At 40.8% G+C, this 71,776-nt stretch overlaps 5 protein-coding genes across 12 annotated transcripts in view; 2 read left to right on the plus strand and 3 right to left on the minus strand.

Moving 5' to 3' along the window:
• Positions 1–2,483: 2,483 nt before the first annotated feature.
• Positions 2,484–8,732, minus strand: pdcl (phosducin-like). Of its 2 annotated transcripts, none has more exons than XM_079524271.1 (4): positions 8,615–8,732; positions 5,975–6,161; positions 5,157–5,338; positions 2,484–4,332 (listed from the first exon to the last, which is right to left on the minus strand). In XM_079524271.1, the coding sequence occupies exons 2-4, from the start codon at positions 6,147–6,149 to the stop codon at positions 3,772–3,774; spliced, it is 918 nt and encodes a 305-aa protein (XP_079380397.1). In that variant the 5' UTR covers positions 6,150–6,161; positions 8,615–8,732; the 3' UTR covers positions 2,484–3,771. The 2 variants fall into 2 exon arrangements, with proteins under 2 accessions (XP_079380397.1, XP_079380398.1); XM_079524272.1 differs by lacking the exon at positions 8,615–8,732 and adding an exon at positions 8,304–8,327.
• Positions 8,733–10,665: 1,933 nt separating this feature from the next.
• Positions 10,666–21,582, minus strand: LOC306939288 (prostaglandin G/H synthase 1-like). 3 transcript variants are annotated; one of them, XM_079523867.1, is made up of 12 exons: positions 21,425–21,582; positions 20,625–20,739; positions 20,437–20,517; positions 18,098–18,214; positions 17,276–17,416; positions 16,612–16,755; positions 15,176–15,357; positions 14,549–14,632; positions 13,977–14,223; positions 13,383–13,669; positions 12,425–12,572; positions 10,666–11,760 (listed from the first exon to the last, which is right to left on the minus strand). In XM_079523867.1, exons 2-12 carry the CDS (start codon positions 20,629–20,631, stop codon positions 11,411–11,413), a joined length of 1,788 nt encoding a protein of 595 aa, XP_079379993.1. In that variant the 5' UTR covers positions 20,632–20,739; positions 21,425–21,582; the 3' UTR covers positions 10,666–11,410. The 3 variants fall into 3 exon arrangements, with proteins under 3 accessions (XP_079379993.1, XP_079379994.1, XP_079379995.1); XM_079523868.1 differs by having other exon boundaries at positions 20,625–20,734; positions 21,425–21,573; XM_079523869.1 differs by lacking the exons at positions 20,625–20,739; positions 21,425–21,582 and having other exon boundaries at positions 18,166–18,214.
• A 3,241-nt stretch (positions 21,583–24,823) lies between these two features.
• rpl37 (ribosomal protein L37) lies at positions 24,824–27,831 on the minus strand. The gene is made up of 4 exons (XM_079524439.1): positions 27,679–27,831; positions 26,462–26,597; positions 25,858–25,942; positions 24,824–25,015 (listed from the first exon to the last, which is right to left on the minus strand). Exons 1-4 carry the CDS (start codon positions 27,679–27,681, stop codon positions 24,946–24,948), a joined length of 294 nt encoding a protein of 97 aa, XP_079380565.1. The 5' UTR covers positions 27,682–27,831; the 3' UTR covers positions 24,824–24,945.
• Positions 27,832–30,883: 3,052 nt separating this feature from the next.
• Positions 30,884–47,312, plus strand: st8sia5 (ST8 alpha-N-acetyl-neuraminide alpha-2,8-sialyltransferase 5; the record flags this gene model as incomplete). 5 transcript variants are annotated; one of them, XM_079523673.1, is made up of 9 exons in its annotated part: positions 30,884–31,029; positions 33,939–34,049; positions 34,387–34,482; positions 38,685–38,777; positions 43,450–43,581; positions 45,619–45,763; positions 46,313–46,425; positions 46,631–46,723; positions 46,850–47,312. In XM_079523673.1, the coding sequence occupies 9 exons, from the start codon at positions 30,884–30,886 to the stop codon at positions 47,310–47,312; spliced, it is 1,392 nt and encodes a 463-aa protein (XP_079379799.1). The 5 variants fall into 5 exon arrangements, with proteins under 5 accessions (XP_079379799.1, XP_079379800.1, XP_079379801.1 ...); XM_079523674.1 differs by having other exon boundaries at positions 43,495–43,581; XM_079523675.1 differs by lacking the exon at positions 34,387–34,482.
• A 6,054-nt stretch (positions 47,313–53,366) lies between these two features.
• Positions 53,367–71,776, plus strand: part of loxhd1a (lipoxygenase homology PLAT domains 1a) — a gene marked incomplete at both ends in the record, with an annotated part of 62,305 nt that continues 43,895 nt past the window's right edge. Inside the window, 8 exons of the mRNA XM_079524014.1 lie at positions 53,367–54,192; positions 60,100–60,214; positions 60,670–60,681; positions 63,973–64,053; positions 65,582–65,766; positions 67,508–67,606; positions 68,583–68,731; positions 70,740–70,863. Coding sequence (XP_079380140.1) covers positions 53,367–54,192; positions 60,100–60,214; positions 60,670–60,681; positions 63,973–64,053; positions 65,582–65,766; positions 67,508–67,606; positions 68,583–68,731; positions 70,740–70,863 — 1,591 coding nt within the window. The remainder of the gene's footprint in view (positions 54,193–60,099; positions 60,215–60,669; positions 60,682–63,972; positions 64,054–65,581; positions 65,767–67,507; positions 67,607–68,582; positions 68,732–70,739; positions 70,864–71,776) is intronic.

Raw genomic sequence — 71,776 nt, forward strand, 5'->3', positions numbered from 1 at the left:
CCTTTTCAGGCAAACATGTCCACCGTAAGATGAACCTAAATAGGTTTGAATGGGGTTTCTAGGTGTAAGTATGTAGGACTAGTAGCATGCCAAAGTTTGTGCTATTGCCATTGGGAATGCATTGGGCGTTTAACTTAAATAACTCAGAAACTACAAAACATTTCAAAGTAAAAAGTTCCAGCATGTGTCTCCACAGAAAGCTGAATTATAAAAAGTGTGAATGGAGTTTCTAGGTGAAAGTGCTTTTTTGACGTGCCAATATCTGCCATTGAGCCCCATTGTAAATGTCTCAAATTTGAAAGCACTATATTTCTAAAACGATGAAACATTTCAAAGATTCCTTTTCAAGCAAACATGTCCACCGTAAGATGAACCTAAATAGGTTTGAATGGGGTTTCTAGGTGTAAGTATGTAGGACTAGTAGCATGCCAAAGTTTGTGCTATTGCCATTGGGAATGCATTGGGCGTTTAACTTAAATAACTCAGAAACTACAAAACATTTCAAAGTAAAAAGTTACAGCATGTGTCTCCACAGTAAGCTGAATTATAAAACGTGTGAATGGAGTTTCTAGGTGAAAGTGCTTTTTTGACGTGCCAATATCTGCCATTGAGCCCCATTGTAAATGTCTCAAATTTGAAAGCACTATATTTCTAAAACCTTGAAACATTTCAAAGATTCCTTTTCAGGCAAACATGTCCACCGTAAGATGAACCTAAATAGGTTTGAATGGGGTTTCTAGGTGTAAGTATGTAGTACTAGTAGCATCCCAAAGTTTGTGCTATTGCCATTGGGAATGCATTGGGCGTTTAACTTAAATAACTCAGAAACTACAAAACATTTCAAAGTAAAAAGTTCCAGCATGTGTCTCCACAGAAAGCTGAATTATAAAAAGTGTGAATGGAGTTTCTAGGTGAAAGTGCTTTTTTGACGTGCCAATATCTGCCAGTGAGCCCCATTGTAAATGTCTCAAATTTGAAAGCACTATATTTCTAAAACGATGAAACATTTCAAAGATTCCTTTTCAGGCAAACATGTCCACCGTAAGATGAACCTAAATAGGTTTGAATGGGGTTTCTAGGTGTAAGTATGTAGGACTAGTAGCATGCCAAAGTTTGTGCTATTGCCATTGGGAATGCATTGGGCGTTTAACTTAAATAACTCAGAAACTACAAAACATTTCAAAGTAAAAAGTTCCAGCATGTGTCTCCACAGAAAGCTGAATTATAAAAAGTGTGAATGGAGTTTCTAGTTGAAAGTGCTTTTTTGACGTGCCAATATCTGCCATTGAGCCCCATTGTAAATGTCTCAAATTTGAAAGCACTCTATTTCTAAAACGATGAAACATTTCAAAGATTCCTTTTCAGGCAAACATGTCCACTGTAAGATGAACCTAAATAGGTTTGAATGGGGTTTCTAGGTGTAAGTATGTAGGACTAGTAGCATGCCAAAGTGTGTGCTATTGCCATTGGGAATGCATTGGGCGTTTAACTTAAATAACTCAGAAACTACAAAACATTTCAAAGTAAAAAGTTCCAGCATGTGTCTCCACAGTAAGCTGAATTATAAAACGTGTGAATGGAGTTTCTAGGTGAAAGTGATTTTGACGTGCCACTATCTGCCATTATAAATTTCTCACATTTAAAGCACTATATTTCTAAAACGATGAAACATTTCAAAGATTCCTTTTCAGGCAAACATGTCCACCGTAAGATGAACCTAAATAGGTTTGAATGGGGTTTCTAGGTGTAAGTATGTAGGACTAGTAGCATGCCAAAGTTTGTGCTATTGCCATTGGGAATGCATTGGGCGTTTAACTTAAATAACTCAGAAACTACAAAACATTTCAAAGTAAAAAGTTCCAGCATGTGTCTCCACAGAAAGCTGAATTATAAAAAGTGTGAATGGAGTTTCTAGGTGAAAGTGCTTTTTTGACGTGCCAATATCTGCCAGTGAGCCCCATTGTAAATGTCTCAAATTTGAAAGCACTATATTTCTAAAACGATGAAACATTTCAAAGATTCCTTTTCAGGCAAACATGTCCACCGTAAGATGAACCTAAATAGGTTTGAATGGGGTTTCTAGGTGTAAGTATGTAGGACTAGTAGCATGCCAAAGTTTGTGCTATTGCCATTGGGAATGCATTGGGCGTTTAACTTAAATAACTCAGAAACTACAAAACATTTCAAAGTAAAAAGTTCCAGCATGTGTCTCCACAGAAAGCTGAATTATAAAAAGTGTGAATGGAGTTTCTAGTGCTTTTTTGACGTGCCAATATCTGCCATTGATCCCATTATAAATTTCTCAAATTTAAAGTTTCTGAAACTATTTTTTTTTTATCATCAAAAACTGAATGAAAAATGAAAATCGTCTGAGGGTTAAAGTAGTCAATTGTCTGAAAATGTCTCAAAGTTTATTTTAATGTTTTCTAGAAGATCTTTGCCCCCCCCCCCACCCCCCAGAAAGAAGACAGAGAGAAGAATGATTCAAATCATCCGGTTTATTTTCTCTATAATCTTAACAGGTTTGCAGGTTTTGACAAACATTTAGAAAAGATATAAAACTAACAAAAATGACGAGCATGAGTCATGCTCTAAAGACTCAAACACAACAAACAGAAAAACAAAGCTTTTCCACAATTAAAGAATAAATAGTTGAAATCTGACATGGCTCCAACAAAAACAAACGCATATAGTCCTCAGTCTGCATGGCAATAATAGGTCCTAAGTTATATTAAGTCCAAGTTATATTTAGTTGCATTTCAGTGTTGTCTTTGAAAAAGAAAAAAAAAAAAAGGAAGGAAGAATATCCTACACATGGGATAGATTGAGGAGTGAAATTGTTCCGTGGCCAACAAGAAACCAGAGTTCTTGTCAGAGCACCCTCCTGTAAGATTGGAAAAGGCTAGATCATTGGCTCCTCTGGCTGGAAAACCAATGAAGAATAGTAGCAATAATAGTCCTTTTTTTGGGTCTCTCGAGTAAGACTGTTGAGTCACCCTCAAATTCAAGGAAAGAGGGTGCCTTTGTTTTGCAAATGGGTTTTTTGTTTGTTTACGCTCTCATAACAACCAACACTGCGGAAGGGGACGCACGTCATAAAAAACAAACTCATTAAAAAAGCGAGCTGATCTACAAGCTCACTACTAATCGCATTGCGACGCATTGAGCTTGTAGATGGGCTGTTTTCACTGTTTGGGGAACATTTTAAAAGTATAAATTCTGAGTTCGGATGGCCCAGATTAGACCGAGCTGTAGCGTATGGAAACAAACAAGAAACCCGAAACCCATGAAATGCGTTACACTGCATGAGAACCCAGGAATGAAGTTCCTTCCTGTCAGAAAGACAAACTTGGGCACATTTCCAATTTGCCGAGTTTGATTTGCCCAAGATTTGGGGTTTGTTTACAAATAATTATATCTGTTGTGCGACACCTGCATACAACCAAATATAACTCAGGCTTTATGTTACAGATATGTAAAAGAAAAGGAAAAGCACATCACGTTAGGAATAGATAATGGTCACATGGAATGATGAGGTCTTGGAGAAAGCCCTCAAGGTTGGTGGTGTGTACGTCGCTGTGTGTGCATTGTCTAGTTTTATTGTGTAACCGTTTGTATGATGATATTCAAGTAAACACATGCAAAGCTTCAACCCTGTCCGAGTCTTCACTTTTGGGTTTTTCCTACATAAAAAGGTGTCTAATAGTCCATGCAGACTATGTGTGACTATGTATAGGTGTGCTTCCTGTGTACGAGTGTTATAACGCAGTTCTAGTCTATATCAAGATCAGAGTCCTCGTCGCTCTCGTTTTGACCGATGACTCCGTTGCGAATAGTCTTTGCGGCGAAGGCAGACTTGTCCGGCAGCAGGCCGTACTCCTGCAGCAGGGCCTCCAGGTCGACAGCAAAGAAGTCCTCTCCTAGTTGGTCAGTCACGCGCACAAAGTTGCCTATCAGATCCCCACCTTTGTAGACCAGCAGGGCAGGAAGAGCACTGCCTCTGAACAGGTCACTGGTGCTGATGGCCGAGCTGCGCACACTGCAGAACTTGACCAGCGGGTACTCCTGGGCCAAGCAGAGGAGGCTGCCGCTCATGGCCTCGCAGCCTGGGATGTTTGGCTCGTGTATGTGGATCATGACCAGGGTGCTTTTGTCCTCCATGTCCAGCGCCTCCAGGAACTCCTCTCCGCTGGCCAACTCAAAGACCTGCTCGAAGCGCTTGCCGCGGCACAGCTGGCGTCGCATCTGCTCAATGCGCTGCATGCGGTAGTGCTGCAGGAAGTCCTCGTCATCCTGGCCCTCCTGAAGCATGTTGTACTCCTGCATTGTCATCTGTGAGGAAGGGTTTTGGATGTTTGTATTACATGTGCTATAGATCACAGCTGATCACACCTACCTCTCCTTCACCAAAGCATTTTTTCAGGGCTCTAAATTGGCCACTCTCTATATAAAAATGAGCAATCAAAACAGTTCTGCATACTCACTATAATAATGGTTAATTTAGTATAACAATTTCTTAGTAACCGTACTAACCAAGGACACGTTTAAATCCAGTGGCATTCTAAATTAAGGCTTGCAGATGTTAGAGGGCTGAAGCATGCTAACAGATCAACTAAACTAGCACAAAATGTGAAATTGTGTTTTAGCACACAAAGTCTACTACCCTCACCCAAGGCAGTGCCTATACAAACTTCTGGGGCGGCGGTGGCTCAGCGGTAGAGTGGCTGGATGGTAACCACAAGGTTGCCAGTTCGAACCCGGGCTCTCCCGGTGAATGTAATGCACAATCTATGTAATGCGCCTTGGATAAAAGCGCTATATAAATGCACCATTTTTTCTAACACTTTTGAATGTAAAACATTTTCACTACTTAAATTGATTATGCAATGATGATGGTGTATGATGGTGTGTGTGTGTGTGTGTGTGTGTGTGTGTGTGTGTCCGGGGATAATCTCACAAACTTTCACATTTTCCTTGACTGTAAAATGCTAGTCTGCATTAAGTGTCTGCTAAATGCCTAAATTGTAAATGTGTTCCTCTACTGGTGTGTTTGAAAAACAAAAATCTACATTATAGATTTAAAAGCATTCACTGAACTCTCAAAGTTAAACGAATACCCAGTATTCATTGTACCGTGTACAAGCGGTTTAGCTTACTTTGCCTTTGATCTTGTCCTGTAGCTCTTTCTGTTTCAGTTTGTCTGCTTCTTCGTCCAGGTCAGAGCGACAGGTCATGGAAAGCTTCTTGATCAGTGTCTCCATCTCCTTCTTCTGCTCCAGTCGCTGCTCCACCTCCAGCTGTTTATATTTCCTCCAATCATTGATCACACCCTTTGGTCCTGAACACAAATAACAACCAATCATTGATCTATTGGTCCTGAACACAAATGACAAACGTCACCACAAATGTCTTATCCACAAGAAAACAATAAAGAATACAAACATTTTTTTAGGATGGGTCTGCTTGATAATGTATATTACTATGTACATTGATGTGTGAGACAGAGTGTAGGGATGCTGATGATTAAGCGTTTAACAGATACGAGTTGTAATCGATTCATTTATTATTTTAGTTCAAGAAAGTCAGACTACTATTTGCTATTGTATACAGTTCACGCTCATGTTTTATGCTGTCAATTTGTTCTTTTGGTAAAAAAAAATTCTTAGATCGTCATCACCATAAACACCCCTTCTATCCGTTTCTTTTAATCGCCTGTATCTCCTATTCCTTGTCCCAGATGGCATTTTTGGTTTATTCCACGGCAGGGAGCCGACGATGTGAAGCCCTCCACTGCACCGGCTTAGCTCCGTTTGCTAGAGGACCTGACCATGCATCGTCCTACTTCCTATTTTATGATCAGTACCGGAAGTCTGGAAATGTGGCTTTTCAAAATAAGAGCTAAACTGGGAAAAATGCTGGCGTGAATGATATCATAATTTGTCAATAAATGCTAGCACTGTAAGTGTTAAGATACCTGTGTTGACAGCACTTCCATCTGCGCTGTAATCTATTTCAGGCTCCAGGACATCCGGGTTACGGATGGTTTTGGTTTGCCCCTCCTCCTCTTCACCATCACTGCCTTCGTCTTCACTGCTGCTGTAATAGTACTGCAACTTCTCCCCCAGGAGTTTGTCATCCAGGGTCGTCATGACTACTGCTCACTAGAGAGAGAGAGAGAGAGGTGTCTCAGCAGACGAAAGCAGAGCTGATACAAAATATAGGTCTGTCTGTGTAGAGTGTAGACCTACTGTAGTAGTACATTATTGCTTTGGGCCTTAGTAAGTGTTAAACAGATAAAGTGACAGTTTATTCTTAGACTATTGCAGTGCACAATGCGTGCCTGTTCGGGAGAACAGACTTCACTTCTATACAATGATGAGGTGAAGTCGATCAGATGAACAGCTACTCTCCCCGTGCCAAGATATTCAAACAAAGGACATACAGACTGGAATTTATAGAATAATCATAGTGAATATTTGTATGTAAATAATGCATTACTACTAGTATAGCATGTTGTTGCTGTTGGGTGGAAACCTTGTCCAAATGTATTTATTATTTTAAAAACATTTTAAAGTGGTGAAAATAGCAGCTCTACAAGGCAGCTCACAACCCATTGCGACGTGTTGTGAGCTTGTACTACTACTTTTGTGTTAAACCTTTGGTTTAGTTGTATGATGAAATGTAGGGCATTAATTTACTCAAAAAAAGAAAATTAAAAAAATATGAAGATACAAGATACAAAATAGTAACCTAATATTTTTCAAACGCTTGTGCACAGACAAACCACCACTTGCCATTAGCAAACTCAGAAACAACAATAGCAGCAGCGCATCATGATTTGCATAAACCCAAAGATAGATAATCTTGTGGACATTGAGGCCACCAGCTCTATTGTTTTATCAACCACTCAAACCTCACAGATTAATGTCATTTAGACAGATTAAATGACTGTTCAACATGGTCAGTCAAGCATGGCTAACCAGGCTGGCAGCTGTCAAGGCAGGATTCATAAACTAGGATGAACAATAAAGTAACAACAATAATGCAGCTTTTGTCAGTAGACTTTGATTGATTCATTGATAGATTTTCCGAGATAAAGGTTAATCTGTCGGAGCAACGCCCAGTATCTGGGCGTTGCTCCGACAGATTAACGACGGGATTCTAACCCGAGTCTCCCTTGTGTTAAATCAACATCTTCATTTCTAGCATAAAGTTCAGGAGATAGTAGGCTTTGGGTCATCAGGCAAAGGCTTTGAGCCACTACTGCTACACCAGTCATTGTATAGAACAAGAACAGACTAGAAGTACAGGATCAATATTAAACACTTGAATCACTGTTATGGAAATAATATATGTCCATCCGGGTGAATGTATATCTTAGAAGTTTATTCAGAAGAACAGCAACAAGCAAACAACATCTCTCAGTCTAGCAGGCTTAGCCTGTATCACCCAAACTTTCTCTCTCAGTACATCTCTCTCTCGTCGTCTCCATCCCACTAGCCTCTCTCAGCTTCTCCCTAGGTCCTCTCTTATACCCCAGAAGCAGGTCCACAGATAAACATGACCTTCACAAAAGGTACAATACAGACGCCCCGACTGTCACCTCCCTCCTGAGACAGGAACTACCTAGTGATACCTATTCAGGCCCAACAGGGTCTCATAACAAACAATAGGTGTGACATGTTCTTTTACATACAGCTTGATCAAAGGGTTGATTGGATTAAGACAGGCTTTCAGGCCAAGGTGTCGTTGCTCACAGACACGACCAGACAGACTAGCATGGAACAATATACTATATAGATTTGAGTCTTCATATTTCCCACAACATCACTTACTGGACCCGAGTTGGTTCTGCACTTAGTTGGACCACTTTTTAATGTCTACTATACACCCAATCCCTTTACCTCAAAAATGTAATTGTGTTTGGTACCACCACTTGGTGCTCACAGATGGATCAGAGCTGGATAATTATATTTGAACAATTTGATTTAAAGTACAATGCTAGGGTTGGCACGTGAAATAACTAAATCTCCAACCCGGACAATTATTATTACACCAAACAGGTATTATTACTGTGACAAGAGACCATACACAATTATTGTTATTACACCAAATATTATCAAAGTATTATCCAAATCTGCACAGTGCGTTTTATGCTGTTTTAAGGGTAATAATTAATCTGCCTATGTTGGTTGTGGACAAAGAAGGTCCCACAACCTCCAGAGAGGAAAACCTGCAATCCAATTAGTTTGTTAACGACTTAATATTAGCGAACATGGCAGAACTACTAGCGCACAACTCACCGATCGCGACGTGTTATAAACTTGTAGATCTGTTAACGTTTTGTTCTTAAACATCTGTCTGTAAAATACATACGCATACAATGACGAACGTTTTAATGTGGTTAAAAGTAGGTCAAGAGGTCCCGAGGACCAATCTGTAGAGATGCTATCGTTAGCAAGCTATGCTAAGCTATCGCTAATTCGGATTCCGTGACATTTCCCCGTCAGACGAATGGCCCATAGTGGCATTCCTAACCCGTATTAATGTTGAATATCCATCCATCACTTACGTAATGGATTGTAATCATCATATTTACTAAAGTTGATCTTACCTTGTAATTTATTTCACCAGAGTTGACGTTCAAGCAGCACAGAAGCAGAACTGTGGATTTTATAGACTAGCGTATCATCTCTTCCTGACAACAAAGAAGAGGTCTCACCTCTCACCCAATCACCGCCAAAGCGGTACGTGACAGACAGCACCAATGCACCAATCATCATCCTGGAATTGCATGACAGACACCTCAACGCACCAATCATGTGACGTGAAGAGGGACGCGCCTCGTTTAGGAGGTGCTGAAATGTACACGTTGTCCCCCACTAGATGGCACTGTTAGACTCTGATACTGATACTGATAGCCATGTTCAGAATTCACAATTTTCTTTGTTTTATCTCAAATTCTCAATCTTTGCTCAATATAAATAGTCCCAGTGGTGTAAAGTAACTAAGTACATTTACTGTAAGTACTGTACTTACGTACAATTTTGAGGTACTGGTGTTTGTATTTCCAATGTCCAAATATTGTACATTTACTGAAGTGTTATTGGTATAAAGAAGACACTTAGTTGTTGAGACTGGACTGAAACTTTACTTGAGATAGTTGTTACACTACATTTCAAACTTTAGTTACTACTTTGTAGATTTTGAAAAACATACATTAAAATGTATACATTTTGGCCATTTGAAAATAGCCAATCTAAAAGCTCACCTATATGCGTCGGGATGTGTCGCATTGTGGGCTTGTACATCTGCTATTTTCAAAAGATTTTTAGTTGGAAACTTGAAATGGTACATTCTCTGCATAATGAGTGCTTTGTACTTTTTAAGTACATTTGGATGCCAATACTCTTGTACTTTTACTTAAGTACATTTTTAATTCCGGACTTTTACTTAACAGTCTTGGCTGGACATTAAGGCAAGAATCAAGTTGAAGAAGATAAAACAAACCCCAAACGTATTTTATTTAATGGCGCAATGTTCCGACCGTATAGGTCTCCATCAAGCAAATGCCATATATTTAGACCTATGAAAAGGTTAAAAAAAAATAACGTTGCTCCATTAAAGAAATTAAGTTTTGGGAGCTTTAAACCAGTGTGCAGATGTTTTACCTTCTTCTCCAAGTAAGTAGCCTAATTTAACCACTATTTTATACTTCAAATAAAATAAAAAACATTTGATGAAAATAAAGAATCTAATAGCTCACAATGCATCGTGATGTGAACATTGTGAGCTTCTAGATCTATTTTTGGTATTTGTGATTTAATTTTGACAATCTTCGTCTATAATGACATGGCCAAAATAAAGATGACAGGCTGAGAGGGGTTTAGCAATGGGAAAATAATTCGCCATTATTTTAATTCTCTAATGCTAAGGCTTTCAATTCATGCATAAAATGTATTTAATTTATCCAAAACCGAATGCAAAACTTCCATTGGAAATATCTGATGGGTATCAATGGCAGAGATAATGTTGGTCCATTTAATAAACAGCCAGGGAGTGTGTGCAGTGCAGTTTGGCTGCGATCGAGCCAATGGTGCCGTAGATTAGCTGTTCACAGGACATACGGATGGACGGACGGAGTGCAAAACATACATCTCCCTATGCCGACGACCAGACAGTGGCCTTGTGGTTAGAGTGTCCGCCCTGAAACTGGGAGGTCGGGGGTTCGATCCCCGGCCGGGTCATACCAAAGACTGTAAAAATGGGACCCAATGCCTCCCTGCTTGGCACTCAGCATCAAAGGGTTGGATTGGGGGGTCAAATCTACTAATCAAATGATTCCCGAGAGTGGCCCGGCTGCAGCACACCGCTCCTTGGCTGCGGCTTACTGCTCCAAGAGATGGGTCAAATGCGGAGAACAAATTTCACTGCGGTAACGTGTGTGACAAATCGTATGACTTTGACTTTTGACTTTGCATGATGGAGACAATAAACGATCCCTGTGGCGTGCAGGTGATGGCCAGTGGAATTCTTGAGCTGACTGAGTGTTGCTTATTTAAGAAGTATGATAACAGTTCTCCACGTTTGAAAAGCAAGTTTAATGTACCCATTCAACCACAGGATAACTCACATATTCCAAATAATAATACTAACCAGTTTGCGTAGAATAGATGATGCTCACTTTAATGTATTAGCGTTTAAAAAACATGTTAAATGTCTACATCTTTAATAAAGAACCTACTGTCTGTATGTCAGAGTGTGTGTGTGTGTGTGTGTGTGTGTGTGCGTGCGTGCGTGCGTGCGTGCGTGCGTGCGTGCGTGCGTGCGTGCGTACGCATGATTTCACATTGAGGTCAAGTTTGTCCAATAAGCATGCAGCACAACACTATGTGGTCATTGGTCATCATTCTAAAGGTCTGGGTAAACAACTAAACATGAATCTGTTAGCAGCAGATTGGATCTTCTAACAGTGATTCTCATCCTTTTTCATTTCAAGGATGCCCAGTTTATTTCTGACAACCCTAATCTACACTGTGAAGTCCTCAGTGTTCATTTAACCCAGAGAGGTTGTTCCATTTGTACACTATCAGTTAAAGACCTCCAACTCTAAGTTACACCAGACCCCACTTGGTCCAATAGGCCAACATGATGTCTCTGAGATTGTAGATGGGAGATTTTCCTCATGCAACGCCAACATACAACCAAGTATAAAATCATCAATCTTCAGTGTCCGATTGTCCAGAGTCTCTTAGAAATCAGATTTGAATCACATTTCAAAGCACCTAGGAATGTGGTTCAAAGCTGATTCGCTTCTGCTTTGACTTCATGTAAAAATGGGATTGATTCAAGTGTGGATATAGGCCAGAAACATCGGATTTGGTCTCCCAGTGTGAACATAGCCTGTATGTCATAACTCATCATCCATATGTCCATTTGGAGCACTGGTCTCTTCAGGCACATGGAAAGCCACGTAAGGGGGACACGTCCTGGTGTTGAGGCAGACCAGCTTCTTCAATGAGGCTGACAGGACCAGATCAAATCCTACTTGGCCTCCAAAAGTGCTTGGCTTCCAGTACTCTGGAGAACATATAGGATTTCCTAATAGACCTTTCAGAGAGAAGGGGGCCCCCATCTCCACCATGCTCTCTCCAAATATGGCACCCGGCCGCGTCCGTTCCAGGAGTAAGCCGGGATAGAATTCTAGAGCATCAATGTCTCCGTACATGTCCTCCAGTTCACCTGCGACCTCCTCCTCACCTGCAAAACATTTACCACCGGAGACGGAGAGGAGTGATTTGAAACCAGTCGAATTCACTACACACCCACATTAGTCTTCCTAAATCCTCAGGTTAGGGGTGCAACAGTAATTCATTTTAATATCTAAAGCTCACAACTCGACGTGATTAGACACTCAGCTCGCTACTTTTGAGGGGCACTGTCATATGACAAAGTATAAAATACGGTGGATTCGTAAGTGTCCATTGGGACTTTACAGTGTAATTCATATAGTGTAGAAGAGAGGTGAATGGGGAGGTGGGGGGGGGGGGGCATGCTGAGAGAGGTGAATGGGGAGGTGGGGGGGGGGGCATGCTGAGAGAGGTGAATGGGGAGGTGGGGGGGGGGGGCATGCTGAGAGAGGTGAATGGGGAGGTGGCGGGGGGGGGGGCATGCTGAGTTGAAGAGGCTGCGAGAATGAAGACGGACCCCATGAGACAAATGGAAATCAGCTGTGACAAGGAGGGAGCGACTTTGAAAAAGCATTTAATTAGTAAATTGAGGCTCTCTCCCAGTGACAGTGGAAGATAAAACGCTTGTCTGACATTTGCGATATGCACTGTTCCGATCAGCCTGAGCCCAACTCACAGCCACCAACACAACACAACACAACACAACACAGAATTTATTCATCACGCTGTCTTACCTGTGAATTGTGTGAAAGATGTGTAAGGCTGAAGTTTAAAGCGTTTTCTGTACTGATTGAAGGACTGGATACGAAGCAGTCTGGATTCTATGATGGTCCTAACAGCAACTCCGGTCACCACAGCGTGCATGTTGTTGGCTCCACCTACCTGTGGAACGTACAGTGAGTAAAACATCTTGAAACATGCACATTATGCACACTGGAAACTGGATCTGATGCAAAAAAGAGAAATCAAATTGAAATCAATTTGATTTGATTATTAAGTTTCTGTTTGAGAACAACTTAACTTAAAAGCAAACAGAATTAAGTATATATTACATATTCAACTTTATTTAATTTAACTACAGTACTTAAAAAAATTAAGTTTACAACATCGCAATGTAAAGGGCCTTGCAAACGTGAAGCGAGGAACGCAGGCGTTGTTGCCTGGATCAACTCAGGTCTCCTCCAGGTCTGTTGAAGAGGGGCGCAACAACGCAAGCATAAAAAAAAAGCTAAACAGAATCCAGGTCTGGTGAGTGCGTGTGCACGTAACGAGCATGCGCGCAACAAATTCACGGGACCGCACGCACGTAAATACGGCGTTGTTGCGCCATGACTTCTCTGAACAAAAACGCAGGTCTCATTGGAAATTAACTATAGGCGCATTATGATTTTTAAAACCTTTGAACATTTTCACCTATAATGAATAATGACATTATCAAAATAGGGACGCCAGGTTGCATGTGGTTAAATCTTTTGAAACAACGGCCGGATAATTTCCAATACCAAAAGAAGTGCCCAATATTTGCCAATAATTTATTTACTACTCAAAGTTTTCAATCTTGGCCCAGCACCTAGAATGGCAGCTAGAATCTCTTTCAATTAAATACCAGTGCAATATGCTTTATACATGAGAAAAAGGCAAATCAGATTATTGGGTAACTGAGCTTCTAAATTATGTGTAATATTTCCTTACCTGGCCGGCAACTTGTCGTGAAAAGGCGTCCACTAATTTCTCCACGCCATATTGTGTGACAACAGAAGTATTAAAGAGAAATTGTTCATAGGAGAGTTCATCCCCATCAATGAAAAAGCTGTCAGGCATCAAGGGATGCCAGTGGTAGAGCTGGACGAACTCCAGAGCAATGCGATTGCTGTACTGGAACTGTGCGTTGAAGAGCAGGGATGGATCAAACTTTAACTTCAGCAGGTAGCCACTCAGATGCTGAACATACTCCTCGATCACAATGCGTATCGTCTCACCTGGGGAAAACAAACAGAAACGAGAAAGGGAGAGGGACATTTTTTTTAGTTTTTAGTTATCGCCTTAAAAGTAGTAAGCAGTGTTGTTGGCCCCAAGGGTCCTTGGGTCTATATGGGGCCTTCTGTTTTGGTGTAAAACTACTCCCAAGCCCCAGCTTAATACAAAAGTAATGTGTGTCACAATATTAACCACTTTAACCACTTAAACCCTAAATACTAGTCTAGTCTGTACATTTGGGGTCAAAACATGGCTGATATGGCTTACGCAGTACAGTACAGCATACATTCATATCACTGGCCAGCTCACCAATGATGATGAGGCGTGCGGTTTGGAAGAGCTGGTCGTCATCCCATGTGGGATGTTCTGCCTTCAGGATGTCACACACCCGGTTATGTTCTCTCAGCCACAGTGTAGCGTACATCCCCAGGCCGGGCAGGAGACCGAACACCTCCTGACCAATAGCCAGCTGCAGCTCTGGAGGGGTCCCCGGGGGGTAGTTCATCTTAACTGGTGCATCAGCCACTAGAGGAGGGTACATCTGTCCGTCAATTAACTGATGGGAGAGGAAAAAAATACTAAATTAACGCCTACTGTATGTTGCTCATAATTATCATTTCTTGGTATTGTACCAAGCTCTCCACTGTTGCAGTAACATCAATGACGTCGTCAATCATACTACATATCAATGAACACCATGATAAATATTGAAGTCTTAAAGAATACTTTAAGTCAGTGGCTGTCACACAGGTCAAGGACCCGAAGCTTTGCCATGCGTTAGTTAATAGTAAATACCTATTTAAATAATAAAGTGTTGCTTTGTTCCATTCCAAGTGTCGCAATGGAAATTATCTCAGTTCAGAGTTGAACATCTTTGTCACCTGGTACTTCAGTTTCCCATCTCTCTGAAGTCTCAGTTTGAGCTGACGAGCCAGATTATCTCCATAGATGTGGCCTGCATCCACCTGCACTCCAACGATACGTTTACAGAGACACACAGATGTTAAGTCACATGAACAGGGGGTGGATATCTGTTGAGTGTTGTGGCTACAGCAGATATTAAATCATGTCTGAAATCCCATACTACATGCTCCGTAATCAGAAATTAATTTTTATAATTTCCAGTGCTTACACAACAGTGTAAGCACCTTTCAGACAGCATCAAACAGCATCACAGAATGTTAGGAAATTGCCACATCTTGTGACAAAGCAGAGGTACTACAGATAAATAATAAAGAGCTTTGTGTCAACCACTGTTGTCCTTGTCCTCACAGCTACCACACTGCATTGTGGGACATTTATACTAGGGTAGTGTCAAGAATACATACTGTAATATTTCTCAAATGTAGTATGCATTTCACATACTAAGCTTTTGAACATAGCCTACCAAAAAGTGAGCACAACCAATTTGGCATACCGGTAATAATACATATATAATACGGACATGAACATTGTACAATTTTGGTAAGTTATCACCATCTCCTAAAAAAAATAAAAATAAAACAAACCCCATGTGCTAAAGCCTTGGTGTAGCCCAGACCCATGCTGTTGTGCGTCTTAAAGAACTGGTGAGTGAAGTGCTGTGCAAAGAAGGCGAACATGAGGTTGCTGCCCTGGGGGTCTGGTCTGAAGGTCCTCCTCAACAGCAGCTTGTTCACCAGCAGCTCTGGGCTGGGCAGCACGACCTTGCCTAAAACACACATTCACAGCATAACTCACTTTAACCTATTGAGACCATATGTGTGTGTGTGTGTGTGTGTGTGTGTGTGTGTGTGTGTGTGTGTGTGTAAGTTTTATTTATAAAGCACCTTTCGAAGCAAAGCTACAAGGTGCTGAACAATTGACACAGTAAAAACAAATAAAACAGTTGTGACAATATAAATGAGCAAAACAAAAACAAACAAGGCAGAGCAAAGACATAAGGCTATAAAATTAATCAGGTCAAAAGTACATGGGAGAAATATTTACGGAATAAATGAGTCTTTAAAAGTCTCTTAAAACAGTCAACTGATTCAGCATTTTTCAATGCCAGGGGCAAGGCATTCCATAGGGTAGGAGCTACCACAGCGAAAGCCCGGTCACCCTTCGTTTTCAGCTTGGACACGGGTATTTCTAGCAGACCTGTGTGTGTGTGTGTGTGTGTGTGTGTATATATATATATAACCTTTTCATGTCAACGACCCCCAAAATGATATGCATTTGGCCTCGAACCCCCAGGCCCTTCTGAGAATATATTGTTCCAGGGACCCCCAGAAGCAAAGATTTGATTTAAATGTGGTGCCTCCCCAGGACCCAGACCTACAAAAATACATTATGAATCAATTAATAGCTCATGCCCCGTTTAAAAAAATAAAAATAAAGTGCTGTTCTGTTTGATCAGCTTTTTTCACTATTTATTTTAGTTTTACTAAAATGTTTGGATTTTTCTTAATCTGAAAATGTTTGGATTATTATTATTTAAACAAATATTTTATGTGTGGATTTTCTTTGTAGGAAAAAGGGGATATTTACTCACAACCCGTAAAACCTACAAAATTGGTCCAGACCCATTGTTTGGGAAAGACTGTTTAAGTCTGTATCTTTGTCAAAACATGGCTGATACAGTTTACACAGTACAGCATACCAGAGTACTCTACAAGGTCAACTGTCTGTTGATGTCACAATTGTGAACAATTCAGTCTCAATTGATACAACACAGTAGCTGTTCCAGCAGAAATATTATGTCATTGTCCTAACAGCTATGATTCCTACAAAACAGTGTTTTCTTTCGTCATTGCACAACGCATAGTGAAAATAGCAGGCATAGAGCTTGTGACAGATCTGCTATTTTTTGTTTTCAAATTAATTGCCTATAATGACATGTCTAACACAGGCACACCAGGTTGAAAGTGGTTAGTAAAAACATGGTTCTATACATTGATGAAATGACATAAAGATGCCTAACCTTTGACCCCCATAGGGGTAGGGCAGTCCTCGGGTACAGGGGGTAGGATACGAGTGTAGTAGCTCACATTGTAGTAAGATTCCCAGCTCAGGTACCCATACTTAGAGTTAAACGTAGGAGGGCTGGGGATCAAGGTGGACCTAGCTGTAAAATACACACACATCAAACATGTATAACAGGTTTGTATATAAGTTAAGTATTCATGAATACTTCCTTGAATGAAGCCTGAGTCATACTTTGTTGCAGGCGACAGCGGCATACAACAAAGTATATGGGTATGGTCACACAATGACGGGGGAGAGGCCAACGCATGCCGAGCTATCAAATGCATCAAAGGTCCATCAAAGGTGAACTCCACATGATGGCACGTGGCGCACCAATGCACTGCAACCAGTAGCTCCATCCCTTTGCTCGCATATAATGGAAGTGAACAGGACACGGCTGTTTTAGTCATCCATGTGTGACTATACATACATTTAGTTTATTGTTTTACATTCATAAATAGGACCACAATGTGGTTCCTATGACTTTTCTGTGTAGACTGTACCTCGTGCCATTTACATTTCTGTCTAATAAGGTAGTAGTTTAAAATTAAGCATAACGACTTGGGCATTGGAGATAAAAGGAGGCAATAACGATGTGATCATCATGATATATTGTGGACCTGTCAGGACTAGTCGCATTAGAACGTCCCGAAGGAAGGTGCAGTTGATGACGTCCCACAACCACTTGAAATGGGTCAGGAAGTAATGGATGGAATCTGGACTGGGCTTCAAGAGCTCCCGCACCCTGGACCAGAACTCCGCTGAGGATGCACAACACATAATGACATAATCATGTTTCATTTTTTTTAATACTGTAATGTTTCTGTTTTACTTATTATTACATCTTTGACAAATCATACCAATCATACTTAGCGCTTTGTTTTTAGGGTGAATTCTGTTTCATGAAACACAAGTAATTTTAGTTCCACAAAGCCACTCTTATGCAGAAAATGTATATTATAAATATTTTTTTTTCACCCAGTTTTCAATCGATTCATTCATACACGTTCATTCATTCATTCATTCATTCATTGTCTTTGTCATATGAACTCTGTTCCACATTCTTTTCTATTGTTTTCAGTTACAGCACTGGTTGAATACCATTCCACTTAGCGAGGGTGATGTAATTGCATAAATTAGCCTAGCGGACAGCTATTTCACATTTGATAATGAATTGCGTTACTGATCCTACAGTATATGAAGCAGATCCTTAGAATTAGACCCTACAATGTAAATATGAAGTAGATACAAGGGTGCGGTTTTCTCTTCCAAACACTGTACCTTCCAAACTTCCACATTCCCTGACATCAGATGTGTTTCTTTGACTAGACATTTTTGTCCAATGTGAAAGGAAATAGCAACAATATTTACTTAGCATTCCTCTCAATGTAAACGTTTATTAAAGGATATTTGAATTGATCCCAAAAGGAAATTGGACTCACGGACAGTGCAGTTTTCACCATAGTAACCGGTACGAGTGCAGTCGCACTCATATCGGTCTAGAGCGTACCTTACGCACACTCCCTGGTGCTGACATGGGAAATGACAGCAAGGATTTCCTGCAAGGAAAACAAGAAAAACAGGCCCAGTCAAAGAGAGTTAAAATATTCCAAGGCTGAAATTCTATAAACTATACATGACATGTCTATGATCCTACTTGATTTCTTAACCACTTATCATACCAGTGGTCATCGCCACTCACCACTGGCTTGTGGTGGACATTTTTGCCACGGACATATAAAATGAGTGTACAAATGGAACCAAATTAACCCGTATTTCTGCAAATAAAACATTTGAGAACCACTGGTACTAGTTGGACCAGTACCAGTGGTACTAGTCTATGGTGCCATAGTGTCGTACTAAATCAGTGTCGTACATATTCTGAAGAAGAGACTTGGCATTTTGAGTCTTATGTTGAAAATAAGAACATAATGGTGTTATACTTGTCATGATGCGACACTTGTTAGCTTGTAGATCTGTTATTTTCGCTTGAAATTTGTGTATGAAGTTTTTGCCTATAATGAGTCATGACATACCGTAAATAGGGACACCGGGTTTGAAAGTAATGTGAGGTGATGTTAATAATAATATTAAACTCCCTGTGAGATCATTATCGGACAGAATGTATAGAACAAGAATTGAAATGATCAGACATGTGTATCGTAACCAATAGTACCACAGACGAAAAACAGTCCAAAAAAGTCCAAATTTCATTCTGACCCCTCCACGAAAAGGCCTCGTTGTCCTGACCCCTTATCATTTATACATTATGGATAAATAGTGTGGACTGTTTTTCGTCTGTGGCATTCATATATCAAGACTTAACCTTTTGGTGGGAACAGAGAGTGTCATGTATGTCAGTAAACTTGTACGAACAAGCATCCTAGCAACACAAGGTTAACAAATAATAACCAAACAAAGGGATCTTTGTTCACTGAACCCCCCCCCCCCCCACACACACACACTCTCCCCTCTCCCCCTTCTCTCGTTCTCTCTCTCTCTCATACCTACACTAAGCAAAACGGTAAATCAAAGCAGTAAAGTACTAAAATTAGATGTAGTGAATAAATGCAAAAACATTAATAACTAATAACATATCAATTGGAGGGGGGAATGAAACCATCACTTATGTAAATTAGGTTTGTGGTTAGGTCTGTGTCATTGCTCAAGTCTGTTTGGGCACACAATGTGTAACATTACGCAATGAATGAGGGCGTGTCATTACAGATGGGGATGTTATGTTATATGTGTGGTGATTCAGTGAATGGGGAAATCTAGTCTAATTACTGTAACTACTGCAATTAGGAACCAACTGTGCGGATTATAAAATAGACATGCAATGGGTTAGGAGGTCTTTTCCCCAGAAGCATCACCCTCATGCAGGTAAGGACATGTCTTTTCCGGTCCACAGAACATAAAGCTTTCCATGGTTACGGAAATGTTTTGTAAACAACATATCAGCAACAGATCAGTTATCTCAGCAGATCATTATGCACTTATGTTGAACCCTAGCGCCCCTATTCTGAGGTGAACATTCATGAGTTTGTAGATCAACTATTTGCGGAAAATAATTTTGGTGTAGAGTATAGAATTCTGGGGACGCCAGTCAACTAAGTATAGTGTTTAAGTGATTAAGCTTAGTGCTCACAAATGAAAACATGAAGTTCCTGCAAGTAAATTATTGCAAGAAGAACAAGGAATCCTACCGCCTACAAGCAGGTCAAGACGGAATGGTATGTTCCGTTAACACTAATAATGACGACCCCAGGCTTAGTCTTGCTAGGAAATTTTGAGGAATCCTATAAAAGAATGCACAAGACTAGACTAGCTCAGTGAAACAGACATGGAGAAATACTGTTTCATGGATGCACACATTAAACGAGCATGCTTGCTCAAGCACACACGCACTGGGATGAAGCACTGGTCCTCAAAGTGGGGTCCAGGGGGGCCCCCAGGGATCCTATAAATTGTTAGGAACCAAGTGGACATGTCTATAACTCTGAGTTATTGTTGGAAATCTTGAAATTAAAAACTTTGAGAAACACTGGGATAAAGAACTGGATGGAAAAGCAATGTTTCAGTGCAAGATGCACGCTATGGATCTATAGAATAATTAGAGTAGCTTATGTATAGCTTCTGTCAGGCCTGAATGGAATTAATCAGATAAATGGTAAATGGTGCATTTATATAGCGCCTTTATCCAAGGCACTTTACATAGATTGTGCATTACATTCACCCATTCACACACATACATGGTTTAACTTTCTCAATGAGTATGTACCTGTATTGGAGGTGTCTTCATCACTGCAGCATAGAGGCGCTCGCAAAAGCAAAAGAACACATAGTGATCCTAGGAAAGAGGCTTCACATAGACATAGAGAAACAGTTGTACATTTCTGTAACAACAATAAAACACAGAAAAAACGAAAATGACAAGGAAAAGTTCACAATTCAATAATGAATACTTACATCTCATTATAGCAGTCAAGGTTCAGTAATCAGTAGCCTAACAACCATTCCTGGTCCCAAAAATAGACTACTTTAAAGGTGCAGCCATATGGAATCTGCACATCCCTGTACTGAACTGGAGAGAAAAGACTACTTTATGTACGGGAATGTAAACTGGCTGCTTCATGAAGCGACAAGTACTTCTTATCTCTTCTTTCTCCAACTACGCGACCCATGGAGCATGGAGGACCCGCGTGCAGCATGGACCAGAGAGCTCAGGATAGACATAACACATTCAAGAGACTCAATGGGACAAGGTAACATTCTACGACGTATTTGTCGCCCCCTGTTGGCCGAACTCCACCGTCGCGTGAAACATTAAATTGAGTCATCCTGGAACTATTGAAACCTGTCAAGCAAGCCTAAGCAAGTAAAACAGGTTCACTTTGTGTATGTGCTGATTGTGCTCTTTATCCTTGCATCTCCTCCTGTAAATGCTGAGATTACTGTAGGCCCCCCCAGATTGAATGGAAGTTCCCTTTCCCCCCCATCTGACAGTCCATCACCTGACTACATGAGTCAGATCTATGTCCATCACCTGACTCACGTACATAGTCAGACACTCATATAGATTCTGTAGCAATAGGAGAATCCAGGCTGCTAATCAAATCGTGTGGGCTGTGTAGGCCTACTCTATGCATGGGTGGCAGCAATTACATTAGAAGCACTGAGAAAACCGTCCTTTTTCTTTCCAAACTTGACTACGGTAGCGGTGGTCTCAAAAACATAAGGGAAACTTTGACAGGAAAAGACTCGCTCACCGTATAGAAAATAGTAAAACTCCTTAAACTGAGACTTAAAAAAATATTTCTTCTTTATTTTAACATGCTGTGCTCGTTAAGTGCTCGTGCTCGTGCTCAAAGTGCAATTTAAAAAGCAAACGTTTCGGTCCTAGGACCTTCGTCAGTGCTATATGATTTTCTCAGACACAGGACTTGCTCTTAAAGAGCTCCAAAACAATACAGCTCAGGTGCTGAGATTGCTAATTGATGACATCACCAGATGGTGGGGCGTGGACATTACAGAATAGATCTACAAATGCACACAGTTATATAGGAAACAAGAATACTGCATACAATACATCACATGTTGAAGAATACTGCATACAATACATCACATGTTGAAGAATACTGCATAAAATACATCACATGTTGACAGACTAATACTCACTTTTTGAAAATAACTTTTTCCTTATAGGTAGCACTGGAGGGAGATCTTCATTCAAGCCACCTGGATTGACAGACTGTAAATAATAAATCCATCTAGATTCAGTTTGGAGGAGTTTAGTGTCTAAATCACCACCTCTTCTAGATTTCTTAATTTGTTCAATAACTGTGTAAGACAGATCTGCTATGGAGTGACCGGCTTCCATGAAATGTCTTGCGACCGGAGATTTGATGTCTTTGCGTCTGATGGCACTCATGTAGACTACATTAGAAGAACTACAATTCACAAATTGTCTGATAGTGTATTGTTTGTTAGTGACTGCACTAGTAAATGTGTTCATTTTCTTGGAGTTTTTACAGGCCACACAATGTAGACAAGGGTAGAAGCCGGTGACTCCATCCAACCTCCCCGTTTGTTGCTGGGGGGGTATGTAGCAGTCTGCTTTCACCATATAGTCTCTGATGCTTCGAGATCTATAATGAGAGAAAAGAGGAGGGTCAGTGAACACTTTGGCACCTTCAGGGTCAGCTGACAAAACATGCCAGTGTTTCTCTATGATGCTACGTAAATCATTGCTCAAAGGATTATAAATAGTGATGCAGGCACATGAATGTTTCTTTTTAGTCTGTGTAACCTGGTTTGGATTATTTAATTTAGTTAAAGCAGAGTCAAGCCATTTTTTGGGGTACCCTCTTTCAACAAAGTTTCTGTACATGATGTCTCTCTCTTTTTCAAAATCTGACTGACTGTTACAGATTCGTTTCAGTCTAAGGAATTGAGAATATGGTAAACCTTTCTTCAAAGCAGGGGGGTGTGCACTGGTGGCATGTAAAAGACTATTCTTGTCTGTGGGTTTGGTGTACAGTGGTGGTGGACAATTTGCCATCCTGAAAAAGTACACGGGTGTCTAGAAATGGAATTTCATGTTTGCTGAATTCCATATTGAATTTAATGGTAGGTGCCAGATTGTTCAGTTAGGACACAAAACTATGAAGCTCTTCCTCAGTACCTTGCCAGATAAGGATAATATCATCAATATATCTCTTAAATAACAACATATTGTGGGCAAAAGGATTGTTGTGCCACACTGAATTGTGTTCAAGGAAGCCCAAGGCAATGCCTGCATAATCTGGACTGAATACTGAGCCCATTGGTGCCCCCTGCAGTTGGAGATGATAGGAGTTCTCAAATAGAAAATAGTTTTTGTGTAAAATCATGGATGTCATTTCTACCAGAAAGTTGGTTGGTGTCAATTCATCCCTTAAGTCTAAATAGAATCTTAATGACTCCATGCCTAAATCATGGGGGATATTAGTGTATAGGGAGACCACATCAAGGGTAGCCAAAATAATATTGGCAGTGGAATTGGGAATATTTACCTCTGAAAGTTGTTGTATGAAGTCTCCTGTGTCTCTTAAACATGTGCAGTATTCTTCAACATGTGATGTATTGTATGCAGTATTCTTCAACATGTGATGTATTGTATGCAGTATTCTTGTTTCCTATATAACTGTGTGAATTTGTAGATCTATTCTGTAATGTCCACGCCCCACCATCTGGTGATGTCATCAATCTCAGCACCTGAGCTGTATTGTTTTGGAGCTCTTTAAGAGCAAGTCGTGTCTGAGAAAATCATATAGCACTGACGAAGGTCCTAGGACCGAAACGTTTGCTTTTTAAATTGCACTTTGAGCATGTTAAAATAAAGAAGAAATATTTTTCTAAGTCTCAGTTTAAGGAGTTTTACTTCTATTTTCTATACGGTGAGCGAGTCTTTTCCTGTCAAAGTTTCCCAGCAATTACATTAGCTAATATTAGTATTTCATTCCCTTTGGTTTCCATTGCAGTGCATCCATACTAAGAATGACTCAACTGAAATATTTAAATTTCAGTCAGTTATTTTCTATAGTTGGGTGACAAAAAAAACCAAAAACAGGCTCCTAGCTCTGGTAAAGGGTGGAGGGGGAACATGGAGATGGCACTCGTTCCTCAGCTGGTTCTCACTTCATACAGATGTAGAATATCTGAGTTTTTTTTTTGCCATGCGCAGTGTATTAAAATGGTTTGACGACAATTTATTATCGATATTCAAATGCTAACAGTGAGATACCCTTCAAATCCATTAAGAAATCATACGGCTTTGAAGCACTGTTAAAAAAAAATAAAGCACTGATATCAGTTTATTTTCAGTAAAAGCCTCATCATAATGCTAGCATTGATCAAATAACTTCTTACAGCTCAGCACAATTACATCTAAAGTTGGTTGAGTCTATGGCTCAGGTAGGGTATCAAACAAGTTTGAGCTGAGACTGAAATGTGAGATGTGTATTTACAAGTAGTACGATTCTTCTTTTATTGAAACACAGGTTTCTTTCAATAAAATGTCCAAAAGCTATTACATCATGATCACCAACTGGAAATCAAACTCTTGACTACATTTACAATGATTGTATCTTTTATAATTTAGTATTAGCTCTATTATCTTGTGTAAATTTATGTTGGCAGTCTTGAAGAACATGAAACACCAATATTTTACAGCTTTTACTTGTATTAGTGACTTTAAGTCAGTGAATGACCTTGAGAAAGTTTCTGAACACCCTCAAAACAGATGACAATTTTCCTTCAATTACCAATGAATTTGAGAAACCTGTGCAAAGGGCTACTAACACTATGGTTTTAAAAATCATTCCAAGCCAAGTGGATGGCAGTACTTTACACAATATATTAACAAAAAAAAAAAAAAAAACATACAATGGTGAACAGTGTTCAGTGTGAATGTCCCTTAAAGCTCAAATTAATGTCAAGACAAGAGTGGTTCCCGTGTTTGACAAATAATTAACTGGAGATAAAAATGTCAACCAAGACATTGAAGGTATCATTACAAGTACTAGTATAGCTAGAAATCACCACCAAGTTACTTATACTTGAACAATGATGTGACAATAAAGTAGTTTCTGAAGCAATGATGCATAAATATCAAAAGACGAGAAGACTCAAATTAACTGACACATTTATTGTTGCACCAACAGTGCAGCAACACTGAAAGCAAACTGTGAAAAAGTCACCAGGAGAACATGTTAGCTTTGCCCAAGTGGCAACGAATAACACAGATCACTTAAGGGGCGCCGGACGGGCCAACTGCTGCCCGCCTTGGTTTAGGGGTAGTCCCCTCCCGGAAGCCATTCCTAGGAAAACAGAGGAAACAAAATACATTTTGCTTAATTACCTGCACATTTTTTACTTTTAATATTTAAAGTAGTGGTTCCTAAATATGGTTCTCTAGTACTGCTGGTTTTCTATCCTGAAGTCGATCTAATCCCCAATTTGACAAATTGAATTATAAGGAGAAATATAAAATAAAAACCTGTACCTGTTATTTTAAAGTATGGTTCATAACTAGAGGCTCATCCTACATTGGTTCACAAGGCATGTCAGTGTCAAAGAACAATAATTGGCACAGCAGTAGGCCAGTCAATCTAAGCTAAAAGAGCCTGAACAAAAGAAATAGCAAAAGTAAAACACTCATAGGGGTAGATTATGCCATAGCCACTTGGCCAAATGTGGCTGACCTCATCACATTTGGGCAAGTGGCTATGGCAGTTTATCATTAAAAAAACGATTACTTTTGCAATTTCTTTTGGGTCACATCTTAAGATTGACTACAGGACAAGTAGGATGCCAGTGAGAAAATCTAACCCCAATTACAGTTAAGATACAATGCATCCGTTTACAACCCTGTGTTGTTGAGGCGGTAATGGTATACAAGAGATAAATTGGATAAGCCAATATCCACTTAGTGCATCATTGCTGCAAAGTCGTGTCTCAGTAAATAGATTTATTATCACTGAAGAATCAGACAGATTCAGACATTTATATTTGATATCATCATTGACAAGACAATTGGCAGCAATTACAAGTCGCATAGTGTTGGGCAACTAAACTAATGTCACCTAATCTAGTAGTTACTGACATGTCAAACAATACAAGCTCGTCCACTGCAATGGCATCAACTAAGTACAGTACAAACCTGAATCTGCGATAGACAACCTTCAGGTGTCTAAGACGGCCAGTGCCGGTGGTGTTCCTCCTCTTGGCCTTAGCACTCCAGTTGTCTGCAAGAACAAAGAATATGTCAATATTAGCAGGCTGTTGGTGTGCTTAAACATTATGTAGGCCATTACAGGCATGAGCTCAGAAATAACCACGCTAAATAAGACGATGTATGACTGGATTGCAATGTCTTGTCTCAGTAAAAAGACTATTATCACTGAAAAATCAGACAGATTCAGACATTTATATTTGATATCATCATTGACAAGACAATTGTGGGCAAAATAATGCCAGGTCAGTAAGGAGCAGGCATTTACAGTCCATTGATCACAATTCAAAGAATACAAGCTACAGATATTTACATTAAGAATTAGCAAGATGTAGTGTGCTGTCACTAAATACACTTAACATCCTAGATCACAACTAGTACTTAACCCCTTGTTAAGGGTTGTGCGAGCACACTCCTGACAGGTATAAAATGTATAACAGTTTCCGAAAATCAACTTGGTCACATGACTGGTTTACAGGTGTAAAGCAACAGGTGAAATTCCTATTTGTGCAAGTCACAGTAGCCTACTTACACTTTCTCTTGCGTTTCTCTGGATAGCCACACTTTCCGCAGCTGGACTTCTGCAGGTGGTAGGCCTTGGATCCACAGCGACGGCACAAAGTGTGCGTCTTGTTGCGCCGCTTTCCAAAGGAGGATGTTCCCTTCGTCTGAAATACACAAGTTCAATTACGAAGTTAGTCATCATAACTCCTTTAGGTCAACATTGACACCACATGATGGATACAACTGGGCTGCAATGTCTTGTCTCAGTATAACTAAAATAGAATCACTGAAAACTCATAAGTTCAGACATTTGTATTTGATAACATCATTGACAAGACAGCAATCAAGTCCCATATTACATTGTCAGGCAACCAAGTTAAGCCACCTAAACAACCAGTTGTACTATTGATTGAAAAATGTATGAACAGTTTGCAGAATTACAGTACATTTCAAGCACAAACTCAATACAAAGGCTGTTAACTGAGTGGACGACCCAATTAAGCATTACACTTGTTTCCAATAGGGTCCACCATGTTCAAATCATCAAAAACATTTAGAGACGTACAAATAGACACTTCTATATAGACAAAGGACAGAACAGGAATTCATCTTCATAAAACTTAGCTACACTAAAGACCCTAGTTACTAGTTAAAGTAGCGAGCTATATTGAGTCTATTTTATGTACCCATTACCCAACGTTGATTATAATGAGCAGAGTAATTGCACAACTGCAAAACTACTGTCGTTATTTCATTATGTCACTGAAAATAAAGTGATGCACACGTAACGGTTACAGCTATATCATTCTGCAAGTACTAGTAGAGAAGCTACCATTAAGCTGGGAAATTAGTCCAGTTAGTAGCACTTATAGCCAGCCACAGCAAAAATGCTTATTGCTAAGCTACCTGCCCAACGCTAATCAAATATTGTTCGATATCTTCAGTTTAACTGATACATGGTTAACGTATCGTTACCGTGAGTAAATGTTCTCAGTACGCTACTGTTTTATCTCGAAAAATACACATGTAAACAACATGGCTGTATTCTATCCCATTAGCGGAATAGCAGCATTGGATGGAACATCGTCCACTTAAATTGAACGCAAATGGATTTTAATCGCAAACAATATCAACGCTAAATACTAATAGTGTATCAAATCTACGTATCGGGCCACAATGCAGTTCAGATAAACCTCATATTAAATAGATGTTTAGAGATTTCTTTCTGGCAGTGTTCAACCGTACCATTTTCTTCCTGAAGCGATGGGAAAAGAGGGCGGAAGAGGAAGTTGTGCAGCATTAAATTAGAACTGGAATGTTTCCTGTGTAACATAAAATTGTCACCGCATGTGTTTATGTAGAATGTTGTGCCTGCTTTGTTCTACAATTAAAAAATCGCCTATGCTGTTCCTAGTTTACATTCATACATTTGAAAGAAAGTTCATATTGAATATGCAGTGCATTTGCAGGATGGCAGGAGTGCATGTTCTATTATTAATAATATATAAAGAGTTTTACCTAAATGCTATGCCTTTTGGGTCCTCTTGGGGGTGATCAAGTTACTGATCTGTTAGTCTCATTGCGAGAGGCAACAGTTTGGCAACGCGAAACTACTGATCTGTCTTCAAAAACATAAATTATGCTGACCAGATAACCTGTAGCACATAAATAAGGTATTATTTATATTAATAATGTGTACGCACCATAGAGTAGGGTACGCACGCACGAACGAACGCACGCACATGTAAGTGGACTACGCCTTGTGTAGGACACACACACACACACACACACACACACACACAACCATGCATTACCCCTGGAACAGCAGAACTAACTTTTTGATGGATTGATGATTGATTGATTGATTGAAATCAAATATTTGTATATTTATTAACTGTAACAGCAGAATTACAGTACAATTCAAGCACAACTCAATACAAAGACTGTTAACTGTGAGTGGATGACCCAATAAAGCATTAAACTTGTTTACAAGAGGGTCCACCTTGTTCAATTCATCAAAACATTTAGAGACGTACAAATATACACTTCTATAAAGCCAAAGAACAGAACGGGAATTCATCATAAAGGAGGCAAAAGGGGAAAAGAAACATATGCAAGAATGAAGTCATTCTCGCACCAGGGGGTGAAGACAAGATTCTGTGGCTGAATGTGCTCCTCATCCCCGCTTATAGCTCATCATAGAGCTCATTCCAGCTTCCGCCTCATCCTCCCCTCCGCATCCACCTCCAGAATCACCAGTAGCCTATACTACAGCTCCAACCACAGAGCTGTCACCAATTTGTTCGGCTCATTCGTGTGAATCGTGTCCCTTGAATCGATATATTTTTCTGCTATCCTCCCCATGTCCTTTCCTCTTCTCCCTTTAGGCATTTTGCCTAATTCTTTTCACCTGTAAACCAGTGATGTGACAATAAAATGTATTCTGATTCTTGGTTTAAGCTAAAGATGTTTGCTCTCACACCAACGATGCTCTTCACCAGGGCTTCATGCATCTAGAAGCTATTGCTTTTTAGACTTATTTTTGTCTTTAATGATTGATTGATTGATTGATTGATTGGTTAAGTGTGGACAGACAGTAAACAAGGACATACAGAAAAGTTTGTCTAGTAACGGGACTCTAACCCGCAATTAGGGGTGTGCCCAGACCGCTAGGCCGGCACGGGCCAGAAGCTATTGCTTTCTAAATTTGGAGTGTCGCGATACCCCCCATCCAAAACACGATGATCATGGTACTATACTACTATATACTCTTTTCAAAAATGTGTAGGCTACAGAAAGTGTTAAAATTATGTTTTTATGTGGACACACCCACCAGTTCATTAAGTATACCTGGTTTTCACCTTAGCACCTGAACTTAAGCCTTACCCAAAGCTGTTGTCGTATATGATAATAATAAGGGAGGGGTTAGGGGAGGGGATGATTTTATGATGTCACTAGTGGTGTATTTTTGATTGGGCCTTTTGACTTTCAGGGAAGACATATTTGAATACCACGCACGTATGTACACCTGCGGGGTCTATTAATGTTAACTCCATAGACACCTACAAAACAGAAAAAGTATACAAAAATCACAGCACTTCATCTTTAAGCATTGGATTAATTCCGACACACACCCATGTCGCCACAATATCTCAGTCCATACTTCTTTGGTCAATTGGTCTACATCACCTTGTGCAACACTTCAAATGCACAAGTAGGCCTACAGTATAGTCTACATACATGTTATTACCAGCCAGGTAGTGGAGAACAAAGCAAATTGGTTAATAGGCCTACTGATTCTCTGAGGTCCTTTGATATAACCAATAACCTATACTACTGAACCTTAAGGGATTGCACTCCATTAACCACTTATTTTGCACTCATCGCGTGCAAAAATATCTATAGTCTACAAGCACGCATAGCAGCAATTTTCCACCAACAATTAAGCTGAACATTTTTTATTATTATTTTACTTTAAATTGTAGTCCAATTGTTTGTTTTAGCCTATAGCCTACTTGGTGGGTTACGGGTAAGCTATGATCTGGCGTCTGCCAAATTTCCATATATGACAAAAATAAAAGTCTAGCCTATGATTTTGTAAACTTGGAAAACACAGAGACAATGCTGTGTGGGGAAATTACTGTCCTCCGCAATGCCACATTTCTGCTTTGATAGACTATAGTTGAGCATTTGGACAAAACTATTTAATGACACGTGTTGAAGGTGTAGCCTATTAAGCCTACTATTGGAAAGGTTGCTGTGACCTTGCTTTTTGGCTGACTAGTATCGAGCATCTTTAACTTGCCGAGGCGACGCGCGCGCCCCTGGCTGCATCATCAGCATCAGCACCACTCCTGTCACTTCGTTGCGAATTTCGGTCACGCGCCACACTGCCTCGACTTGAAACGAAGGATAGGCTATTTCTTTTCCTGTGGCAATTAGCCCTTATCAATCAAAAGGAAACCGAGCCTATATATGCTAGATTTACGCAATTTCTTGAACCCTGATTTAGGCACCAATTAGGTTATGTGCGTTAGGCTTATACAAAAAATCATAGCCAACTGGATATTGTGGATAACATCTGCATTGCCTGTTTTCGATCGAGCCACTGCACCTATAGGCTACGACGTCAAGACGAATAGCGCAGAATTTCCGATTGATGTCAAGACCTTCATAGGCTACAGGACTTTTTATATTTCATAGGCCATCAAGCTGCAAAACATATAAAACGATTGCTAATAGTAGCTAAACAAAGGCCGAGCGCGGTGAGATCACAGTTGATGATAAACGCAATGCTCCCCAGACCATAGCTCCATGTTGTGGCACCAGAGCTCCTAGCCTAAAACGCGATGGAAAATGTCCTCTCGGATGATTCCAATACACCGTTGTGATTGATGCTGGATGCAGCGACGAGAGAGTCCTGACTCGGGGTTTCTGCAGGGACCCGTGGATGTTGCGCCGAAGAATGGGATACTCCGACCCAACGTCGGGTAAAGATATACTCGGCAATAGGTCTCTTTGCTTCATATTTATTTGCGCATTTGGACTCGTCACCTTATTGCAACAGATTCTCTATGGCAAAAACTACGTCAAAAGGTAAGTGTCGTTTTTGTTTATAGGTCTATTTAAAGATGAAAAAAAGAAGCCTAATCGAATTCCTTTATTTTTACGCGTTAGGCTATAAGAGCCTAATCAATTGCAGGCTTTTCTCAATCACCTTTGTTTTGCATTAGCCTATTAGGCCTATGCAATATAGATGATTCAGAAAGTAGCTTCTAAAAGCCATATTAGAAGAAGAATTATGATATAGTAGGTTTATGAATTACATGTGTTCACCTTAATATATGGGTTAAATATGGGGGCAGCCTGGATGAGCTTTTGGTTGGGTGATGAGAGGAGGAGCTTTAAAACGAATAATAGCAATTAGCCATCCATTTTCCAGTGGCATATACTATTTTCATTAGATTTATTTTGGGCTATTTTCTGAAAGTGAAGCATCACATTCATGCCATACACTGTATACCCAAGCCGTGTATGGCAATGTTTTCCCTTTGTTTTTGTCTTTTATTTTATTTTCCGAGTGAATGGTCAGAAAGAATGAAATGATGAAAAGGGGATAAATGGATGCGATCATGCGAGTCAGCGATGAAGAGTAGGTAGCCTACTAAAATGCACGTATGTGTGTGTGTGTGTGTGTGTGTGTGTGTGTGTGTGTGTGTGTGTGTGTGTGTGCGTGCGTGCGTGCATGCGTGCGTGCATGCGTGTGCATGCGTGCGTGCATGCGTGTGTGTGTGTGTATCAGTGTGTGTGTATATGTATGTATGTATGTATGTATGTATGTATGTATGTATGTATGTATGTATGTATGTGTGTATATGTATGTATGTTGTGTGTGTGTGTGTGTGTGTGTGTGTGTGTGTGTGTGTGTGTGTGCGTGCGTGCGTGCGTGCGTGCGTGCGTCTCTGTGAGAGTCTCCAGATCTACTGTAAATGCTGTCATTTTATATTATGAGGTGTCTGTCTGCATGCTAAAACCATCACACAAGGCATAGTCCATAAGCCTACAGCCCCTCCCAGTCACAATCACACTATCAACATACCGGGATCTATCACTTCCTTTACGCACCCAGAGGAAACCATCTCAGTCTGTGACTGGTAAAGACAGTAGGATATATACAGCTATGGACACTGGTTCTCAATGCTGGGTTTCGGGGACCAACAGGGTGTCCAAAGGGACACTCTCAGGGTAAAACCAATGCTGAGAATTTTACATCCCAAAGATTTAAGAAAAATGGTTCCATTTGTTCACCCAAGGTCAATTTGGACCCCTGGTGGGCCCCGGATCAGACGTTGAGAAACAGTGAGCTATAGGACACAATGTGATCATGCAAGCATTTATCTTCAGAGTTGGATAAACAGATTAGAAGTTTCTTAAATCCAGCATAAATATACCAGATACATGCTTGTATAGTCAATTGTAGCAATGTCATACTTGATCAATCTGTCCATATGTCCCTGATTTTCCTATATGTATAGTGACATATAGCGTCTGCTCATGGCCTGCCTCCGCTGATGTTAACAAATAATCAACAGTTTTGGTGGTGGTGGCGGTCGTGGGACTGTGACATGACAAGGCAGAAAGGAGTTCACTTTCAACCTGACAGCACTATCATTTTGGGATTGTCATTAATGACTCAAATGTTCAACTTCTTTTCTTCTTTTTCTTCATAGCACAAATATCAGATCTACAAGATTATGATGCCACACATTGTGAGCTTGTTCTGGGGCTTCTGCAATTTGTCATAAGACAGAAAATAGGAGATAACAAGCTCACCTGATTATTATTGTTATCGTTATGAAGCTTGTAGATCTGCTGTTTTCTCTGCTTAATAATAGGAAAGGTTTTGAACACTTTTTTCCAATAACGACATGCTAAAAATAGGGACACCAGGTTGAAAGTGGTTATTAAATAATACACAGTGGGTGACCCACTTTGTACACCAAGGCATATTAACTTCCTTCATCCCTGCTTGACTTGAACAGGGTTACAGCTAAAAATATCCTCCGCAGCACCAAGGCCTTCTGGGAAGAGCAGAAAGTATAAAGAAATCCTTCCAACTCAGTGTCACACACCGAAGCCTCAGTGTTAATTCAACCCTGATGAGACTATAGTGTACCATTTTTGTACGAGTGATCCCCATTCAAGGAAGTACTTACCCATGCATTCAAAAGATGAACCTTATATAGTTGCATGCCAGTTCTGCCCTCAAAACCTTAAGACTACTTTCAAATAGTAACAAAAAAACAAATGTTGTTCATTAAATATAAATAGTGTAGAGCAGCTTTAATGTCTGCTGTTTGTCCAATCTGATAGATCACGTCTGAGTGATAGTAGTAGCTTAATGGAACCATGAATGGCTTTTAAAGCTGCAATCCATCATACTTAGGTCTTTCCTGGGACCGAACCCAGGTCTTCCACATGGGAAAACGAAATGTAGATCTCAATGGAATATAGGGAGACCGATAACCAGTGTGCTAGTTATATTAATTGTATTGACGTTCTTTATGCATATTGGTCAAAATAAAGATTCATTCACTAAAATAGTTCCAGATTGCAGCTTTAAACTTAGCATCAAAGATGGCATTTTGATCTAAATAGCAGGGCTCATCTCATCAGCCTTAGATGAAAATGTAGATGCTGTTGTAGATGTTGTAGATGTAATTAAGCCTGGCTTTTGATCGGCTATTTCAGGTAGAAATGTAATCTCAGAATAGATATCATGCAATGCTGATCCAGGTCATTGCAGTAAATCTGTCAGGCGTCTGGAATCAGAATGCTGGGAAATGCATTTTACATTCCTTAATGTTGTATGTGTGCACAAACACATTCGTTTTGTGAGGGTTTGGTTTAATGTATTTGACGTTTGGAGAAAAAGAAAAAAAGACAAAAAAAAGAAAAGAAAAAGGACAATAAATCCCCAATAAACTGACTCATTTTCTTATTAGTGCGCAACAGTTTAGCCGACTCAAAGGGGACGAGACAGGAAATTGGACGGGTCCTGTTAATTTCTCGGATGATGGATCTCTGAAGCCGGCCAGAACCGCCGGGAGGAAAAGGTACCTTTCTATGGTGATTTACGGCACAACACCTCTGAGAAAGAGAGCGAGAGAGAGAGAGAGAGCGTGTGTGTGTGTGTGTGTGTGTGTGTGTGTGTGTGTGTGTGTGTGTGTGTGTGTGTGTGTGTGTGTGTGTGTGTGTGTGTGTGTGTGTGTGTGTGTGTGTGTGTGTGTGTGTGTGTGTGTGTGAAAGAAAGAGAGAGAGAGAGAGAGAGAGAATTAAAATTCATCACAGTGATGCTGACCCAGGCCTGCATGTGTGGACTGGTTGACTGATGCGTCCACCTGTGACCTTAGACAACGTCATCTCTAACTCAACGTGTCTGCATGTTGACAGATGTTTCCGTCAGAATTTTCAGCCAGATTCACAGATCTCCGTAATAGTCACACCCTGCATATCCGATATTAAGAAGAAAAAAAAACGCTCTCAAAGGTAGGCCGGTTTGAAGGCATTTATACATTCACAGAAACTCAAGAATGCCTCTGTATTTTCCATTAGTCTGAAAGGAATAAATTCATATATATATCTATATTTTCAGTGGTGGTTGCACTTCCAATCTGCTCTTGCATGTTGTCTGATCCCTCTCACCGTGAACCCTGAAACCCTGACCCTCTCTAACCCATGAGAAGCTGGTTGAACTACGTATTGTCCTCGTATCTCTGTGTCCCCATCCAGCACCTCGTCCTCCTCAACCCGTGTGTCATGTGTCCTGCACAGCTCTGTGTCTATGTCATATACACATAGTGTGGACACTTGTCTGCTGTCCCTATACGTCCCCTGCTCACATCTGCATATATGTCTCCTTCCGTCACCTGGATCTCCTTATTTCCACGTTAAGCCTGATGATGATTTAAGCCAGATGCAAGCCACATTTATACGTATAGTTCCATGCCGGTGACACACATATACTGTAGAAAACAGGCAAAGTACAAGCTGACAACGCATTGCAAATCGACACGTTGTCAGCTTGTACATCGGCTGTTTTCGATGTAAGACACTACCAAACATCTACAAACAAACAAGTACTGAATAAATCCGGCATTATACTTCGTCGTACAATGTTGTTGTTTTTAGCGATGAAAATAGCAGATCTACAAGCTGACAACATTTCATGCTCTACTATTTTCACCCTATTACTCTGTCATATACGACAGAGAATTTATTATTAATTCATGATTAAAATTAAGTTGCATCATGACTTTATCTGTTAAAAGACAACACTAACATTCTAGGTTATATAGGTATCCGAGAGGTCAAGCTTCAGTGCCGTGAAAATGAGATCTTAGCAGGTTACCGACATTCAGAAATAGTATTAATTTCAATGAATTACTGGGTTTCTTTAGTATAGTAATTAACCCCAATAAAAATGTTTAATCTTTATAAAACTGGATGAATCTCAGAATATAAAATGTTCTTCAAATTAAAGCTGCAATCCCTCTATTTTATGTCGGATGGCGGCACATCTATTGTCCATGATTCTGAGGTGCTGTCTGCTTCAAATAACTTTATTGACATTGTCAACCAGTAGGTGTCCTACCGACATCAGGGTCTAAATGTCTCAATGGAAGAGTAGGGAGAGACCACCTCCAACCACTGCACAATGTGTTAACATACTCTACCACACAGATTGATTAAAATAAATCCTGGATTGTAATAATTTAATATAGGACACATGCCACTTCAATATTTATAATCAATTGTCTAACCTCACAGAAATACATGGATCATCTGGTGGATGTAGACAGTCAATGTCATTGTTCCTTTCAAGTTTAATTTCATCCCATTTAGCATTTTTCAGTTTTCTTATGTTTCTTTTCTCTTTCTTTCTTTGCTCATATTTAACTCCAAAGCCACATAATGTTGTGTGCAAAATAAAAAAAATTATATTCTTTTGACAACCCCCAATGTTGAAATAGAAAATAGATATTTGGCTCCATTCCAAGCTCCTGTTGACTCGCTCAACATACAGTATCAAGGTCAACTCCCAGTAAAGTGACTGTATGGCTCGATATCCTTATGCACAAGTCTATTTAACCACACCTCTTTTATACTTTCAATTCCTTTTAAAAAATAGGGAAAATAGCCAATCTATGCATTGCATCGTGACACGTTGCGAGCTTGTGGAAGGGCTATTGTCGCTATTTTGGAAGATTTTTGAAAATCTTTGAAAACGACATGCCCAAAATAGGTATGCCATATTGAAAGTGGTTAAATGTGGCTAAAGGGAGATTTTCACTTTTCACAAGTCTCTGAGAACACCATGCATACGGTGACCATAGATATGGGAATTAGAGTAGCTTTCTTTGGTAGGCCTATAAGGCCTTTTATAGTGAGGCAAAAATAATTCACAATATTGTAATTATTAAGGATGTAAATGCTTTCGATAGCTTCATTGCCTATCTGTTGCCTTATGTCTGTTTAATGAAAATGTAGTACAATATATTGAAAATAATGCTGTATATTTGCATGCCTAATTTATAGCATGTGAACAATTGTTTTGAGATGAATGAGTATTAATACAGATAATAATTTGGGGTTAACATTAAAGATAAATTGTGAGATACTTGTACTCTTTGTAGTAACGTGGTGGTTTATTCTTCTGTGGAACCTTTTGATAATCCTTTGATTTCCAAACATAGAATCTCTCTTACATTTTACAGCACAGATGTAATTTAGTCACTCAAGAGTTAATCACATATAACCTCCATAATTTGTAAATGAATACCTTTACGCTGTCAGCTCTGTACTTGGTTCACTCTTTTTTTCCCTCTATATCTCTTCATTGGAAATAAATGTAATGTGTTGTGTCACGATGTGATCTTGTGCTGTGGATCTGCTATTTTCTGTGAACGTTCCCCCCAGAATAGGGATGCTAGGGTTCAAGCAAAGCAGTGAAAGTAATTTAAGGAAATAGCACAGATGAAGGCTTTAGGTATATACTAACTAGATACTTCAATTCCCAATTCAAAGATCTTACTTACTGTAAGCCTTCTGATCTTCCAAGTAAAATGTGTCCTGTACACAGTGTCTTACATTTTCCAACTCATTTTGAAAACATAGAAACAAAATAAATACATTTAGAGGTGCAAGCGCTCATCACCTCCACACAAATCCCTTTCCAACCCCCGCCTGCAACCTCCCAAAACCTCACACCTATTTACATGAAATACATCATTGTCCTCAAATGCTGCATTTTTTTTTAAAGACAAATGGCAACTGATGGGCAAGTTAATCTGAAGTTCAAGCTAAAAAGAATAAAACATTTCTGTCGTGAAAAATGTTTGACCATGTCTTTAAAGTTTTCTCCACAGACGCCATTCAGAACAGTCACACCACCACCATGCCAAACATCTGATTATTTGTGTGCTTTTTTGTTAATGTCGTCATTCCGTCATGATGATTTATAAGGTGATTTTCTGTGTCACAAATGTCTTTAAGATTTCCAAATCCTCTCTGCATGCAAATGCTGAATGAAATCATTCAGACTCTTTAGCTCTATATTAAGATAAGTTAAATGAAATCAGGGTAAATGGGTTGATTTCAAGAGGGAGAATGACGATTGCTTGTACTTTATGATTACATGTGCATGAGCATGTACGTGTCTGTGTGAGTGTGCATGTCATACCAGCCTATACTAACAAATCAAAGTGTTTGTGTTTTAATGAATTACATTGAAAGATTTTCATGTAATCTTTGACAATCACGTTTTTGTTTTTTAGTATAATTTGATAATATCTTCCAAACACATCAATTTCATTACCATATAGAACCACACAGATGTACTGTACTAACCAAAACAGTAAGTTACACCATCTAATACACCAACCCCCCCACATGATGTCAACTGTAAAGTTTAGACTGTTTTGGGGATTACATCATTGTTATATATTTGTTTTATAGGCCTAACTGTCTGTATACTAACTGTATATATACTAACAGACATACATGTCCAGCCTAAACTAGACTGTGTCACTGTCTTTTGTGACATTGTGAGCTATAATAAGTTTCCTCACTTTTTCACACAATTGTCATCTCATGTCTTTTAACCCAAATGCCAGAGTGATTTCATTATCGTCACCTTCTTAAAATAATGGCATATGTCATTATTTTAGGAAAATAATATTTTTGCCAGTCAGTTCTTCATGACACTGGCCTAAGTCCTAATTGAAAAGAATCATGCTGTTCCCGCCCCTAGTTTTTTAGTTATTTTGTTTTGCCTAAAATTGCCTAAATCTGTAGCAAGTCAATTAATCCACAAATAATTTGGCCTAAATCAGGTTTATAATTGCCAAGTCAAAATATAAATCCTCTTATGTTACATAACTGACAGTGTTACCTTTGTCAATAGTTTGTTATATATTGTTATACACTTTTTGGATGAAATTATTAAGACATATCATCAGAGATTGTTTTGTATGATTGTTTTCTGAAAAATGACTTTATTGGCCATAATTTCAAGAAGGTGACGTTATGTCATTAACTGAGGCCAAAACGATTCGACTTAGGTACATTTAAGATGTCTCTTATTGTCTGTTCCCATGACACACCACTCCATAATAATACATCAACAGTATAGTAATCCGGTCAGTGTGAGGTCTAGTGTGGTTGCAGGCTAACTGTGTCTATCCCTCTAGATATCTGGACACGTATGAAGGCAGCTATGACTTCAACTCCACTGCTTGCAAGGAGCTCAGGCAGGAAATGATCGATGTCAAAGTCCTGACCATGTGAGTGCTCTCCTGCCAATGGACATTTTATACTCTATTCTGAGATGATTTAATGCAATTAAAAAAAAATTAAAAGTCAGAAATTAGCAATACAGAACAGTGTTGATTCAGTCATCTGAAAAGTTTTATTTTTAGTCTAGTTTTAATCAACTAAATATCATAAGATTTTAGTTGACTAAATCTACAGTTGATTTTGTCGATTGTCATAAAAAAAACATTTTGGCAGCCCTTGATGGCGTCGTAATGGCTGATTTTACACTTGATTGTATGCTGAAAATAGCCGATCTACAAACTTATGAGCTTGTAGATCTGATATTTTCAGAGCGCAACACCCGAGCGCAACTAAATAAAAAATGACTTGTCTTTTAGTTATACTGGATCTCTTCTCCACGCATCCCTCCCTAAAGTCTAGTTTAGTTTTTATTTAGTTTTCGTCAGTGAAAAGGTACTCGACAGACATTTTTCGTCATAGTTTTAGTCGACGAAACCAACACTGACACAGAATGTATAAATCCTGACGTCATTGGCATTCAGGGAGTGTGTGTGCACAGTTTGGCGGGCGGACGGACGGAGTGCAAAACATACTCTCCCCTCCCCATGCCTTCGGCCTGGTGGAGACAATAATGTGGCTCAGTCGAGGATGTGGAGCGGCCAATTGGGTGACAGAAGGCTACTGGTTGGATCCCTGGCTCCCCCTGAGGTGGTTGGTGCATTGTACGGTTTCCTCCTGTTGGGTCAATTTTAAACCCTAGCTTTTAAATATATTTGTATTATGATATAATACAGCCATTGACAGGCATGCCACATCTTAAATATTGTATATTAAAAGCCCAATTTAGTTGTAAGCTCAAAGCTCTGTGCATGACTGTGGTCCAGGTTTCCAGAAGTAAAGGTGGCATATGCGTTAATTAAGTTAATTTTCCCATAGCTTCGTTTATCTGAATGGCTGATTTGATTGAATAATTTAATTGACATGCTCAGAGCCTATTACAGGCAAACAGCATATCAAAACCCTGTTTTGATGATCAATGTCACATATGGCTCACAAGAACATTTGACCAAAATTTGATGAAAATAAAATCATGTTTCTGCAACAAACAGTGGCATTCGTAGCAGTTGTGGAACCCATGGCCGGGTTCTAAGATAAATTGCTTTTGGTTCTGTGTTGTTTAGAAGCCAATTTGAAAAGTTTGGCGTGAAGTGTCATCCTTTGCCTACTGGGAATGTGCATGCAAAGTTTGATGCCAATCCGTCCAGCGGTTTGTGAGATTATCCATGCAAAGACATACGGACAGACAGAGGCGAAAACATAACCTCCGCCTCCCGGCCTGATAGAGATGTTTGTGTGTGTGCGCAAAAATAATAATAGGCACGATTCACCTGGTTAGTGAGGTAGAGGTGCAGTCAGTGTACAAGCATCCAATGGCCTTTCAGTGAGCCTATCCTCCTTCCCAGCATTGAACCCCTCTTGTAGTAGTCGGACACTTAGCTAAATTAATTACCCTCCACAGAGATGGCATTTTTCTCAGTCTCATTGAAGGTTTGATTGATTGATTGATTGATTGAAGAATTTATTAACAGTTTGCAGAATTACAGTACATTTCAAGCACAAACTCAATACAAAGGCTGTTAACTGTGAGTGGACGACCCAATTAAGCATTACACTTGTTTCCAATAGGGTCCACCATGTTCAAATCATCAAAACATTTAGAGACGTACAAATAGACACTTCTATAGACAGAACAGGAATTCATCATAAAGGAGGTAAAAAGGGAAAAGTAACATATACAGTGAGGGGAAAAAAGGGGTGGGCGGTGGGGGGGATTCACGTTCAGCTCCGTTAATTTGTTTGTTTTCCTTGGAGGAGCTGCGTTGGGTCCCCAAGTTGGCTCAGTGGCCATACCTTGAGTTGGCTGTGTGGCCGCGACCGTCTCTAGTGTTGTCCTTGCGTTCGTGTTTGAGGGATTCCGATTTTACAGGGGCCAGTTTCGAATTGCAGCCGTCCGTAGGTGCCCTTTGAGAGCGGTTTTGAAAGAGTCAAGGGATTCGCATGTCTTAATGACAGTTGGTAGGGCGTTCCACATTTTGGTGGCATAGGAGCGAAAAGAATTTAGTCCCTTGTTTGTGCCGAATCTGGGTTGTACATGGTTCGTTGCACTCCCTCTGGTGTTGTGGGTGTGGACTTCGTTAACATTAAGGAAGTATCTAGACAGGTACATAGGTCCATGGCACAAAGCTTGATGGCTGTTACTGTTACTGAGAACAGCTGCTGAGTGTGAGCCGGCCAAAGCAAATAAGCAATCATTCATTCCAGAGCAAATCACACCTCTCGCTAATCTAAACGAAATTTCAGTACAGAAGAATCTATTTAAAGATAACTTCAGGTTTTGAAAGTCGTTTCCCCCCCTTCTCTCTTCTCTATGGTAAAATAATCCCTCCCAACCCACCCCGTCATAGGCCTGAAAAGAAAAATAAATTAGCAAAGATTTCAACAAAAACTAAAAAAAAAAAGAATTAGATATATAGGCCTATAATTAGTTATATATGTAATGGTTGTATAGTAGAGGTCGTAACTTGATAAAGAATATGGTTCCAGCTGTCTATTGTTTGATAGTTAGCAGTAGCACCATTTAATCTAGCTGTAGAGAGAGCTCATCATCAATGAATAGCTGTTTCCAGTGATTAAAGGGCAGAGAATGTGGAGCTTGCCATCACAGTGCCAACATTTATTTTCAGCTGTACTTCCTGCCAGCCAGAACTGTACTTAACCCATTCAGGCCTGACGTCGAAATTTAAAAAAAAAAGTTTTCTAAATCATGACAATTTTCTGAAAGATTTGAGGCACATTTTAACGATTTTTCAAAAATAGCAGACCTACAAGTTCATAGCGCGCCACTCGGTGGCGCGCTATGAGCTTGTAGATCTGCTATTTTTCAATAGCTAAATTATAACAATGTTTAAAACACCAAAAGGGGTTCCCGCCCCAAAATGGGTTAATGGTTAATGTGGTTAAACGCTAACGTGACATGGATGCGTTCCAGGTCTCAATGGATTAAAGTTAAAGAAACATCATCATTAAGGAGCAATAATTTGGGACAACATGGAATGTGTTTTTGTAATACTTTAGATAGATAATTAGTAATCTGTTCCCAGAAGCTTTTGACTGTGGGACATTCCCACCCACATCATATGTATAAAGGTACCAGTTGTATTTAAAGAACAAAGTGTACAGTTTGGTGATATAGCAAGTCTCATTCTATATGCTTTCTGGGGGGTTAAATATGTTTTATGGACAAAATTTAAATGAATCTGCTGATGATTTGGGTTGGTTATGGGATGCCATAATAATATTTCCCCAAACTCTGGTCCAATTGATAAATTGATGCTGATGTTGTAATCCCAAATCTGTGTTCCAAGATTGGATAACGGGTATTAACGATCTTTGTGATAGATCTTTATAAATTATAGAAACTTGATCTTTGGACAGACCTGCAGTTACAAGAAAGTAACTAAGGGGTGAGTAGCTGCTTTGGTCCATGGAACTCCATAGGCTCGCATAGCCGAACAGAGCTGCAAATATAAAAAAAGGAGGTACCTGGTAAATTATTCAACTCTTTCAGATCTGAGAATGATCTTAAACCATTATCATCCATAACGTCGGCAAGTACATGAATGCCACAATTGGACCATGATTGAGCTACAAAACAACGACCTCCGCTACGCAATAAAGGGTTATGGAGTGTGGAGTGTGAGCCGGCCAAAGCAATCATTCATTCCAGAGCAAATCACAGCTCTCGCTAATCTAAACAAAATTTCAGTACAGAAGAATCTATTTATAACTTCAGGTTTTGAAAGTCGTTTCCCCCCTTCTCTCTTCTCTGTGGTTTTTCTCTTCTTCGAAATGACTCTAGGCATGTGGTAAGCAGTTATTTAACTGTATGAGATGAGTAAGGATTGGAACAATAATGCAATAATAACACTATAAGGAAGATGTTTAGCTCTCTGACCTTAAAGGGCAGCTTTGCTTATATTTAAAATACATTAAATCCTATTTGAGGAGCATAATTATGAATAATAGCACTTCCTAATCATTTGCTATAAGCAATGTAAAGTTGGCAGTAGTCTAGTACTCATTGGGATGCATATTCTAAATCAGGGGTGCTCACACTTTTTTGCCTTGAAAGCTACTTTCAAAATGACCAGTTCAACAAGATCTCTGACCAAAATAATTATTATCCCTTTGCTGGAAATTGTTTAAAGTTACATAAGACACACATTTTTTGTGCAACACTCTTGAAAACAGTATTGCATTGTGGGTTTGAGCTGACAGGCTTTTTGATGTCAAGTCTTTTTGATGGTAGATCACAATCTACCTTTTGGGCATACCACTGTTCTAAACGCACCATTTTACATTGACTGTGGTGATGAGTGTTATGTCCTCACAACACAAATAAAGATTAATGTTAAAATATCAGCAAAGTCCCCTTTTAATTGCTATTAATTAAGACCTCCATGATGTATCGTTCTCCAAAGGGCCATCCTAGGTCTATAACTATAAAGATAGTTGTGGTGTGGATGGCCACACCACAACTACATGATAGTGGTGAACATTGTAGTTATATGCTTATTGTGGACATCGCGTTACACCCACTGTACTGGCATACATTCTCAGGAATAATTTTGTATCCTCTTATGTGTCTCCTGCTCTGCTATATAGGGTGAAAACCTCAGATCTGTTTGAGAGATGGAGGAACATGCAAGTGTGCAAATGGGAGCAGAACAAAGCCGAGACCGAAAACTTCAGGTAAGCACACGTAAACACACATGTTAGCCACAATAATAAAGTTCTTCAAAGTTGGTGCACGGTCTTCCTCCCATGGTATATGACTGCAGTTTATCCAGACCTGCAGTCTCTTCCTCTGGAGTATGTTGTGCATGGGTTTTGTCTTCATAAAGACGCAGACATCAGTTGCCCTGTTTCCGAGGCTACCCTGATGAAGGCATTGTTGCCACAACGCATGAGTGTATTTCTTATTCTTGACATGCATTAGCCTATTAAACGCAATTTAATTTGACCCTTCCCTTTTTTGCAATTTATATGAAGATAAGGTTGAAAGTTGGTGAAGTGCTCCTTTAAAGGTCTGGTGACATTCTCATTCTCATTCTCATTCATTAACTATGAAATCGTGCATTTCCCGTCAGTCAGTTGTTTGGTTGGTCACTCCAGACATGATGCCTCGTGACATCACGTGACATCATCAGGGATGGAGATCCCTGACGTCATCAATATTAAGCCCATACAGTATATAGAGAAGCCTTATGTCATCAATATTGGCCAGCAACTCTACATCTAACCTCAAACCCCAAAACCTTAGATCTCCATATCTGGAGCTGACCTGTTCTGATATTCCATATGTTGATCCTTCCCCATCCATCCTTCCTCTTTGATGTCTCCCTTTTGACTGATATCTGTCCATTTAAACTCTAGACGGGCCTGTCCCAAAGTTATTAGTGAAGCCGCGCCCAGCAGCTGACGAAAACTAGAGCCTGGGCCCTCATCAAACCCTGTACACTCAAGACACTGCTCCCGCTGCCACCCTTAGATCTCCATACATGGAGCTGACCTGTTCTGACATCCATCCACATGTTGATCTGACCTCATCAAACCATATATGGCCAGTACAGAATTCATTCCATATGTTGATCTGACCCCCCATGCCAAAGCGCCAGCACTCGGCCAGCAGTCTGCCGTCACCCAGGCGGATGCGTGCACGCAACCTCGCTCTTTAGGGCGAGATCGCTTCTCGCCCTCTGGCGTCTTACTGGTTATTATTATTCTTTTTTTAAAATATTTTGTACCTCAATATTCCACCTAAAAAACCTGAACTTTGAACATTCCGTAGATTTTCTGTGGTCTGGGCCAGGGTTTTCTGAATAATTAGCCTCAAAAAGTGGTCTGATTTGCCTGTGGACGGTGATCAGAATCATCAGAATCTGTGGGTCGACAAAATAAGGTAAAAACACTGCTAGTAGTGGAATAATTAATGAATTAATACTTGACAATCACTGTGTTAATACTTTTCATTGGTTGAAATGCATTTTCTTAAATGGATAGTTCCAGATCTTGATTCGAATGACATCATCATCATCCACAGGCAGAGCACTGTTTGAGGCTAATTATTCAAAAAAAAAAACAGACCACAGAAAATCTACTGAATGTTCAAGGTTCAGTTTGTTTGGGTGCAATTGAGGTCAGAAAACCTAATAAAAAATAAATAAATAAAAATGTCACCAGACCTTTAAGGCTAATTTATACTTTGTCACACAAAGTGTGTTGTATGATAAAGGCAATTTCTTCTTTCAGTAATAAGTCATTGGTGCCATACAATTAGTTATTATTTCCACTGTTGTTTTCTCATTGCAAAGGCCCTATTCTAACCCAGGGGTTCTCAACGTTTTTGGCCGGGGACCCCCGGAAATGCTTTGGCAATGTCTCGGGACACCGCCCCGCCCTCTCCCGACCCCCAATATAAATTGACTGCTACAATAACCTTAAACCATTTTGGGCGGGAACCCCTTTTGGTGTTTTAAGCATTGTTATAATTTAGCTATTGAAAAATAGCAGATCTACAAGCTCACCGAGTGGCGCGCTACGAGCTTGTAGGTCTGCTATTTTTGAAAAATCGTGAAAATAATTTTTTTTTTAATTTTTGAAAATAATTTTTTTGAAAATAATTTGGGGACCCCCTAAAATAATTTGGCGACCCCCCCGAGGGGTCGCGACCCACGGGTTGAGAACCCCTATTCTAACCTTCATGTCTTTCTTCGGTGCCCGCCAAAGGATGTCACTGTCTCGGTGCTGTAACGCTCCTTCGTTCCTGTTCACCACCAAGAGGAACACACCTGCAGGTACGAAGCTGCGGTATGAGGTAGACACCAGCGGTATCCTGCCCATCACCACTGAGGTCTTCAAGATGTTCCCTGATGTGGGTGTACAGTACATTGCAAGACGAGACATTTGTTGACACATACAGTAGGATTCTGTGTGCTTTCGTGTGTGTTGACTGTGTTGTACTACTCTCATGTTACCTTCCGTTATTGGAGCTAATTATCAGAATGTCAGGAGCAGGACCACACCTCGATCAATTCCCTTCCATTCTCCTATACAAATGCTCTCCTAACCATCTTCCCTCCATTTTGCTCTTGCATTCAGCCAGCGCCCCTCCCTCCCACCCCTGCTACTCTCCCAATTTCTTCTACTCTCTACTCTACTCTTTACTATCCGTATTTAGGCCCCGAGGGAGTTCATCATGCCTGGGAGCTACTGGGGACTCCCTACGTAGCTTCCCCACACCATAGATGGCAATCGAAGACCTCAGCAATCAAGTCTCAGACATCATTCATTTTGTTTTGTTTTGTTTTGTTTTGTTTTGATTGTTTTGTTCAATAAATCTACTGATTTATGGTGTGGTTCTTGCATGTGAAATGTCACTAAATCCTGCAATGAATGTCGTTTGACTATCTGTTTCATCCAGGACATGCCGTACACTAAATCACAATACAAGAAATGTGCTGTTATTGGAAACGGGGGCATCATCAAGAACAGCAAATGTGGAAAGGAGATTGATTCAGCAGATTTTGTTTTTAGGTATGCACAGCATGGAATCCTTTAAGTCTAAGTTATATTCGCCACATTACGTTTTGAAAATAAATTGGCCATTTTTGCTGTTTTGTTTATTTCATGTAGTTCTTGAAATCTTTTGAAAAGAGTAGCCAATGTCATTCCCAAAACAGGGACACCATGGTTAATGAGGTCATTTATTTAATATTGAATATTTGTCTTTTGTTCGCAGATGTAATATACCACCCATCAGTGAGAAGTACTCGCCTGATGTCGGCACCAAAACAGATCTGGTGACAATAAACCCAAGTATTATTACAGAAAGGTACCAGACCATAATCATCCCGCAGTGTGAAATGTCAGTCTGAGATCTGTCCATCTGTCTGCCTGCCTGTCTGTCCATCTATCTCTATAGGCTATTTCATATGTACTTCCACTTCCTTCCCTGCAGGTTCCAGAAGCTGGAGAAATGGCGGCGGCCGTTTTACGAGGTCCTCCAGAACTACGATAACTCCTCCGTGGTCCTTCCCGCGTTCTACAACATCCGCAACACGGACGTCTCCTTCCGGGTCAAGTACATGCTCGACGACTTTGACTCGCAACGGGGCGCGTTCTTCTTCCACCCCCAGTACCTGCTCAACGTGCAGCGCTTCTGGGCCGTGCAGGGCGTCCGAGCCAAGCGCCTCAGCAGTGGCCTGATGCTGGTGACCGCCGCGCTGGAGATGTGCGAGGAGGTGCACCTCTACGGGTTCTGGGCCTTCCCCATGAACCCGACGGGCATCTTCATCACTCACCACTACTACGACAACGTCAAGCCTCGTCCCGGCTTCCACGCCATGCCCCATGAGATCTTTAACTTCATGCACATGCACACACGTGGAATCATCAACGTGCACACTGGCCAGTGTAGGTGACTTGACACCCGCGGTGTCCCCTGCTACAATGTCTTGTGGAAGTTCACCGTTTTAACCACTTCGACCCTAGCGTCACTTGTCTGGGGACGAACATTTCGCGAAAATAGCATGATCTACAAGCTCACGATGTGACACGTTGTGAGCTTGTAGATCGGCTACATAAGACTCCCGTCAAGTAGGATTTAAGTGGATGACCTTTATTTATACATTTTTGGTACATTTGTATGGTTACCGTTACGGCGTTACCTGATGGATCTTGTTGATAAATAAGATCTGAAAAAAGCTGAAAAAGAAAGATATAGCCTTTTGGAACATGCTTTTGTGTTCTCTGTAGCTCCTTTACATATGGAAGGTTGCCTGCTTTAATGTCGACTACATACAGTATGATTTCTACTTGAGGTGTACATTCATTTACTTAGCAAATCAATAACTGTGGTTAATTTGATTCTCTTACGTTGCTTGTTTTTATAATTTTTTATGTGGAAAAGTGGTCTTCCTCGTGATGTCGTATCTGTGACGTGTTTTTAGTGGAGTTGTTGATTTGTACTCAACATTGCACAAGTAGTTACGCTGAAACAGGGCCATCATGTCCCACCCTTTCTCTTCTAGATTTGCACAGCAAAGTCCTCAATGTACCACTTAACAAAATACTTTGTCGTAGGATGGTGTAGCTCAGTGGTTCCCACACGTTTTCATGTCAAGGACCCCCAAATTGAAACAAATTAGCCCGCGGACCCACATTTGAAGAGATATGCCAGGGACCCCCATAAGAGAAGATGGCTACGGACCCCATTTTATGGCATTTCTATCTCTGGGACCCCAATTTATACTGTAAAATCAATGTTAATTTAACTCTGAGAATGTACAAATGGAACCAAATATTTGGTTACATTTGTACACTCAGAGTTACAGACCCATAAGGATCCATTTGGTTACAAACTATCATTTAGTTGGGGACCCCCTGGAACTCCCTCAAGGACCCCTGGGGATCCCCTGGCCCCACTTTGGGAACCACTGGTGTAGCTGATATACAAGCTCACATGTTGCAATGCAACTTGTAGATCTGCTATTTTGGAAATTAACACAAATTATCGCCTATCATGACATAGTTAAGGATAGGACAGGATAACAGTGAATTCATCCTCCAGTGGGATTCAGGGTGTTACATGCAGCAGCACAGAGTAAGAAGAGTAAAAGTACAACGTGCACAATAGACAATAAATACAGCAATAAACTAAACACTAATACAATACAGATCCATTAATAGACTCACAAGCACACACACTGACACCACGCACGCACGCACGCACGCACGCACGCACGCACGCACGCACGCACGCACGCACGCACGCACGCACGCACGCACGCACGCAACACACACACACACACACACACACACACACACACACACACACACACACACACACACACAGTCACACACACACACACACACACACACACACACACACACACACACACACACACACACACACACACACAGACACAGACACACACACACAGTCGCACACACAGCAGATAAATACAAGGGGATGTGAGGGGTTGTCCCTCTACCACAGCTCATGGAGAGGATAGGAAGGGCTGTCCAGGATAGTCTCCATTTTTTCCCTCGTCCTCCTCTCTGTCACTGCCTGAAGACTGTCCAGCTGCCAATGACAGCACTGGCCTTCCTCACCAGCTTGTTTGGCTCAGGCAGCTCCGCGGCGTTGATGTTCGCCAGCAAAGCCACAGCAAAGAACAAAGTGCTGGTAGAACCTCGTCAGTAATCTGCTGCACACACCCAAGGACCTGACAGCCTGCTCTGTCCTGTCCCGGCATAGACAGACTCACTGTTGTCCTTCCAGTCCAGTTGTTATGAGCGCACACCACACACCCAGGATTTTGCGGTGCCACCCCTCCCCCCCCCCCCCCCCCCCCACCCCTTTACCCATCGCTTCTCTATTTCTCTCAGACACTATAGTGGAAGTGGCAGCTTTAATTGTTTGTGTAAAAAAAGAAAGAGAAAACAAAATATTGATAAAAAATCAGACATCAAATCTGTAACTTTAAGTTGTCTTGATATATTTCCTATTCACCACATTAACTAGATGAAAATGTTAAAACACTGGCCATTTTTTCAGTGTTCTATTTTATTCCATTAAACTAAAACACTGGAAAGATTAATCAAATGTTTCTTTTGGAGAACTGAGTGTTTTTAGAGATATTTTATAATGACACCACCATAGCAACTTTACAACTACTTAGGTCATCCTCTCACCCCTAATTTATACGTTGCACGGTGGCGTCTCACACGGACAAATGGGACAATGGCTATTTTTGATGTGAGACACAATGCGCAACAAAGTATAAATCAGGCTCAGAGCACTGTTGAGCAACCCAGCCTCTTGTCATTGTTGTCTTAAACCATGCTGCCTTATGAGATATCAAACACCTCACTGATATGCACTTCACCCACATGGATTGCTTATCTTGAGTATATGTAAATGTCAAACTCTCATTCTTATATTGTTTTGAATCAACAGGTTTTTCAAAACTCTCAGATAAAGGAATCGTACAGTTCTCTTCTTCAATTCCAATCGAAACTGAAAATGTCCTCCCCTCTTGTAAGATAGAACTCCATTCATGATCATGTAATGCCGTGCATGACTTTCTATACTTGGCTTTGTGTGTGCCTGCTTCGATGATCACTGAAATATGTTTACACTTAAACCTGCTAAAACTCACAGTGCATTCGGAGATATACACAAACAAAATCTATGGATTTATGAAGATGTAATATTGGATGCATTTTTTATTGATGTTAAATGAAAGACTGAAAATGGTTGTTATGCCTCGTGAAATGATTTGCTTTACTGCTTCTGCAATGTCATATTGTTTCTTTTACATTATGAATTTGTATAGGTTTGTGGAAAAGCAAGACCTACAAAAACTATATTATTTTGCTTGTTTTTTAAATCTGTCATGAGTGACATGAGTCATCACATCTGCAATGCATTTTGCCCCTTCCACTCAAATAAATAATCGCTAACTAATTTAAATTATTGTCTCCTTTTTAATCTACAGTATACAGACAGATTTATACAGTGTGTGCATGAAAGACGTGACTTTCATAAGCACGAGCACACCAAAAATACAGTATTTATTGGTTTGAACTTTGGAATGGAGATAACACCTACGATTGTCCTCTGCTTGATGTGCCGACTCTCCTAAAACACTCAATAAAGTGGCCTCTGCCTGAGTATGCAACCTATATTATTCACTCCTATATGTTTTCAGAGTGTAGGCCTCTACTGTATTTTTATTCTTGAATTTTAGAATCATTTTATAGACTGCCCACCTGTATTGATAGAATAGGAAAGGGACTTTGTATGTACAATACATGGAATGGAATGTCTGTATATGGAATGGACAGAAGCATAGAACAACTTCAACAGTGTTTCTTAACTGGATTCTGTGTCATTCTTTATACCAGTATTGTGTAAATAAACCTGTTTGGATTTTAAGACTTAATCATTAATCATGTGTGTGTGTGCGTGTGTGTACGTGCGTGCGTGCGTGCGTGCGTGCGTGCGTGTGTGCGTGCACGTGTGAGTGCGCGTGAGCGTGCATGATACATGCATGCATGCATGCATAGGGAGGACAAAGAGTTGAGGACACTAAACAAAGATTAATGAAACTAGTGGTTCTTTGGCTAGTAATCATATGGGAATCTTTTTGGTGCTATCTACAGAGCCTATCTAAAAGCGCATTACATCCACACACTGATGGCAGAGGCAACCATGCAAGGCACCAACCTGTCGTTAGGGAGCACTTCTTAAAGGTTCAACGTGCCGTGTTGCTCAAAGACACTTCAACACACAGCCAGGAGGAGCCTGCAGGGATCGAACCCTAACCTCCCAATTCCAAGAAGGCCACTCTACCTCCTGAGTCCTGAGCCAAGTCATCTTGTAACCTACAGGCAGCTATAGGATTAGGAGAAAGGAGGGTTTCCACACACTGAATATCTGCTCCCAGGAAACTTGAGAAAATTGAGAACGTTTCGACCCTTCCGGGTCTTCGTCAAGGTCAAGACCCGGAAAGGTTGAAACGTTGTAACTCTTCAATAAAGTTTCCTGGGAGCAGATATTTAGTGTGCGGACAACCCTCCTTTCTCATTGTACGTATTTTTTGTTCAGCACCTGTATAATCTTTTGAGATGTGTGTGCCTCCCTTTGGACCATAGCTAAAGAAGACAGCTAGGACATGACTTACTATTTCTGGACATAGCAAGAATCTGTCCCAGTCAATTAGCAGGAGTAAACATGGCCAGGTAAAGTAAAAAATACAATTATGATACATATTTATTTCTTAATTAATAATTACATAACGTCCAAGGTGGCCCTATTTTGGGCATGTCATCATCATCAAAGAATTGCAATAAATATCCCAATTGTCAAGCATAAATAAGGTCTACTTTTTGTGGTAGTACAATATTTCCACGTCTTTTCTGCTATGATATGGCTTATGACTGCAGCATGCCACATACTGCCATTTCAGCAGGTCAAATGAGGTTTGTCTTTGTAGACTACTGTCATTCATGAATTGGGCTATCAAATGCTGATAGATATGTTACCATTAATATGCCCTTCTCATGCACCCCTTCCCCTAGACAGCCTTAGAAGCTAGATCATATGGTATCAGGTGACACCAATAAAGCTAATGGAATGATTTGGCTCATACACAGGTGTAGATTTGTATTTCAAGGTTATGGAACTGCAGCAGTTCTTGTCTGATGTATATGTTATGTACCGTATAGCCTTTATTTTCCAGTGTTTCAGTTTAATATGATAAAATTGGCAATCAAATGTCTCAAAATCTTTTTGACAGGTTCGTTTGAGTATACAGCTGAAAGAATAACAAACTGTGCGTGCACAGTTTGCACACACACACTGCTCAATAAATAATTAAATATAATTGCAACGTCTTTGACCAAAACATTGTGATTAAACATAATTTCTTAATTGAGTATGTCGGTGTTTTTTATTCTTGTGTAAAATTGCAAGATGTCAGCCCAGTGACATCTCGAGAAACATTCAATGACAATACATCTTCCATCAAAAAGGAAAAAGTATGCAGGAAAAAGGGTAAAGTTGATATGAAATGTGATGTGAGCTTACCATAATGACAGTAATCCTTAATCATATTCCATCATATTCAAGGGTTTTCTTTTGGTGAGAAATGAGAGAGACTCCATAAAGCACTGCAGAGGTGTGTGTCTCTGTTCAACTGATGCTCGTTGATGCTCATTAATGTTATCAAAGCAATTATGTTTCTGTTTCTCATTTTCAGTTTTAGACAAGAATTTTCCATTTGGTCCTAACGCTGCTTATCAATTAATCGATTAATCGATACATACGGTTATCAACTATCAATAATTTAATCAATCGATAATTGACATCCCTCACTAGGCCTACACTGTGATCTAGTAAAGTTAAATAGTTCAACACTTCTTGAAGTTGAGTTGAGTTCAGTTCAGTGTACACAGTATGTATACACTTGTATGTACCTAAACCCTCACATGCACGTAAACACATACACGTGTGCATGCATACCAGAGTGAGCGTGCATACTGCATACCAGCGTGCATGCATGTGCGTGCGTGCGTGCGTGCGCGCGAGTAAAAGCGAGACGCCCCCGGCCCGTAAAGCGATCCTGACACCATGAATAATGGAGAGTGCCGTAGCAGAGAGGATAAGTTCTCTTTGCAAGGCTCCTTTTTCACAGGGCTTTCTCCCGTGGGTCACGTGAGCGCTGAGGTGGCAGTAATTCTTCATGACCGTGAGTGAGTGTGTGAGCTGTGTGGGCCGCACTGCTCAGGCAGGGCCCAGACTCCTCCACCTCCACCCCACACACCCCCACACAGTCGTATCTGAACCCCGGGGCAGGGCCCCGCAGCGCCTCACAGCAGCCACACAGGTCAAATGAATTGTCTTACAGTGTTAGAAACTCAAGGCAGCTCTTACGAAACGAAAGGTCAGGGAAGTGGATGAATAAAAGATGTCTTCCAAGAAGAACAAATCCACACGTTCAGAAGAAACCGAAGAGGCGGATGACGGACTGGGGGAAGCGAAGCCAAAAGCAAAAGAGAGGTCCAAAACCGCAGACCCAGAGAAGAGTGGGAGGAAACACAAGACTGCAGAGGCCTCCGGGGGCCAGGAGTCCCCAGAGAAGGAGAAGAAAGGGAAAAGCAGTGATAAAACAAAAGAGAAAAAAAAGAAAAACAAATCTGATGATGACACTGGAGGAGATGGTTTGATTGAGGATGAGAAGGAAGGGAACGAGCAGAATAACAATGACATCAAGTCTAAGAGGAAGACATCAGAGAAGCTTACAGAGAAAGTGACAGACGGAGGTCAGGAGGACAAAAAAAAGAAAAATAAGAAGAAACCATCTACAGAGGAACCAAAGGCGGAGGCGGAGATGGGCTCCAAGAGTAAGTCCAAAGATGGAGAGAAGAAAAAGAAGAAGAAGAAGAAGTCCCATGATGACGAAGAACCCCTAATGGAAGAGGAGGAGGAAGAAGGAGAGGACTCAGAGGAGGATTCCAAGAAAAAGAAGAAGAAGAAGAAAAAGGCAAAAAAGGGATCAGGAGACAGTGATGAAGACGAGGACTCAGATGAGGATTCCAAGAAAAAGAAGAAGAAGAAAAAGCCAAAAAAGGGATCTGGGGACAGTGATGACGATGAGCAGGAGGACAAAAAGAAAAAGGGGAAAAAATCCAAGAGCAAGCAGGTGGACTATGCTGAGCTCTACCAGAACCAGCTTCTGAACTACGCGACAGACTCATCGGATGATTACAACGACGAGTACCACAAGAAGAAAGGTAGGAATACATGTCACTCAACACAACCAGAGGCAATCCTAAAATGTTAAAATTGTTATCTGTGAACATGGGCATGGGGATGGGACACCCTACTATGCTGGGAGATCCTCTGTGATTGTTCTTGGGTGAAAGCTCAGGTATGTTCCACATGAATGGAACTCAACAGAGACAGAGGGGAGGTAGACAGGTGCTGGGTGCAGGGCCCATGGGCTGGGAACAACGCCGAGGCCAGGGACGTGGCTGAGAGCCAGAAACACATCCCTTTAATAGAATAGAACAGAACACTGACTTCCCTATTTTGGGCATGGCAATTTTGGAGGGCGGGGCTTCAAAATGTGTGTAGATCAACTATTTCTGAATAGTCAAAGTATAAAATGGGCAAGGGCCCATATGTTTAAGGGCATTTAATGGAATTATTGGTCCTCATTTTGCGACCTATGACCTACGTCGCGACCTATAGCTTTAGGTCGCGACGTATGCGTTATAGGTCGCGACCTATAGCGCATAGGTCGCGACCTATAACGCATAAATCGCAAACTAAAGCTATAGGTTGCGATGTAGGTCATAGATCGCAAAATGAGCTCGCCCCTCCTGGAGAAAATATGTGATTTATAATTGTATATACTGTATTACCGTACAAAAACATTATTCTATCTATAAGCCTATCACACTGGCTTTAAAATGTGCGATCAGGGACATAGCTGACCATTTGGTTGCCCTACTCGTAGGATATTTGTGCTGCCCCCCTCCCGATGCATTTCCTCATTCAGATCGGCTATTTGCCGTTTGCGAGGATGCACACACGGCCACTCGTTATTACGCGGCGGAGCCGCGTAGAAATGTGTTATTATGAGGGTCGGCTTGGTACTTTTTGGCAAATTTTGTTGCCCCCCTCGGCGTGTTGCCCTACTCGCAGTGCGTATTGCGCGTATACGACGGCACTGTGTGCCATTTTAATGTCCTACAATACGTACCTGTATTTCAGCTTGTATTTCAGCTTTCCTATTCAGCCATTTGTTCATTCAACTTAATGAGTTCATTGAGTCCAGTGTACAGTATCCCAGGCCTAGCCCGTAATGGGTGTACAGATCGGTTAAGTGATTGTGGTTAAACAACATTTAGAGCGAGAGGATAGATGTCTCTGGTCACATTTCCTGGGGCCACCATCCATCTGATTTTATCAGGTGTCTCTCTTTCTCTTAATCAGGTTTTAATAGGTCTCCCCTGTTAATTGGATCTCTAAGTCCGTCTCTGTTCAAGTATTCTCAAATTGCTAGATATCAGGTGTCAGTATACTTTCCTACACCTCCTCAGTATTAGCTGGGCTATGGTCTGCCATGTCTTACACTGTACACAGTGTACACTGTATACAGTATGCATGCGTGTACTTTGTTGACTAAACGTTCCCCAATGTTAAGCCATAACACCGATACTCATAATAACTACTAGGCCTATCTGAATGCTCTCTGAGTCATGTATAATGGTGAAACCACACAAGTTGTCTATTAGACCTCTCTTTCCTAAGGGACCGGTCGAAATTTAAATAGGGGTACCCCTGGAGGAAATGTATGTGTCCTGATATAAAATACCATCACCCTCCCTGTGAATGAAAATAAAAATCCAGTCCCCTCCCCAGGTGATTAAACAAAAAGTAATCACCCTCCCCTATTAATTAATATCACATTTACCTGAGTATTATTTATTCCTAACTTTAATTTGCTAGCGTTTTTAATATGTGAGAAAATAAAGTGACCGCAAAAAAAAGAAGTCCACAGTGAGGTTTGAACTCACGGCTAACGCAGACAATGGTCTCGTAGTTTAACGCCTAACACAGCAAGCTATGGGAGCTATAGAAAAGTGGGGGTTGTAGTGTGTACTTACACACTTGGATAGGCCAAGCACAATGATTGACACGGGGAACAATGAAAACCGGTCCTGTTGGGAAGAACCAAGTGAAAGCAACAGAGGGGTATCGTTGACCAAAGTTGTACTTTAATTCAGAAAAGCTGTAGTATTATATATATATATAAAACCCGGACTATTTTAATATCAAAATTGGATCACCCTCCCTTGGACTCGAAATAAAATTAGCTCACCCTCCCTCTGACTAAAATTAAAAAGACATGGCCCTCCCCTATTTTCCTCCAGGGCCCCCTTTTCTAAATTTCGACTGGTCCCTAAATTGACCTTATTCACATGGTGACCATTTTGCTACTGTCCTACTGAAGGGGTGGGAAACCCCATCCTGTCAGGGAGCCCCCCTCTGCCCCACAGTCGCTCGTAGGCTACATGGCGAGGACTGCCCATAGTGTGTTGACACAAGCCATATACCATTGTTTCCCCTCCTGTACATGCAATATTGAACACTTTTCAGTTACATAACCCCACAGGGTAGGGATTTAACATATAGCTTACATTGTTGCTCAGTAACACAAAACCACTATACTGTTACCAATGTGTCCTTTCTTATAGACAATAGATAATAGCAGGGCCAAGCTACTACTACTGCTAAAGGTCTGCTGTAGCATCAGACCTCTGGAGTCTGGACTATCATCATCATCATTTTTCGACCGTGGTCGAGATCGTGGATTTCACAATAACACGCCAGACTTCCCGGTCCTTCATTGCCATCCCCAGTTCCTGCTTACTGATGCCTGTGTCCCTAGCGATGACATTAGGGAACGACAGTTTTCTACCTCTGGTCTGCTTTGAGGCAGGACTCTAGAGAAGAAGGGAAGATATAACCTCATTGTCAGCTCTGTAGCAGTGGCCGGCAAACTGTGTTCTTCTGGATCGGACTAGTGATGAAATATGGGGAAGGTTGCCGTATATTAGATTCGTCGATGGGTGGCTCTTCCAAGACAGATTGTGCGCTCTCATTAGAAGGCGGGTGTGTGAAGTTGCCCAAACGGCCAAGGCTCCAAGAACAGTCAGAAATGCAGTTTAAGGGTCTTTATTGTCCCCCAAAACTCCTCCACCTAAAGTCCAGTACAGATTCCACAGTATGAAAACAGGAAAATAACAATAATAATAATACTGAAAAATGAAATAAACACTTGAGCACACACTACTGAACCAAACCCAACTGGCTAAGAGCTCTCTTCAGGCTGTACCTTGCTTATACAAGGCCCTGTAGCTCTCCCTCAGGGATGTTACCTGTGTCATTGCCCACTTCTAACTAACTAACCTGTCACTGCCGCCTCCTTTAAATAGGAGTGGATCCTACCACTGGGCACAGACTCAATTAGCACATTTCTTCTCAAATACTTCACTAATATAAATACTTCCATAAATAACACCTTGAATTAACAGTAACCTAAACATTCTCAATAATGTGTTACAATTAAACAAGTATAAATCAGAATGAAAACTCCATGACAATTTCTCAAAGCATAAGAAGAAAACCCCTCTCCTGCATAGCACTTGGCCCCTTCCTCATCAAGGGAAATGCCACCAGCAGTGCAGGAGAGACAACTAACCAATCAGTGATTACAATTTCAATAAAGTTTAAAACAATAGTCCTTGCATGTTATATAGACAACAGTTTCATGTGTGTTTGTATATAGGGCACGGGTTGCCCCGTGACAGGGTGTAAGTGCCATCCAACCGTTTCTCTAGTTTCTTTGAAAGTGTCCATGTCTCGGAGCCATAGAGTAGAATCGGCTCAACGGCCGTCCTAAATATTTTTACTTTAACATCTTACTAAGCTGGGACTGGACTATAGTTACACTATTGAGTGATATACAGTAGTATTGAGTGATATACAGTAGAGTACGGGGATATACAGTATTGACATCTTTACTCACGTTGTAGTCTGTCCTGCTACATTAAATAGTAATACAGTTAGATATGTCAAGTAGTATAGTTCACAACAGGAGAGTGAATAAAATATTTCAATATTTCAATATTTGCGAGGTATGAACATTTATGGGACAGCCCATTAAAGGTTTGGATCATGGCACATTCTTATCTCATAACAGCAAAGTGTTCACCAATCTCAATGAAGGTGGTAACAGAAGTGGCACCTTTTCAAAATACTGTAGCGTCCCAGGCCAAGGAGAGCCTTCTCAGCATGCTTAGGGACATGCCTATAGTTGTTATTGCTATGTTATTGTTATTAGTCAAATATTTGTATTGACATTTTCCACAATTATACAAACAAACACAGAATGTGCCATTGCTCTATTATTGTGTTATTGTATTATTATTATTATTGGATATGGGGAATGGGTGATTAATGTCACTGGGAAATTAAAAATAAAATAAAAGTGTATACATAATAGTGAGAAGTGGTCAGTCAGTATATGCTTTGGCCAGACTTGAAATCACTGCTTCCCTCCAGCGTCTTGGACATGCATCTTGGGGAAGAGGCTGTGAGCGCAAGATCAGCCGTGACGACTCGGCCTCGTGAATGATTCTGCCCACTCCCAAGCTCTGTGGTAGACCCAGTCCAAGCTCTGTGGTAGCCCCAGTCCAAGCTCTGTGGTAGCCCCAGTCCAAGCTCTGTGGTAGCCCCAGTCCAAGCTCTGTGGTAGCCCCAGTCCAAGCTCTGTGGTAGCCCCAGTCCAAGCTCTGTGGGGGCCCCAGTCCAAGCTCTGTGGTAGCCACAGTCCAAACTATGTGGTAGCCCCAGTCCAAGCTCTGTGGTAGCCTCAGTCCAAGCCTCTCCACGGGGAAAACACCAAAAGAGTATTCCTCATCCTTGACCGTTAAGGGCCTTATCGCTCAGTCTCACTGGCAATGTAAAGCACTCCCTACTGGCCTTTCCCATCAGGAGCACGACACCTAGATGAGGTTACCTTGGTACAACGGAGATGGGCCTATTGGCATCTATACTACTACTAAATTCTAAATTCAATGGCTGGTTGGACAGCAAAATTGCTCCTATTGGCGCCACCTGCACCTCATCCCCCAGACCCCACCACCCCCTTTCTATTAATTAATTTGAGTTGGTGTCAAGTATCTGTACGCTAGACTCTAGCGTACAGATAGCGGCTATCGTGTTCCTATAGAAAGAAGTTGCGAGTGTGCTTGATTTCCAATACATTGAACTAAGAGTAGCAGCAGCAACACATTGGAAAACATTGAAAAGTAGCAGGAAAAAGAATGGAAGATGAGTGCAGACCCATTACAGGGCTCTAAGCTATAGCCTAAAGTAGAGCAATCCTGACTAGGGTGTTTATTTTGGGAGGCTCTATAGGGAAATTGTGCAATGTCATGCTTAACCACTTACGTCAAACATTTTCAAAAATAGATGATATATAAGCTGTGAGCTTGTAGATCTGCTATTTTGGAAACCTGTCTGTCTGTCTGTCTGTCTGTCTGTCTGTCTGTCTGTCTGTCTGTCTGTCTGTCTGGTAGCTGTCAAATGAAGCTGTGGAACATGAGCGAGGTGTGGCTGGCGTGTTAGTTACCATGGTTACCAGGCAGACACTGCAGATTATTTGCATTGAATTCCCTGGCAGCCATGCTGCATGGAATGGAATGAAACATTACCCTGCTCAAACGCAGTGCTGCAAAAGACAACAAAGTCATTTTTCGAGGGATGCAATACCAAAGCATGGCTTTTGAAGATTACGCCATATGGGAGCCAAGTCTATGGGATTGTTTAGAGAACTTATGATTTACATCAAAGTCCATAGACTTGGCTGGTAGACATTTGCTAGCCAAGTCTACTAAATTTAGTAAATCGTTTGCCAGCCAAGTCTAGCACTAAGTCGAGCACTAAATGATGTCATGTGGCCGATATAGATACAGTGGGCGCCCCTCACTGTATATATTTTGTGTATATTTTCTCCATTATCGTGCCATGTCTGAGAATGTTAACTGATACTGTATTGATACTGTGTGATTCAGATGTTGCATAATTCTCTCTCTCTCTCTCTCTCTCTCTCTCCCCATTTTCAGTATATGAGGTGGTAACTGTCACTGGTGACGTTAAAGGAGCAGGCACTGATGCCAATATCTTTGTTAGTCTATTCGGAGAGTATGGAGTGACTCCAAAAGTGCACCTGGCCAGCAAGTGAGTTAATTTCAGGGTCCCCCAGTTTGCTATGAATTATGCCATGGACCCCCATTTGAGACCCCAATCTACACAAATCCAAGAGTGTACAATGGAACCAAATGGGACTGTCTATTTGGTTCCATTTGTACTCTTTCGGTGTTAAAGACCCACAAGGGTCCATTTGGTGGGGCCCCCCTGGAGCCCCCTCAATGACACTTGGGGCTCCCTGGACCCCACTTTGAGAAACACTGCTTTAATCAACACAGTCCTATATGGCCTTAATACTACTGTGATACTGTCTGCAAAAGGAGTTGTGTTAGCTTTTAAATACTGGTACTGCAGTACTGTATACATCAATCATATTTTATATTGTATGTGTTGTTTGGCGAGGTGGACAGCAGGTATGCTGGTAATAAAAATATATTCATGTCAACTTTTAACTGTTAACCTTTTCTATTCCTCTAACTCCTCAGCACAGAAAAGAGGTATTTTCTTATGAGTCAAGATGCTGATGTTGTTTTACACTTGCGTACTTATGGCACTGTATAAGAGAGTATTCCTGTTATGTGGACAACCTATAAAGTGTTGTCTCACATGCTGTGACCTCTATGAAATCAATGAGAGAACAAACTGCTAGCCCGCCCCTACTGCTAAAATGTTATTGCTTCAGTGTATTTATCACAATTGGTATACCTGCCCTTGTATAGGCAATTTACTCTGACCATGATGTGTCATGATACCTCTGAAGCAACTATATTACAGAAGTACAATTGAGGTGCAGGAATCTCTTCTCTATACAGTAGAATCGGACACTCAGAATATCTGGAGTAAGGATGAACTACGTGACATGGCAGGTCTTCTGTTCCATTTACAACGTAAATGAAAGAAGACCACGATGTCATTACTGTTTATTGATTGATGTATTTATTGACAAGAATGCATACATGACTGAACATTCTAGACCGAAAGGATAAAACACAAAAAGGCTTGAGAGCTGCCTTATCTATTGCCAAGAGATGTTATCAGGAGCAGCAGGCGGTGCTCTTATCTCTGCATATACAGGTACTGAAGATAAGGTTGCACAGTCGATAGGATATACCAACACAGGTGTTAGGCCTGACTACTGTAATCCCCGTCACTCACACCGTGGAGCAGCGTTGTTCTGCACCACAGACAAGCAGTATCATGCTGCAATAGGCCTATAGAACTACTCTGTTCCAAGTAAAAGTCTGCAATTAAAAATGTACTTAAAGTACAAAAAGTAGAAAGTACTCATATGCAGAAATATGTCCCATTTCACTAGTTTTCAAACGTATACAAATCTTTTGAAAATAGAAGATGTGCAAGCGCCAAGCTGCATTGCGATGCATTGTGAGCTTGTAGATCGGCTATTTTCAAATGGTCGAAATGTATATTGGTAGGGCTGTACTGGCCTGGGTAATTAATGTATGTTTAGTAATAATAATCTTTTTTAGCAAAAGGCAGATGCACACCTCAGAAGGCTAGTGACAGGTGCGTAGGGCAATATAAATAGAGCATACATTAATGTCTGTCCTTATGAAGGTCTAATGGACCGAAACGTCAACCTAATAAAGAGCAACATTTTGGCAAGTGTCTTTGTTTTTCAAAGATACCCTTTTTTATAGTGATAATAATCAAAATATACAAAGTAACTAGTAACTAAAGTTTTCAAATAATTGTAGTGGAGTAGAAGTATAGTACTTGAGTACTTAGTTACTTTACACCACTGCAAAATAGCAACATGTCATGTATTCCGTGTACAATGCTATGTCATGAATAATCCACTTATTGGAATAGAATGAATGTTTATCTGTTATAATTTATAGCTGATCTACAAGCAGATCAGCTATAGTTTCAATATTTCTGAACATTTTGAAGATATAGACATTCTTAGAAATGTGTACATGTTTCTTTTAACCAATTTCTAGAACCTTTTAGAAATATGTTTGCCTATAATGACTTTCCACAAATAGTGCCTCCAGTTTGAAAGTTGTTCCATTGCATAGCAACAACATCAATGAAGAGGAGTTTCACCTTACTCCGATAGATATTAGGTCCACCTGTATTATGTTTAATGTTTAATTCTTTTCAGCATGTTACTGGTAAGTGATGGATGCCACTGTATGGATCTCAGCACATATCTGTCTGATTGAGCAATCAAGACAGAAACAGAAAAACACACAAAATATTTGGAATTCCAATGTAATCGACACGTTCGAATTGCATGAATTCCAAAGTTTGTGTGAGGGTTTTGCTTTTTTCCCTGCAATGTCTTCTCAAAATTCTCTCTTTGCAGGACAGGCTGTGTTCATGTGTGGTGTCTCTACAGCCGCTGCTGTCTGTGATTCTTCTATGCTCTTTGAGCCATGATTAGTGCATGCTACCATGTCCTTGTCAGCAGATTAAATATTGGCCATTATTGCAAGCAGGGGAGCGTAGAAGGAGATCTGGGTCACAGACAATGAGACAATAGCAGGTACCCTCTATTGTTGGGAGCAAGGGTGTCTGATTCAGCAGAGCTGGCAGAGGAGCTCAGTCATCCACGTAGACCCATGGATCATCACTCTGACGGCTGAAAGGAACATGAAACCCTAGGCCAGTGATTACACCTTTTCATTTCAAGGACCCCATGGCCCACAGTGTGATATATGCATCGTATCAGGCCACAGACCCTCATTTCATACATTTATGTATTATTATTATGATTATTGTCTCCACCAGGCCGAAGGCATGGGGAGAGAGTATGTTTTGCACTCCGTCCGTGTGTGTGTGTGTGTCCGTCCTTCCTTCCTTCCTTCCTTCCTTCCGTCTGTCCGTCCGTCCGTCCGTCCGTTACCAGCTAATCTCCGCCACCGTTGGCCCGATCCATGCCAAACTTTGCACACACACTCCCTGGATGCCAACAACGAACCTCAAGCCCCAAATATTCTTCAACGGCCTGTTATAGCGCCACCATGAGGCAGATTTAGGCAAAACACATTTCTGTAGATTACTTGTACACATTTTATCCATACATCACACAATTCGGTATACACTATCTTCATAGTCATGTGATCAACACGGATCTGCACCATTTCCCATCTTCCATCCTGATTGGCTAAGAGTGGCTTCCAAAGCTCACATGATTGGTCAGTTTCGAACAAAATGCCACAAATCACAAACTGTGCAATTTCCGTGAAATTATACACGCACATTTCCACTAGGCCGAGGACGACATGCCACAGTTTTTTTTCCAAATCAGCCTCATGGTGGCGCTATAACAGGCCAATTCCTGTTTTGGAAAAAAACATGGAAAAAAATTGTCTCTGCATCCCTCCACATCTGCCGGTTATAGCGCCACCATGAGGCCGATTTCTGCAAAACACATTGCTTATGTTAGTCGCACAGATTTCATCCAAATCTCACGCAAATCGGTACACATGATCTCTATAGTCATGTGAACAAGACGAGTCTGTTGGATTTCTCAGATTCTACACTGATTGGCTAACATTGCCTTCCAAAGTTTTCAGGAGTGGCCCGTTTTGTTCAAAATGCTGCACATGTCCTGCTCATCCAGAATTCTATCCTCAGAGATGCTATGAGTGATCTGGCTCTGCATTTCCTCAACAAAAGAAAATTGTTGCAAAAAACAAACAAACAAACAAAAAAACATGTTTATATTACTCCTAAACATTTTGCCAAACATCTCACACAGTCCTATCCTCCTGGTGGAGACACACTTTTTGATCTTACATTGTGCCTTTCCAAAATTACAGAAGTCGAACAGCATTTGAGAAGAATAAGACGGATGTGTTCCGCATCAAAACACACAACGTGGGGCCAATCAAGAAGCTCAGGTACTGCTTAGTGAACTAAGTGATTCAATTATTATACTAAAACTGAATGATGTAATATACATTTAAAATACATAATTATTTATTTTTTTGCTTTATTGGATAGTTTACAGTAAGCCGACAGGAAATGGGGAGAGAGAGATGGGGAGTGTCGGGAATTGAACCCACGTCAGGCTGGATTAGCAGCCTGGGTGCCTGGACCGCTAGGTCGGCCTGGGGCAAAATACATAATTCTTTAGTTGACCGGAGTCACCCAGGGCTCTCTACCAGGCACCCTTCATGTTTTCGCTCGACAAATGTCTTTGCTGAAAACAGCAGAACTTGCAGATCAGTTATTTCTCCCAGAATGTTCATCCCAAAATAGGAATACTATAGGGTTCCATGCAGTGGCTAATGTTACATTCATCATGGCATTGAATAAACATTCAAATGAAGGGTTACTGATTGTAATGAATGAATAGCTACTAAGTGGATAATACGTTGCCTACATAATCACAATGTCCTCGCTTCAATTCTGACTGGAGAGTGGAGACGCTTGTATTTCCTGTGTCTACTAGCTTATCTAAATAAAATAAACAAAATGGATGTAAATCCTACAACTGCTTAACAGTCCATATCATTTTCTGTATGTTGCAGCCACAGAGAATAGTAATAACATCAGCTTACAAATTGAGTTTTCCGGCAAGGCTGCTTTGGGGATTTCATTAAGTGATGTTATTGAGTTAAGCCCCATCTGTTGTTGATGGTTTATGTCTTACTGCTGGGGCTGTATGTACGTCACAGACAAAAGTGAAAGCGGGCAACCAGATTACTGCAGAGATGGCAGAACCTGGATCGCTGTGACAATGTGGGATGAAAAACAGTCTGCAATGTTGCATAATCATGGACTCATGGTTTGTAGTGATATTCTCCACAACATATTGTGGAGAATAACCCCTGCTTATTATGCCTGGGTGGGATATGGCTCATGTACAGACTAGCATACAGCAACTTTACAATGGGCCTGGTCTTCAAGATACTCAAGGGATCAGTGCCCATGCACCTGTCAACTATTTCAATAACGTACGAGTCAAACGTAGGTACAACACCAGAGGGAGCTCCATACTGATCTCGTTCAACCCAGATTTGGCACAAACATGGGGATACATTTGTTGCTATGCCACCAAAATGTGGAATACCCTACCGACAGCCATCAAAAACTGTGACTCCATAGTCCCTATAACCTCCTTCAAAACTAAAGCCATAATAAAAGAGCACCTGTCTGCAATTTGCAACTGGTCCTAGGGAAATGACAACCCCCCCAATTGTTTATTGTACATTCACTTTTATTGCTACTAGTGTTGACGATTTGGTTATTGTATGTCTTTAAATGTCTTGATGAATTGAATACATAGGACCACACAATGGAAACAATCCTATACTATTTAGCAAACTGTTAATTCAGTCAATCAATCAATCAATCAATCAATCAATCAATCAATCAATCAATCGAGTTCATACTACTCTGAATAGCTGACCTCTGGTTCCTCAGGATCGAGCATGACAACACAGGAATCGGAACCAGCTGGTTCCTGGACAGGGTGGTGGTGACGGACATGCAGCGGCCACATCTCCGCTTCTACTTCTGCTGCACCAACTGGCTGAGCAGGGAGGAGGGCGACGGCCTGATTGTCAGATATCTGCTGGGCAGCCAAAACCCAATGGATCTCCCCAAATGTACGTCACCCTGCAGCACACACCTTTTAGAATTTGTCCTCTGCATTTACTCATCCTATTCCTAACTATTTAGGAGCAGTATACGTGGAGAAGTGTCATTATAAAGCAAAATTACACTTAAGTAGAGGTTTGGGTTGTGTAGTTGCCTAGCCATGATGTACCTCCAAATATTGGTGAAATAGCTTCAACAGTTAATTGCTCCATTGATTAAAAACTGATCTTCCAAAATGTGTCTCCTCATCATTTAGTTACATTGCTCAGTGATACAGATCTGAGCTCAGGTTTTGTAATGTTGTGTTATATACTGAAATATTTGGCACAATCAGCTTTGTTTGTGTGTGTTTGTGTGCTAAAAAAAAAGGGAGATCGATGTTTGTGGGTGCAAACCAGGACGTGACAGTGAAGTGGTTATCATAGTAACAGCTAGAGGCAAATAGATTGAACAAAGCTACATGAGCCAAGACATAAAAGCCCCCCGTGCGCGCGCGCGCACACACACACACACACACACACACACACACACACACACACACACACACACACACACACACACACACACACACACACACACACACACACACACACACACACACACACACACACACACACACACACACACACACACACACACACACACCACAAGTGATGAATATTTAAACTGGGTCTTTAAACAGAGGTCTCTCTAATGACTTCAGAAAGCATCGTCTGCTAATGAGGCGGTTAGTGTGTCTGCCCTATAGACAGGGAGGTTGCATGGGGTTCACTCCCCGGTCGAGTCATACCAAAGACTAGAAAAATGGAACCTGATGCCTCCCTGCTTGCCACTCAGGATCAAGGGTTGGTTTGGGGCTAAGTCCCTGCAACATACTGTACTTTACGCATCATGACCAGCGTGTGTACTTGAACATCATGACATACTACTACTGTAGCATCATGATTCATGTCTAGAGGTAGCTCTGGTCTATAGCATTAGAAGGAGTTCTCCTTAGAAGGTGCGCAGACTGCGCACCCTTTGGTGTGTGCGCGCAAAGGTTCGAAAGTCTCATACCGTTAAGGAGAATTCCTTCTAACCTATGGACCAGAGCTAGGTCTAGGTTTAATTTCAGTACTTTATGTCCTGCTGGGTAGCTTGAACTATAATAACATATCATCATGCATCAGTTAATTAGGTTTTGTATTGTTAATTATTAAGTAAATAGTAGCTAGTAGTAGCTAACTAAAGCTGTCACAAAATTGTAGTTGAGTGAAAAGTACAATAGTTGCCTCTGAGATAGTAGTGGATTAGAAGTATAAAGTACCACTAAGACGACATCAGGGATCTCCATATATGGGCTTAATTGCGACAGCAGGTCACATTTACTATGATCCCTGATTTACTAACATCCCCGATGATGTCACCTGATGTCACGAGACCTGGGCACCATATATGGGGGCTTCCCCATGTATGGGGATTTTGAGTGATACACTGACTGACTGACTGACTGACTGACTGACTGATGGGAAATGCACAATTCCATAGTTAACGGCGACCTTCGGTCGCAATCAGACAATGGAAATAGTCAAGTAAAGTAAATAATACCTCAAATATTTACTGAAGAACAGTACATCAGAAAAAAAGGCACTTAGTTACTTTACACCACTGCTTATTTGCATGCCAGTCTTGCATTACACTTCGGTGGCCTGGCCTTGTTGTCTTAACCTCATGCCATGTTTGTGATTGCTGTGTTTTGTCTTTTTGCAGCGAATAAATATATAGTGAGTGTCTTCACTTCCGACCAGAAGGGCAGCGGTACAGATGCTAATGTTTACCTGAACATCTTTGGAGAGAATGGAGACTCAGGTGAATTAGTGGTGTTTAAAACTAGAATGAACACGAGCACAAACTCCAATCACAAGAGCAATATAAAAAAAACCTGCCAGGTGCAGCATATGTGACCAGATTTGACTGAAAGACTGCCATCGCGCAAATTCCAGCTTTTTTCCAAAAATGAGTTAATAGCACAGGCAGACTCTTCACATACTAGAGCTGAAATCGACATGTAAATATGAAATAAATGCCCAAACATGTAGCTAGGTGTAACGTTAGAGACCACAGAAGTGAACCTTTCAAGCCTGTTTTCTCAACTCGCTGTTTTCTGCAAGACATTACTCTATAAGCCATATCTCCAAAACTGGTTGGTCAAACTGAACAACCAATACGTCAATTTGAAGCTATGATTCCCTGCTTTCATATGACATGAAAAAACGAAAATTCAAAAAAATCCAATGGCAGTCCCTCAGTCAAATTTAGTCACATATGGCTCCAAAAGTGAATAAACCTGTCAGGTGCAACATGGTTCCAAAAGTGAATTATGTGAAGAATGTTCCAGCGTGAGCCAGCACTCACGTTCTGTCCATTCAGGGACTTTATTTATTTATTAAAGCGGGCCCAACATGACCAAGACGGACACGTTTCGGCTACAAAGCCTTCTGCGCTGAGAAAGGCTTTGTAGCCAAAACTCGTCCGTCTTGGTCATATGTCGCCTGCTTTCATAAATAAATGTCAGACAAGTGCCTGAATGGATAGAAGGCAGGTCCAGGCTATCATTCTTCATATTAATCAGTGTTTAAAGACTGATTTGTTGTACGATGACATCACTCCCCGATAGCACATCTACAGTACAAGCTCATGACCTTGTGAGTTTGTACATAAGCAACAACATAACATTTTTTTTACTAAGCGTTTTTAGTGTTTGGATTGTACAAATAGCTAGCATCACTTTTATAGCAATGCCTTTGACTCATAACATGAAAATAGTGTTCATTGCACACTAAAGGAGAGAGACGACTGGCCAGTGAGAAGGACAACTTTGAACGCGCAACAGAGGACAAGTTTACGATAGAAGCACCAAATCTTGGGAGGCTCCGGAAAATAACCGTTGGCCACGACAATAAAGGCTCATCAGCTGGCTGGTGTCTGGATAAGGTACTACTACTGCATGTTATGACCCGGCCTAGGGTCACCACGTGCAACAAAAAATATGGACTGCCTTCTTTCCAGTCTCCAAACACACACAGCTAGTCAACACCAGTTTAGAACCCTAGTGATCGCAGAGCGCACAATCTGGCCCCCCGAACAGAACCCCCCCCCCCCCCCAACTAAGTGTTTATAAGAATTGGCATGGCAGCCAAATTAACAGTTCCATGTACAAGCACTAAGGGAATAATATAAGCAGGCTAAGTGAACTTCAATTTAAATAACAGCACATTCCTGCAGGCAGTGCACCTGTTAAATTGTAAAAATAATCTGAATCAGAATCAGAAGCCTTTATTGCCATACATGTAAAAGCAGAGTACAGTTACAGAATGTAGTTAAAACATAATTATGTTCGTATTATTTAAGGGAGTATGGGAGCCATTGCTTTTTGTAAACATCTTTTGGTCAGGCACAATCATAATGTAACCTTATTTTTGGTAGGATTAGTTATAGTGTTTGTTATTGATTTAAGGTTAGGTTTAGTTTGTTTTGCTTGTTTCTTTGTGTTGCCCCATAGCCTTATTTTCTTTAATTAAGAGCCAACACAGAGCAACATTTCCCACCACGGACTCGTAGTAACCTCACGTCAGTGACAGTACGTGTCGGCAGACTTTCCACCTCGGAGGACAGTCTGGACGTGGTAACCATAGAGCAAAGAGGCAGGCAGGGGCGGTCTTTACACTACCCTATTAGGGTTTTGAATGAGGATATTTGGGATTTTTTTGTAGTTGTTTATTTGGGCTTGTTTCTAAAGTGTACAGAACTTGCTTATTTGGGCTTGCTTCCTAATGTTGTTTAAAGTTAAAACATTAGGAAGCAAGCCCAAATAAGAAAGTGGTTCCCAGCCCACATTTTTTCACGTCAAGGAACCCCAGATTGGTGTAACCAGTATTGTCAACGGACATCCATCTGAACATATTTTGTGCCAGGGACACCCATACTTGTGTTGTTAAAATGTTAAAGAATATTCAAAATATTTATTCTCAATATTTTTGAAAATAACAGATGTAACAATGGGTCGCTTGTAGATCTGATAGCCGATGTAAACTAAAGTGGTAAAACATTTGGGCTTGTTTTCATAGACCTAGCCGCTTGTTTGTCTTACAAAATATGGCAACACTGGTCACAAAGGCTCATGGGACACTGGAAACAGGTGGATGTTTGGATACATGAACTACTAATGCCGTGGAGGTTCCATGTTCAACGTACTTCCAAAGTGTGTACATTGTTTTAGTCACAGATGCATGTTTTTCATGTTGTAAATACATGAACTTTGGCTAAAAGCTTGTGTTTAATCCACGTGCATTCTTGTTTACTACTTCATTAGATTAGACTATAGCACTTCCCAGCATCATTTGTAATGGCAGCTTGGGTACAACCGAAACTGACTTCCTCTTCAAAATAAGAGCCACTTGTAATGATTAGTCAACATTAGTTTTATTTCTAAGTCTATACTTACACGATGTAGATAGACATTTGTTACTTTGTAGCACCCTGAGATAATGCTTTGAATGGGTCCGCTGCCTGCTTCTGTGCCAAGAGGCAGGGTTTGCAAAGTAAAGGTTTTTGACTGTGTGATTGTGATTCGTGATCATCTGAAATGAAATGAAATGAAATCTATATTTACCCAGGGTATCTGGGCTAAGCTCAAGAACTTGTTTCCAGCCAGGCCCTGCTCATAGAACACATTTCATCGTAGTGGTTGATGCCTTGTTCAAGGGCATTTCAGCGGTGGTAATTTTAACGTGTCGGACGGCTGATTCGAACTGGGAACCTTCCGGTATCTAGACCGCGCCGCTATCCGCTCGGCCACCGCTGCCACAAATCTGACAGCTGGAATAAGGCCATGGAGTCCCAGACATTAAAAAAGAGGATTGTGACTCAATGGAATGCATTTAAAACTGGGGATCCTTGAAATGAAAACGTTTGAGGATCACTGGTCTGTGTCTGTCTCCAGGTGCTAATTGATGACATGGGGAATAAGGAGGTCTATGAGTTCCCAGTTAACCGCTGGTTTGCGATGGATGAGGGTGATGGGAAAATACAGAGAGATGTATTGGTGGGGTCAGGACAACCCATGGGTAAGAATAACTCACACTCTACTCACTACTAAAAGGATATATACAGATTTGGTGGAGTAATCAAATATTGTCGCTATATGTGACCTGTTGTGTATGGGTCAGGGGGGCGGCATTAGGAATCTGGAGGCCCGTTTCAAGACCAAATTTGAAGCGCCCATATACAGTATTCCAATGACATAATTATATTGATACAGGTGTATTGATACAGATATAGTTTTGACTGTTCAATATCGCACGCAGCCATTACTCTCGACAATTACGCAGCAACAACACCTCTCCTCATTCTGTCGTCCCTTCACAATAAAGTGTCTCCTCTTTACCTCCCAATGCTAAAAAACATTGTGGTTAACTCTACATAGCCATTGCTAACCATTGCTAACTTCCGGTTCTCGGCCCAGGAGTTAAGGTCTTCAAAAGATAAGATTAAGACATCCGGCTTGGAGACCTTGGTAGGGAAGGGACGCAGACTGAAACAATTCTGCCAGTCAACAAGATCTTGTGACAAAAGTATAGCTATATTGGATCTATTAGAACACAGGTTTTTATTTTCATTACCTGAAAAGTAACTGTTTTGAATAGGGATGCACCGATATGGAAATTATTGGCCAATACCGATATCGATGTTTAAAATAACAATTTAGCCGATAGCCGATACTGATTGATTGATTGAATACTTTATTGGCAGAAATGTGATCAGTACAGGGTACAGAAACCAATACCGACTTATGTTTATTTAGTTTGTGATGTTTTTATTTTCCCCTTTTGTGCTAGAGCAGTGGTTCCCAAACCTTTTTGTCCATGCACCCCCTGTTACCTCCCGAACTAGCTGATGCACCCCCCCACATGGAAATATAAATTGCATAAGCTATAGAGACATATATTTCCTATTTATCCACATATATATATGAACCTG

This window comes from Electrona antarctica (genome assembly GCF_951216825.1).
Source record: "Electrona antarctica genome assembly, chromosome: 16".
Classification (NCBI taxonomy): domain Eukaryota; kingdom Metazoa; phylum Chordata; class Actinopteri; order Myctophiformes; family Myctophidae; genus Electrona; species Electrona antarctica.

Coding starts and splice junctions, on each gene's coding strand:
- pdcl (XM_079524271.1), bottom strand. CDS start 6,149: ATGACGACCCTGGATGACAAACTCCTGGGGGAGAAGTTGCAGTACTAT. Junction 5,339..5,974: donor TGGAAGTGCTGTCAACACAG/GTATCTTAACAC, acceptor ATTTGTGTTCAG/GACCAAAGGGTGTGATCAAT. Junction 4,333..5,156: donor AGGACAAGATCAAAGGCAAA/GTAAGCTAAACC, acceptor CCTTCCTCACAG/ATGACAATGCAGGAGTACAA.
- LOC306939288 (XM_079523867.1), bottom strand. Junction 16,756..17,275: donor AATGCGACTAGTCCTGACAG/GTCCACAATATA, acceptor TGTATTTTACAG/CTAGGTCCACCTTGATCCCC. Junction 12,573..13,382: donor CACGACAAGTTGCCGGCCAG/GTAAGGAAATAT, acceptor TACGTTCCACAG/GTAGGTGGAGCCAACAACAT.
- rpl37 (XM_079524439.1), bottom strand. Junction 25,943..26,461: donor AGAGAAACGCAAGAGAAAGT/GTAAGTAGGCTA, acceptor TTGTTCTTGCAG/ACAACTGGAGTGCTAAGGCC. Junction 25,016..25,857: donor GTTGTCTATCGCAGATTCAG/GTTTGTACTGTA, acceptor CTGTTTTCCTAG/GAATGGCTTCCGGGAGGGGA.